At 45.8% G+C, this 71,911-nt stretch overlaps 3 protein-coding genes across 4 annotated transcripts; 2 read left to right on the top strand and 1 right to left on the bottom strand.

Moving 5' to 3' along the window:
- Window positions 1-3,726: 3,726 nt before the first annotated feature.
- LOC136454848 (uncharacterized) lies at window positions 3,727-4,420 on the top strand. Its single transcript, XM_066455105.1, has 2 exons — window positions 3,727-4,348; window positions 4,404-4,420. The coding sequence occupies exons 1-2, from the start codon at window positions 3,727-3,729 to the stop codon at window positions 4,418-4,420; spliced, it is 639 nt and encodes a 212-aa protein (XP_066311202.1).
- Window positions 4,421-25,252: 20,832 nt separating this feature from the next.
- LOC136452492 (uncharacterized) lies at window positions 25,253-27,987 on the top strand. Its single transcript, XM_066453102.1, has 3 exons — window positions 25,253-25,726; window positions 26,826-26,955; window positions 27,376-27,987. Exons 1-3 carry the CDS (start codon window positions 25,289-25,291, stop codon window positions 27,594-27,596), a joined length of 789 nt encoding a protein of 262 aa, XP_066309199.1. The 5' UTR covers window positions 25,253-25,288; the 3' UTR covers window positions 27,597-27,987.
- A 1,332-nt stretch (window positions 27,988-29,319) lies between these two features.
- LOC136452493 (FCS-Like Zinc finger 11-like) lies at window positions 29,320-31,779 on the bottom strand. Of its 2 annotated transcripts, none has more exons than XM_066453104.1 (4): window positions 31,666-31,779; window positions 31,252-31,326; window positions 29,972-30,665; window positions 29,320-29,855 (listed from the first exon to the last, which is right to left on the bottom strand). In XM_066453104.1, exons 3-4 carry the CDS (start codon window positions 30,640-30,642, stop codon window positions 29,711-29,713), a joined length of 816 nt encoding a protein of 271 aa, XP_066309201.1. In that variant the 5' UTR covers window positions 30,643-30,665; window positions 31,252-31,326; window positions 31,666-31,779; the 3' UTR covers window positions 29,320-29,710. The 2 variants fall into 2 exon arrangements, with proteins under 2 accessions (XP_066309201.1, XP_066309202.1); XM_066453105.1 differs by lacking the exon at window positions 31,666-31,779 and adding an exon at window positions 31,500-31,642.
- Window positions 31,780-71,911: the final 40,132 nt, after the last annotated feature.

Raw genomic sequence — 71,911 nt, forward strand, 5'->3', positions numbered from 1 at the left:
CTATCCTTCGTTGCTGTTGCCTGCTCTAGGCGCTCGTCCACCGCCCATAGACGGCCTATCACATCCTCAATGGTGAGGGTGGATAAGTCTAGCATCGTCTCTATAGAGAGACCGATCTGGATGTACTTTGTTGGCACGGAGTGGAGGTACTTGGAGACCGCCTCCTCTTCGTCGATGGTGATGTCGTGGCTCTTCAGCTTGTTGAAGAGCGTCTGTAGGTGGAGGGAGAAGTCCTCCACTATTTCACCATCCTTGAACTTAAGGTTGGTGTACTCCTGCTTTAGAAGCTGGGCCGTCACCTTCTTTGCGTGGTCGAAACCGACGCGCATCGCCGCAATAGCCTCCCACGCCTCCTTAGCAGAGCTCTTCACCCCCAACGGCTCCCTGTACTCCGTTGGTACAGCAGCAAGGATAGCCTCCAATGCTGACATGTCATCTTTCTCATTGTCGGTGCCCTTATCAACAGCATTCTAGAGCCGCCAGGCTCTAAGCTTGACCTTCATGGTCATCGGCCATTCTTTATAGTTGTTGCGAGCCAGTGTCGGCCAACTGGTGCTGCTGACCTCCCGCACCATGCGAACAACAATCTTCGGTCATGGTTGGGCAGCCACAGCAGTGCCACTGCTGTGGTCCATTTCTGAACCGCCCGTCATCGCCAGCGGTTAGTCTAGCGACGGCGTTTGTACGGATCCGATATCACTTGTTAGCCCACAAGATCACCAGCTCAGGTGAGTGAACCACTGTCCAGTCTTGGCGAGCACCCGCTAGTGTTGCCGAGCACCCACTAGCTAAGCCGACCACAAACAAGCGTTGTCCGTCCCCACACGCTATGGCTAGAGGTTGAAGAAGAGGGAGAACAGAGCATACACACACAATACAAGACACCAGCGTTGGCCGAAGCCCTGTATAGGAGATGGCAAATCTGAACCATCTTTACTGAGTTGCCATGGTAGTCTATTTATATAACTCTATCCATCTAGTCCTAGTAAAGCGCACATGCTGCAACAGTAACTAGATAACACAACAGGACTGACTTCTGCGCCTGTCCCTGCATGTAGCTACGGTGCGGCAGGTGAGCCTTTCGGCGCCTGCCTCTGACAGCGGCTATAGTACCACAGTAGGGGGCCTTTTCAGCGCCGCCTTCCCTTGCTGTGTGTTCACATAAGGAAGCAGTAGATTATCTAACAGCCACGACGATGTACACGTCTGCACGGGGTACATGACGAGGTTGCCATCGTTGAGCTGGTTGGCCAACCGGTACTTCCCAGTGGCCGAGACGCTGGAGAAGAGCTGTGCACAGAACACGATGTCCAGCCCGGGGACAGGGAGCATGGTGGTGTCCATGGCCGCGAAGATCGAGGACACCACGGTTCCATTGGCGCCATAGACCACGAAGCTACCACCGTCACGCATGGCAGAAGAATGACTCGAGACCACGGATGAAAGGTTCGAAGAAGAAGCTCAGTGCAATGATGAAGATAAGGTTCTCTTCAGATCCTGACAGCTTGTTGGAAAAGCTTCGGATTGGTGGAATGAGTACCTCATCAGTCAACACTGACGAGAATTCATCAAAGTGTAAGGGGGTGTTTGGATCCAGCTACTAAAATTTAGGAGGTGTGTCGTGAGGATGTTGCATGGGGTGTTCGGATACTAATAAAAAAACAAATTACATAATCCGTCAGTACTCCACGAGATGAATTTTTTAAGCCTAATTAATCCGTCATTAGCACAAGTTTACTGTAGCAAAACATTGTCAAATCATGGACTAATTAGGCTCAAAAGATTCGTCTCGTAAATTAGTCGCAAACTATGTAATTAGTTTCGTAATTGGTCTATATCTAATACTCCATACATGTGTCCAAACATCCAATGGGACAGCGACTAAAATTTAGGAGGGGCAACCAAACACCCCCTAAGAGAAAGTATGAAAATGAGAATTCATCAAAGTGTAAGAGAAAGTATGAAAATGTTGCGAGAGCATCAGTTGTATGCCAAATTTGAGGAATGACGAAAAAAAATTTCGTTATTTGTGGATAAAAGTTTCTTTCTCCAAAGGTGGAACACATTCACAAATGTAAGTTGACCGACATGAAAAGATCAAAGGAATAATCAATGTATGTTCAGAATACAAGCCCCGGGAGAAGCACATTAGCTTATGTATATTCATATGAAGTCCAGTACGACATATCAATGGTAAAAAAAAAGTGGGTCAAGCAAACTTTTAGCACCTTGAAGAACAATAACAGTTTAGGCAAGCACATGCTATATACAGAGACATCCAACAACTGCAGTTATCCAACAAGTCACAAGCAGATGCAACCTTTTTGAAGCTTTGCATACAAAGGAAGTGATTGGACGACAACGGCCATCAAGCAGTACAACAGTCAAATAAAATCAGAAACGATTCGGAAACAACTCAACCAAGACATAATGGGTACGATTCATCAACCTCGAGGGTCCGGATTCGGATTCGAATACGGATAGTGTCAACTATGTCGGATAGGATACGATTGGATATCGACATCATAAATATGCGATTTGAGTATTCGGATACGGATACGGTATCGGATGTTAGATATTCGGACTTGGATACGGACAGATCTCAACCCCTCTAAACGGATTCGGTTTCGAATTCGGTCGGAAAATATCCGTACCGTTTTCATCCATACCCTTGTGGCAAGAAGGATCCTTTGTCTCCCCCAAAGTGTCACCAATCAAAGGTCACAAAACAGTACAAAGTTGAAAAGGCAAGCATACACCTTGTTATGTGGGAAGTTCAAGATGGTACACAAAGAAGATAAAGTTGCTTCGCCCTGTTCGCTTGGCTTATAAGTCGTACTTTTTCAGTCAACGAACAGTATTTTTTCAGCCATAGCTTATTAGCCAAACAAACAGGGCACTTATCTGGGAAGATAGTACAACGAGTCAATCGGAGGAAAATAACCCGAAACAGATATATATACAGTACAGTGCATGCATCACACGGAAGAAGACTAGAAGAGTGCAACTTGAGATGAAAAAATAGAAGCCATATTTTACCCCATCCCTTCTCTAAGCTTTCCAAATTCGAGGGCGAGATTCATTCTAAAGGGGTAGAATTTGTAACGCCCAAATTTTCGAATTTTGGTGAATTTTAAAAATAGATTTAATAGGGCTATGGCAAAAGTTCAGTGGAGGATAAAATTATTTATAAATCAAATCAAATATGACATAGATTATGTATTTGTTTGTTGCATTCGTGCCTTTGCATGTGTTTTTGTGGTGCAAAAGAATTTCAAAACTCGAATAGGGTCGAGTTCAAATTTAAATTCTTTTTGAAAACTAAATCTGCAAAATAGAAAAAATTCTAGAAACAGATAAAAGACAGCTGGGCTGAATCTCCTTGCGTCGGCCCATTTCCTCCTATTCCCTCCTCTCTTTTTCTTTTCTTTTCATTTCCTCCACCAGCGGTTCAGATTCTTATCTTGGGCCAAATTCATTTTTCTCAGCAAACGTTCCCTTTTCCTTCGGAAATCTTCCTGTCACAGCGCTCGGATACTGCATGAGCAAGCATAGGGCCGCAGGTCCGAATTTTTTACTATTTGACCATTTTTTCAAAAGTTTCTCATAAATAGACCCTTGGCGGAAAGAATTCTGGAAATGGACCCTTGGCTCGGCGCCAGAGTGACTGGTGCCGAGCTCCTGGGCACGGGATATGGCCTGTCAGGGGGCTCGGCGCCAGAGTGAATGGCGCCGAGCCCCCTAAATATCTGCCGCGGCGCTTTTCTTCTTCTCCATCTCGCCCTAGCTGCCCCTGCCCGCGCCACCGCGCCCGCCCGCCCGAGCCGCGCCCCACCCGCCCACGCCGCGCCCGCCCGCGCCCGCGCCGCACCCGCCCGCGCTGAGCCGAGCCCGCGCCCGCCCGCGCCGCGCCGCACTGCCGCTGCTGCTCCGGCGGCCGAGCCCGCGCCCTCGCCGCGCCGCATCGTCTCTGCTGCTCCGACGGCCGAGCCCGCGCCCTCGCCGCGCCGCGCCGCCGCCGCTGCTCCCTCGCCCGAGCCCGCACCGCGCCGCCGTGCCCTCGCGCCGTTGCCCGTGGTTGGCTGCAGCGCCGCGCCGCCACGCCCTCTACCGCCGTCCTCGCCCATGGTCTCCACCGGCAGCCTCGGCCTCGCCCCGCCTTGCCCCCTACACCGCCGGCCTCGCCCCGCCTTGCCGCCGTCCACCGCCGGCCTCGCCTCGCCCCGCCTCCCACGCCCGTCGAGCCGGTCTCGCCGCACGGAGCGCCGGGCACCCCACGACCGCCGCGCGCCACCGCGGGCCCGGATCTTCGCCTTGACCTACGCCCGTCGTCCGTCGACCCAGAAAGGTAAAAAATATGAATATGCAATGTACTTATTTAGTTGGTGTTTGTTATTTACTAGTTACTGTGATGACTTAGTTAGTTGATTTAGTGAGATATATATGTAGATATATAGAAACATAGATACATTGGTAAATAGATATAGTTAGATAGCTACTTAGATATGTAGTTATATTTGTAGTTAACTACATATGATCTAGCTATTTAGTGAGTACACTATAAATATATACGTAGTTATTATCTTGATTACTTAGTTTGTAGTTAGAAAAGTACTTGTTAGGTACTATCTATCGTCTAATTTGGACTAAAGGACATGTGTTTCGTTACGTTTTTGAAATAGATGGACAACCTAGTGACCATATATCATGGAGGCACGGTTGAAAGCGATCGCTATGGATATGTTGAGTTTCTTGACATGCAAAGCGTGCTTGTGCTATTCAATAATAGGCCTTCATTTAGTGAGATGGTTGCAAGGGCTCGGAAGGAGTTGCATTGCTTTGGAGATGATGGCATTGCAGTTGATGGTGTACTGCACCTAGGTTGTCCTCCGAACATCTTCAGGCGAATGATCTCAATTGGTTGTGCGGATTAGTGGGACAACTATGTGAGATCGGCTATGAAGAGCCAGCTGCAATGTTTGGACGTGGTTGTGCGTCGGGTGTTAGTTGATCCAATCCCTCATGGGTTTACCCCAGCAATGGATCATCCGGCACACATCGACCCTCCCGTTCTGGAACCTTACCTGCATGTGCAGATTACGCCTACGGTTCCTGATGCTCAATCTGCCCCCAATGCGTTATTTGGAGATGGTTGTCATACTCATGTTTTCGTGACAGATCCTCCTTATGAGATCCCTTTGACACAGAATCATCCGAGTAAGTGTCTTAACCGCATGGACATGTTGTAGGTGGAGTGGGAGCCATATGGTGGAGAGGACGCACTTCCTTTTTAGTTGAGCAACGTCTGTGGGGCCGATGACTACTTCTATAGGATGAGGTGCCCTCTAATCTGCTTCTATGCTGTCGAGTATCACCTGCCAGATAGGGTTGCACGCTAATTTGGAGTGAGACAGCTTTGGCCTATGCCTCTGTTCTCGACTGGCGTTGACTTACACAAGTAAGTGTTTTGATATTTCAAATGTCTCATGATGATGGTCCATTTCTTATAATATGGTGCCACGTACGTGGATTAATGTAACGATGACATACATGCAGGTTGGATCGTCAGAGGAACAAGAAGATTTTTTACTGGGAGAGGCACCACTAGTCCTACATTGAGGAATGGGAGGAGATGCACGACAACCTGGACGACAACAATGAGCCGCACACGAACCGTGAGTTCAGGCGGTACCAAGCTTGGTACCAGCGTTCGACACGGTGCAGGCTCAGGCTACAGTGGACCGAAACTGACTACGCCGACATCAAGTCCTCCGACAATGAAGACACGACGTACGACCGGTCCACTCGTGTAGGAAGGCAGGTGGAGGCAGGACCAATCTTGGACAGAGTGGTAAGCCAATCGCCTTATTTTGTTACGTTGAGTTACATAACAATACATTAGGCATTCTTGGACCGACATTAGGAGTTATCTATTGTAGTTATTGCAACCTTCAAGCCGTATAACCCTTATAATAAGTTACATTCTTGTACAAAAGAAAACAAAACTAAATGCTATCTGTTCAGAAGTCTTATTATTGAAAACTTTGTTGTAGGGCAATACACCGAGAAGCTCAGTTGAAGAGATCGAGCGCGTTCGGCCGAGAGTCAATGACGACTACATACTTGGCTTCCTAGACGTAAGATTTAAAATATTTTTTTCAAACAAATCATTAATACGTTATATTCTTTCAGTTAACATAGTTTTGTACAACAGAGGCTGTCACGTCATCTACGCCGTGCGGCTGGTCGTTGTGGTTGTAGGACAAACACGACGCATGACGTGTACGATCCTACCGCAGGAAGAGGAGCCTTGGGTTCCTCTAGTCAAGCAGCTATAGGGGACGGGGACGAGGACGAGGAGGAGGATGACGACGATGACATGGACAAGAGGCACAATGAGCTTGGGCCCTCTCAGCTCCATGACGCTCCATCGACTCATCCTACACCGCCTCTAGGCACTAGGCGACGCCGTCCGCGTGACCCTTACACTCCAGGCACCAGTGCTCTGGGTCACAAGGGTAGGGGCAAGAGTAGGAGACAGTGAGGGACGTGGTAGGTGTTACTATGAACTATTGTGAATTTTGTATTTACTTTTCTGTAACTATTCAGGACTGTATGAACATTGTGGACTATTTGGAGTTTGCATGACATATTATGTTGGTTGTGATATTTGTTGTGGTTGCATTATGCTCGTTGGATGATTAAATGTTTAGAATATATATTGATGTCTCTGTTTGTAACTATGGAAGCTCCTAATACAAGACCGTATCTTGCGAATTTTTTGCGTGAATCTTTAATCATACTACACTTGTACAAAAGGCACAAATGTAGTACACAGATTAACTATAAATTTATTATGTGTATAATCTAGGAATATTTGTACATACGCTGTGTAGAAGAATCTAGGATTACCAAGCAACAGTGAACGAATCTATGCTTTTTAGACAATAAACATAGACTTTTCAAATACACGGACAGCATCGAATTATCACATCACTGATATAGACTTTTCAGATACACGGACAACATGCAAGGAAGCACAACTCAACTCTATCTCCACCATCCATCTTATGACTGTTTGATCCAAGGGCTGAGGTGAAGAGACACACGGATCGCTGACATGGCATATTGATAGGCCTCCATTCCTCCTCTCAACCTATAAATAACCACTCACTCCCTCTCATTCACACAAACAACAAGGAAGAAGAACACTCCTCAGCATTTGCTTTCGTTGTAGTACCAATGTCTGGAGGGTTGTCCAGAGGGAGAGGAAAGGGGAAGAAAACTACCTAGGGTGGGAGGGTCCTCTTGGTCCCAATTTCTTTGAGGAAGCTCTTTATGAGAGGTTCCCAGTTGAGAGCAAAAGTGATTTCACCAAAGAGGCACCACTGAGAGGATACAATGAAAGGAAAGAAGAGTGGCCAAAATGCATGCATGGTGAGGACTGCCTAGTGCAGATGTTCACCGAGGGAATAGATGGAGGTCGTCGTTTCTTCAAATGCCCGTGAGCATGGGTAATTGCTATTACTATTTGTTTCTTCAATATGTTTGTCTTGTATATCACTTACATGACATACTTTTTGTAGTCTTCCTTGGCTGAAGAAAACTGTGGGTTCAGTAGGTGGGTCAATCCTCGACCTATTTATCCGCATGTGGAGTACATCTACTACCTACAAGACCGTATCTTCGATCTAGAAAGGGAAGTTAGCAGCGGTTACAAGGATGATGAACAGGACGATAACAATAATGGTGCTGATTCACAGGAGGCACTCTGCAATGATCCATATTGCACCTGCCCTAACCACAAGAAAAAGGAGCCTCCCCCATCCCCCCTGCCACCACCACCAACAACAACGGGAGGCTACTATGGAGAAGGTGCAACACAATTTGCTATGTGGCCACACTACTAGGATGACTTTATCTTTTTCACATGTACCTAGGTTTAATTACCTAAGGCATGTTAGGTTTAATTACCTAAGACATGGTTTAATTACCTAAGGCATATTAGGTTTAGTCAAAGAAAACTCTGTACCTAGGTTCGGTACATGTAGTCACATGCCATTTAATGTGTTTCGTGTGTTGATTTCTATAATGTCGTACGTCGTTAAGTGTTTTTTACAGCACGTGTTCAAATGGAAATACGTCCGTATCATTAAGCGGAATATTAAGACCATTGATAATGAAAACAACCACATAATGAAAAGTTCGATACTTTGCCACATTACACAACATATTAATACTACAACTACGTGCCAATAGTAGACATAGGGGCAAATGCACTTCCAAATCCCTAGTCTGAAACGTACTGAGTAAGCAACTCATCATCCGAGTACCAGTCCTCTACTACAACCCTGTTGCTGTGGCTAGGCTCAACTGTGTTGCTCTGACCTGCCTGTCGCTTGTAGTAAGCGGCCTCCACTTCATCTGTGGCCACTACGGCCTGAGTGAAGAACACGTCGTCATCCTCCTCTGCCTGTAAGCCACCTTTGCTAGAGCGATGAGCTCGCTCAGTCTGCCAGTGTTGTCGTTAGCCTCCTGCGCCTGAATGCCCGCCTCTGCTAGAGAGATGAGCTCACTCAGTCTGCTAGTGTCGTCCTCAGCCTCCTGCGCCTGTATGCCCGCCTCTGCTAGAGCAATGAGCTCACTCAGTCTGCCAGTGTCGTCCTCATCCTCGTCTCCGTCATCACACAACACAATCGGTGATTGAACGGCGCGACTAGCTCGTGATCTATGGCTATCTAACTTCTTCTCCTCATACCTTGCATGTGCCACCTCTACAGCATGTTCCCCGCAGCAACTAATCCCTTTATATATAAAATGCAATCAGTTAGCAATGCGATTATATTACATTTAAAACCAGGCAACGAAAAAAAGGTTTTCAAGCACTCACTGGCACATAATGTAGCAACATGCTCGTTCAAGACCTGCATCTGTACTCTTGTCTCCTCCCTTGCCTCATTCCTTGCCCTCTCCTCCTCTAACATCATCCGCCTCTTCAATCCCCATTTGTTAAGCCCAACATCAATCGGGTTACAAATACCGTGCTGTCTAGCAAACTCACACATCTTTTCTTTGTGATGTTTAACGAATAGGTTGACGTAGTCAGGTCCATATCCCATCTTCTGTGCAATTCGTTGCCTCTTCTTCAGTTCATCCAAGAACTTAGCTTGACCATCATAACATTCCCAACTGCATTTCCTAGTGCTCTGTTCAAAAGAAATATTATATCATATATGTCTTAGCAAAACAAACAAAATACGATTTCATGTTTACCAGAAAAATAACTGAAAGGATCAAGATGCCCAAGAGGGGGGTGAATTGGGCTAATTCTAAATTTTCTTGCAATAATCAAATCATATGGATAGCTCAATTAACCCCATGTGCCTAGAAAAGTGTTTCTATCAAATCAACGCACAAAAGACTTGCAACCTATGTTCCAAACTTACTCTAGCATAGCAATTCTATGAATGTAAAGACAAGTATTGAATTGCTCAAAGTAAATACTTAAAGTAAATGCTCAAAGTAAATGGAGAGAGGAACACGGCGATGTTTTGCTGAGGTATCGGAGAGTCGCCACTCTCCACTAGTCCTCGTTGGAGCACCCGCGCAAGGGTGTAGCTCCCCCTTGATCCGCGCAAGGATCAAGTGCTCTCTACGGGTTGATTCTTTGACACTCTGTCACGGTGAATCACCCAAAGCCGCTCACAACTTGAGTTGGGTCACCCACAAGCTCCGCCGGGTGATCACCAAGCTCCCAATCACCACCAAGCCGTCTAGGTGATGGCGATCACCAAGAGTAACAAGCACGAACTCTCACTTGACCACGCGAAGCCTAATGAGAAGATGGATGCACACTTGTCTACTCTTGATTCACTAATGAGGTTTCACTCTTGGATTCTCAAATCACAAACACCTCACTAGGACCTTGCTCTTCTTGGCACTCACAAATGTGTTTCTCAGCTGTTGGAATGAGCAAAAGTAACTCCACACACGAGTGGAGCTTCTATTTATAAGGCAACCTAAAAAACGAACCATTATGAGCTTCTGCGGGATGACCGGACGCTCCGATCATTTTGACCGGACGCTCCAGTCAGTTCAACCCGCACAACAGTTTTCAAGTGATGACCGGACGCAGTCAGGGTCTGGTCAGAACTGACCGAACGCGTCCGGTCGCTCTTGGATGCTTACTGTAAACGACCGGACGCTGGATACCCAAGGTCCGGTCACCACTGACTGGATGCGTCCAGTCACACTTTCTCAAGTCTAGACCCTTACTAGAGTTGACCGAACGCTGACCCTCAGCGTCCGGTCACATTGACCTTCCAGCGTCCGGTCACACCAGACTTGTTCTTCTTAGTAAAATGAACTGACCGGACCCTGCGGCCAGCGTCCGGTCGCACCGGAGCCAGCGTCCGGTCAGTATTTGACCCTCCATTCACTTCCAACTTTCGAACATATGTGAATGAAGTTTGCTCCAAAGGATCTTAGGCATTCATAGGAGCTACCTAGAGCTAGTTTTAACAAGTGTGCACCACACCTAACTCACTAGACTCAACTAGGTCAAGCTACCCATCCATACCCCCCTTAATAGTACGGCCAAAGGAAAAACAAAGTCCTAATCTACTCTAAGTGTCTTTCCAACTCCACTCAACACTTAGAACTAGTCATCCTTAACCTTGTCGTCCAATCCTTTGAAAACCGAAATGATTTCCAACATAGGGGCATGACAACTTCGATTGCCCAATCGATCTCCATTACCATGACCTAACTTTATTTGTCTCTACAAAACACACGTTAGTCATAGTAATCTTGTATTGTCATTAATCACCGAAATCCACCTAGGGGCCTAGATGCTTTCAATCTCCCCCTTTTTGGTGATTGATGACAATACTACCTCGAGTATGTTAATAAGTGAGGTTTTTGACGGGCTTAGTTCATATAAGCTTTTGTCGGTAAGAACAAAAGTGTTAGTCACGCTTATATGACCCAAGCCAACACAATGTACTCAAAGGATATGAATTAAGCATGAGTACGAGTAACAAAGCTCATTTGCTTCAAAGAATAAACGCAGAAGCAAGGGCAAATGAGCATACCACAAGTGATATGACATTTAAATGATGCACAATAGAAATCACACATGTCAATATCACAATCACGTAGATAGCACTATCACATATATATAATAGTATGCATGAAAGTAAACACACGAATGCATAAGTAATAGTGTATCACACAAATAAAACTCCAAATGTATATAATAAGCTAATACTATATAACTAGCTCCCCCTAAATGTAGCTCCCCCTGAGACTACATACTCGAACTCCCTCTCCCCCTTTGGCGTCAAACACCAAAACCTAGGGGTCGGACGGCGGGGCTGCAGCGGACGAGCCGAGCGCTGAAGAACATGGGGCAAGCTGGAACTAGGCACCATCATCATCTGACCCTAAGCTCTGAACTGACTGACCCTCTGTGGCAGGAAGTGTCGTTGAAGCGGTCTGGGTCTGAGCTGGGGGTGGTGCTACCTGTGAAGCTGCTAGTATGTCTGTCATAGGATCTAACGAGGCGACAGACAAGGGGAGCCTCTGAGTAGTCACTGCAACTAGAGCTGCTGTAGACGGACCGGCGATATGCATATGAGGCGGAGTAGGCATGCCGGTCAACTCGCTGAAAGATGCTCCAAGACTCCTAGAGACTGACGTGTCAGGCATGAATAGCGAGGAAGACTGCTCTGGTGTGAAGCCCGTTTGAAGTGGAGTGAACTGCGGGGCTACCACGGGTGAGGCTAACCACTGGGACACCTGTACAAGAGGTGAAGCAAACTGAGCTGGAGGCTATCCCTGACTCTGGAGCCCACTGGGCTGTATTGCTAGAGTCGTCAAAATGGTGGCAGGCGGAGCAAGCTGGGGCGAAAGCTGTGGCTATGGGGCCCCAAGAGCTGTCACTACGTGCTACATGAAACCCATAAGCTGTTGCTACAAGAGTATCTATTGCTGATGCATCTGCTGCTGCTGCTGCATGGCCTGCTGCTGCCTCTGGAACTCGTCCTGTCGAGTCTGAAACTGGGCAAAAGTAGCAGCTTCCTCCTGTGCCTATCTATCCTGGGTCTGCTGCATCCGCTCAAGAATAGCAATGAGAGCGGGGTCTGTCTATGGAGCAGGTGGAGCAGAACTAGAGCTACCGGCCTCTGCATCATGTCTACATGGAGGCATCTGAGGAATAGGCAGGTAGTCATCGTCAGAACTATCACTGTACTCGCTCACCTCCTACCATGCCTCTAGCTCCTCCTCCTCAATGGCTGCAATCCCTCTGATGATCTCATCCTGCTGAGCTGTGGACTCTGGCATGTCGGGACGACGGCTAGGCTGTCTGGGTGCCTGAGGAGTGGTGTGTCTGATCCTCTGTGACAGGTTGTAAGCTGGGAATTCTATGGTGGCACCTGTATACTCATCCATCATACTAGGGGGCTTATCAAGCACTACTCTGTGGATGAGGAACATGATTCAGTGAGCATAGGGAAGCTTCCTGCGACCCTTGAATCCCTCAGCTATAGTATCCTCCATCTCTGAAAGAAGGAGGTCCCAGATATCAAATACTGTCTGCTGCATCAGGGCATTAAGTAGCCAGAGCTGTAAGCAAGTCAGGCCCTCTCTATATCCCAACCTGGGAAGCAGTGTCCTCCTGATAATGGCCTCTAGCACTCTCGCTGTAGGAGTCAAGTCACTGGGGTTCCTGCTCGACCCCTCTCCAAAAGGCTCCTTAAAGCAATGTCGCACTAAATCTGTAGGAGGCACCAACCCTCCATGAGGATGCCTGGGAGGCTCCTGCTGTCCATAACAGACCTCATGCATCTTGACAGGCTGCTCCTGTAGCCTCAGTATCTCTCTGACTCTGCCACTCGTCACTCTGTAGTCTTTGCCTCTGAAAGCAAAGTGAATGAATCTGTGATGTGGATCAATGAAGAGTGAAGCATAGAACTACCGAACCCAAGATGGTACATATATCCCTGTCCGTCCAATCAAATCTGCTAATCCTGGCAAATATGATAAGTAAGGCCGAATGTGCTCTCCAGCTGCTGCCACAATAGACTCTATCCGACAGACTCTCTGAGATCGAAATATTGCCCCACTGTTGAGATAAGCATTGTAGAAATCCTCCTGCAGTGGCGTGTAGAAACCCTCAGCTGCTCTCTCATCCCTCCTCAGAGGAAACCAAACATCAAACTCAACAAAACGCAGCTGCTGAACCTGCCTGGCTATAGCGGCCCTCAAGTCGAGGTGTACCACTGGAGGTGGACCCTGTGGTCTAGGTGGAGGACGTGATCCCCTCCGCTGTGTCGATGGCCTTGGCGAGACTGGTGCACGGGTCCGTCTAGAGTGGCAAAGCTGGGGTGCCAGCTCTGTCTCTTCGGCCTGCTGAGTCTGTTGGGCCTGCTCGCCCTCCTAAGTCTGCTGGGCCTGCTCGCCCTCCTGAGTCTGCTAAATTGGCTCCTGCTCTGCTGATGGGCCTTCCTCAATGGCAACATGTCGTCCTGCAAACGTGGCATTCCCAGCTGGACTACCGTAACGACGCTTAACCTCCTCAATCACAGCTCTGACTGCTGGTGAAACCGACTAATCTGCAATGACAACTCCGCTGCAGGCACCACCTCTCTCGGCATGCTCTATGGCCTCTACAACAGCTGCTGCTCTCGCTATCTCTGCATCAGGGTACTTCCGCTTCTTGGATGTCACCTGCTTGGTTGACTTGCCCTTAGATCCGGCTGGCTGGCGAGGCGGGGGCCTCCGATCATCATCACCTGGGCCACCACCAACGTTCTTGGTGCGAGCCATCTGAACTGACAAGATGGTGAACTGCCACTGATGAAGATCAACTGTCAAACTGCCGCTTTCAAGGCTTGGCCTCGATCCTTACTCGTGAGCTTGGCTCCGAGTTGACTGCCAACTGCCAGAAGAACCACAACGGAACCAACTCGCTGCACGATAGAATAGATGGATATACAAATAAATACCATATGTCTAATAGATGCGAAAACCTAATAGAGAAAGCAATGTAGATGCGAACTTGAATCGAATGGCTTTCTACCTGACAAACAGCGATCCAAGAAAAGAAAAGGCAACACGCGGGGGAATCCTCGGAACCGGCAGGGACTAGGGTGACAAGGAGCAGTGAAGAACTAGTGGCCCTAGAATTTTAGAAATCAGCGCATTGTATTGCAATTTGATCTAAGCAAATTGAAATTGAAACAACGAGCTAGCCTTACCAAGAGGAGATGGGGCTAGGGCACACAGCGCTTCGCGGTGACGAGAGGGCCGGACGAACGCGGTGGCACGGTGGCGCGCGGGGAGTCACGGCAGCGCGGCAAGCTCTGGTGGCGCACGGCTGGCGAGGATGCCGGGCAAGCACGGGCAAGGGAGGCGCGGGCTGAGCTGGCACGGTGGCGCTGGCGCGGTACGGCGGCGCGCGGCTGGCGAGGGGGCCGAGCGTGGTGGCGTGCATGGCCGGGGCACGGAGCATGGCTACGGCGGCGAGTTGGCGGCGGCGCAGGCTAGGGCTCGGGCGTGTTAGGTCAAGGAGAAAGAAAACGAAGGCACAGTTATATGAGGATCCCGAACATGACAGAGAAGGAAACGGAAAAGAGACTTAAATCGCACGAGATCCACTGACCGGACGCTCCGGTGGTAGCGACCGGACGCTACCACCCAGCGTCCGGTCGATTCTAGATAGGTCCAATTCCTTTGGAATCGGGACAGGACGTGTCCGGTGGTCCATGACCGAACGCAGGTAGGGTCCGGTCAGTACTGCCTTTCCTTCCTTCGACCGACCGGACGCTGAAGGTCCACTTGACCAGACGCACAGATGCAGCGTCTGGTCACTCCTTCGGCAGCAGTTCACCTCCTGTGAATTGACCGGATGCTGGACAGCAGCATCCGGTGCAGCGTCCGGTGCACTTATTCCAGCAAACCTTCAACCTTCCTTCGCGCTGCCTGTTCCCAATCAAGTCCCAACTTGAATAAGATCCAAATAAACACCAATTGGGACTGATGTGAGTGACCTCTCTCAAACCCTCATATTTTTCAAAATATTTTGCCTTAGGCTATAATTCTTTTTAAGAAAGTAGGCAACAAGAGGGCAAATGGAACAAAACGACAAAACAACATTCATGCATATGCAATACTTGTAAGTAAATCTAGTTGCTTGTCAAGTTTGATCCAAGGTTAAGCTTCTTCACATGCTTTTCGGCGGTTATCTTAACCATGTTAGACAAGCCCTATATGCATTGCCACAAATTTAAACATGTTGTATATTACAATGAATGCAAGGGACAACACAAGCTCAATTTTTAGTGAAGTTACTAAAATCGTGTACATTGAGCTCATTCCGCAATCTACAAAATGTAGCCTCATCTAGCGGTTTAGTGAAGATATCCGCTAATTGATCTTCGGATCTTACACCTTCTAGTGATATATCATTTTTAGCCACATGATCTCTTAGAAAGTGATGGCGGATATCTATATGCTTGGTGCGAGAGTGTTGAACTGGATTATTTGCAAGTTTTACCGCACTTTCATTGTCGCACAAAAGAGGTACTTTCTCTAGAACTACTCCATAGTCTAGCAAAGTTTGTTTCATGTATAATATTTATGCACAACAAGCACCCGCGGCAATGTATTCCGCTTCGGCGGTGGACAAAGCCACACTATTTTGTTTCTTGGAGGACCAAGACATAAGTGATCTACCAAGCAAATGGCACCCTCCGGATGTGCTCTTTCTATCAACTTTGCATCCGGCGTAATCCGAATCAGAATAGACAATTAATTCAAATAAAGCTCCCTTGGGATACCAAAGACCAATGCTTGGTGTGTGCTTAAGATACCTAAGGATTCTTTTTACGGCAATTAAATGTGTTTCCTTAGGACTAGCTTGAAATCTAGCACACATACACACACTAAACATGATGTCGGGCCTAGATGCGGTTAAATATAACAAGCTACTAATCATAGAACGGTAGAGAGTTTGATCAACCGGGTTACCTCCCTCATCTAGGTCAAGATGTCCATTTGTAGGCATTGGAGTCCTGATTGGCTTACATTCATCCATCTTGAATCTCTTGAGAAGATCTTTTGTGTATTTCTCTTGAGAGATGAAGATGCCTTCTTTCATTTGCTTGACTTGAAAACCAAGAAAGAATGTAAGCTCACCAATCATTGGCATCTCGAACTCCTTCGACATCAATTCACCAAATTCTTTGCATGAGTCTTCATTTGATGATCCAAAGATGATATCATCAACATATACTTGACAAATGAAGATATGCCCATCAAGCTTCTTGGTGAATAGTGTGGTGTTGACCTTCCCAATGGTGAAAACCTTCTCAATGAGGAAGTCCCGAAGGCGCTCATACCAAGCTCTTGGGGCTTGCTTAAGCCCATATAGTGCCTTGGACAACCTATAAACATGATTAGGATATCTAGGGTCTTCAAACCCGGGAGGTTGATCAACATAGACTAGTTCATTAATAAAGCCATTTAAAAATGCACTTTTCACATCCATTTGATATAGTTTCATTTTATGATGTGATGCATATGCAAGAAGGATACGGATGGCTTCTAATCTTGCAACCGATGCAAAGGTCTCTCCAAAATCCAAACCTTCAACTTGAGAGAACCCCTTTGCAACTAGTCTAGCCTTGTTCCTCATGACAACACCTTGATCATCTTGCTTGTTGCGGAACACCTACTTCGTTCCAATGACTCTTGCACCTTTTGGTCGCTCTTCAAGAGTCCAAACTTCATTGCGAGTGAAGTTGTTCAACTCTTCATGCATGGCATTGATCCAATCCGGATCTTTAAGAGCTTCTTCTACCTTGGTAGGCTCATAGCAAGAGACAAAAGAGTGATGAGCAATAAATGAAGTAAGTTTTTGAGATCGAGTCATTACACCCTTTGATGGACTCCCTATGATAAGATCTTGTGGATGATCTTGTAGGAGAGGTGTGTTTCTTCTATTGACCACTTGAGGAGGAGATTGTGGAGCATCAACATCTTGTGCTTGTACCACCATTTGCTCATGAGAGATATGAGTATCTTCATTTTCCACTCTCCCATCTTTTTCACCATCTTGTGGTACATTTGATGAAGAGGGTTGGTTAATGACTTGTACATCATCTTCATCATCTTTTGGCTTGATGTCTCCCACCGGAATATTCTTCATAGCCTCCCTCAATGGTTCATCACCTACATCATCAAGATTCTCATGTGCTCCTTGGGAGCCATTAGATTCATCAAATTCCACATCATATGTTTCTTCAACCATGCCGGTGGCATGATTAAATACTCTATATGCTTTGGACTTCAATGAATAACCAACAAGAAAGCCTATATCACAACGTCTTTGAAACTTCCCTAGGTGTTGCCGCTTCTTGTAGATGTAGCACTTGCAACCAAACACCCTAAAGAAGGAGACGTCTGGCTTCTTCCCATTGAGCAACTCATACGGTGTCTTGACAAGGAACTTTTGAAGAAATAGTTGGTTGGATGCATAACATGCGGTGTTGATTGCTTCTGCCCATAGAGCTTTGGGGGTGTTGTACTCATCTAGCATTGTCCCTGCAAGAGTGATCAAAGACCGGTTCTTCCTCTCAACAACACCATTTGTTGAGGAGTATAGGTTGTGGAGACTTCATGTTTGATTCCAACTTCATCACAATAAGCTTCTATGTTTGTGTTGTCAAACTCTTTGCCATTGTCACTTCTTATCTTCTTGAGCTTCACTTTAAATTCATTTTGAGCCCTCTTGGCAAACTTCTTGAAACAAGATGCAACTTCGGATTTGTCATGAAGGAAGAACACCCATGTATACCTTGAATAGTCATCCACAATCACAAGACAATAGAGATTTCCTCCTAAACTCTTGTAAGTTGTTGGTCCAAATAAATCCATGTGTAGGAGTTCTAGCACTCTTGTGGTTGACATGAAAGCTTTGGTTGGATGAGTGTTTGCAACTTGCTTGCCGGCTTGACATGCACTACAAAGCTTGTCCTTCTCAAACTTCACATCCTTCAACCCTCTCACCAAATCATTCTTCATAAGCTTCTTGAGTGAGCTCATCCCAACATGAGCAAGTCTTCTATGCCATAGCCACCCAAGAGTTGTTTTGATGAATAGGCAAGTCTTCAAGTTTGCATCTTCAGAGGTGAAGTCAACTAGATATAAGTTGTTGTATCTAAATCCATTGAATATCACTTGATTGTCATCTACCTTGGATACAACAACCTCCTTTTTGGTGAATAAGCATTGAAAGCCAAGATCACACAATTGCCCAACGGATAGCAAGTTGAAGCTCAATGATGCAACATAGAGTACATTGGAGATGGAATGATCATTTGATATTGCCACTTTGCCCAATCTTTTAACCTTGCCCTTTGAATTATCTCCAAATGTTATTTTCTCTTGTACATCTACCTCTTCATCTAGTGAGGTGAACATACGAGGATCACCGGTCATATGTTGAGTGCAACCACTATCAATAACCCAATGACTTCCACCGGTCTTGTAGTTCACCTACACACAAGAGATTCAAGCTTTAGGGATCCAAACTTGTTGAGGGCCCTTCACCTTCTCAACAAGTGACTTAGCCACCCAAATCTTCTTAGGCCTACTCTTGTTGGGGGGTCCTAAGAACATGACTTTCATCTTTCCACTAGAATCTTTTTTAAGCATGTAGTGAGCATTGAAAGCAAAGGGTCTAGCATGCTTGGGCAAGGGTTGTGGTGGTGGAGTTTGACATTCATGAGCAAAGTGGCCTTCTTGTCCACACTCAAAACATCTCTTTGGCTTTAGCTTTGGCTTTTATTGTTGGTGTTGAGCTTGAGCTTTCTTCTTCTCTACACTTGCCATATATCCAATGCCACTTCTATCCATCTTCATGACGGTATTCATGAGTAGCTCACTTTGGAGATGCTTGCCTCTAGCAAACTTGCTCAATCCCACCTTGAGATGCTCTTTCTCTATCTTGAGCTTCTTGTTCTCTTCCTTGAGAATATCATTGTTCTTCTCTTCCTTGAGTTTCTTGTTTTCTTCTTTGAGCTTCTCATTCTCAAGGATCAACTCTTTGTCATGATCAAGAGTTTCTAGCACAATGGTGTTGTGACTTTTCATCTCTTCAAGATCCTTCATGAGCTTCTCATGGTCACTCTTGAGCTTGACATACTCATCATAGTCATTGCACTCAACCACTTGCTTGCCTTTGCTACTAGATCCATGCTTAATGCTCTCATCAATTAAATCATCACATGAGGTAGCCATATCAATCTTTACAACATGGTTAGTAGCAACATGTGGCTCATTTGGTAAGAATTCTTGTGCAATAACAAGGGTATCATGATTGATCTTTAGAGTTGTATATTCATCTTTTAGCTTGTTGTGACTAGTGATAAGCTCATTGTGCACCCACTCAAGTTTATCATGTTTATCTTTAAGCTCTTTCTTAGAAGATTTGAGCTCCTTGAGTTTGGAAGATATCGAATCATTTGTTTCTTTGAGCTCATCATTAGCCTTTTCTAATGTATCACACTTAGCTAAGAGTGAATCATTTTTAGCATCAAGTTTTTCATTTGTAGCTCTACTCTTTCTAATGATCTTAGTGTATTTTCTTAATATTTTGACAAGATCATCATATGTGGGTGAATCATCATCGCTATCACTATCATCATCACTAGCTTGCTCATCATCACTACTATCATCACTCTTAGTTACCTTGCGTTCACCCTTGGCCATAAGGCATAGGTGTGTAGAGGATGATGGCGATGGTGGCGGTGAGGATGCAAGATTAATAGCAATGGCGGCCACCTTCTCATTGTCACTCTCATCATCGGATGATCCACTTGATGAATCAATGTCCGTGAGCCAATCACCGATAATGTAGGCCTTGCCACTCTTCTTCTTCTTGTGGAAATTGCTCTTTTTGCCATCTCTCTTCTTGTATGGCTTGTTCTTTTTCTTTTCATCTTCATCGCTTGAATCATCTTTCTTGCTTTTGTTCTTGAACTTGTCTTTCTTGGGCTTTGTGCATTGATGAGCTAGGTGGCCAAGTTCGCCACAATTGTAGCAATCCATCTCGGAGATTGGCTTTCTTCTTGAGCTAGTGAAGAACTTCTTCTTGCCGTCAAACTTGATGCCACTCTTATTTAGCTTCTTTAGCATCTTGGCGGTCTTCTTCACCATGAGAGCAAGACTTTCTTCATCATCTTCATCACTTGAGCTTTCATACTCAAGTCTTGCCTTGCCCTTATCTTGGCTAGCTTTGAATGTTAAGTCTTTCTCTTTCTTCTTTGTAGAGGATGAGCCATCTTGTGGTGTGATGTGCATATACATCTCATGAGCATTGATCTTTCCCAAGATTTGTGTCGGTGTAGCGGCGGAAAGATCACCTTGATGTAGCACGGTCACAATGTGCCCATATTTGTCAATGGGGAGGACACTCAAGATCTTTCTCACAACATCGGATGGTGACATTTGAGTAAGTCCAAGCCCATTGACTTCCTCTACAAGAACATTTAAACGAGAATACATTTCATTAGCATTTTCTTTGGGAAGCATCTCAAAAGAATTTAGCTTTTTAATCACAAGATGATAGCGTTCCTCACGCTCACTCTTGGTTCCCTCATGGAGCGCACAAACGTCCGACCATAGTGTATGGGCGTCTTTGTGGTTCCTTACACAATTGAACACATCTTTGCAAAGGCCTCTAAAGATGGTGTTGCGAGCCTTTGCATTCCATTTTTCATAGTTTACTTCATCGCCTTGAAGTTGTGTGGCATTCTTAGGTGTTGGGAACCCTTGAGAGGTGGCCCTAAGAATTCCAACATCTAGAGCTTCTAGGTAAGCCTCCATGCGAATTTTCCAATATGGAAAATCATCTCCCTCGAAGATAGGAGGAGGTCCATCCCCGTGAGACATCTTGCTCTAAGCGGTTAGGCTTAAAAATGTGAGCACGAGGCTCTGATACCAATTGAAAGGATCAAGATACCCAAGAGGGGGGGTGAATTGGGCTAATTCTAAATTTTCTTGCAATAATCAAATCCTACGGATAGCCCAATTAACCCCTTGTGCCTCGAAAAGTGTTTCTATCAAATCAACGCACAAAAGACTTGCAACCTATGTTCCAAACTTACTCTAGCATAGCAATTCTATGAATGTAAAGACAAGTATTGAATTGCTCAAAGTAAATACTTAAAGTAAATGCTCAAAGTAAATGGAGAAAGGAACGCGGTGATGTTTTGCTGAGGTATCGGAGAGTCGCCACTCTCCACTAGTCCTCGTTGGAGCACCCGCGCAAGGGTGTAGCTCCCCCTTGATCCACGCAAGGATCAAGTGCTCTCTACGGGTTGATTCTTCGACACTCCGTCACGGCGAATCACCCAAAGCCGCTCACAACTTGAGTTGGGTCACCCACAAGCTCCGCCGAGTGATCACCAAGCTCCCAATCACCACCAAGCCATCTAGGTGATGGCAATCACCAAGAGTAACAAGCACGAACTCTCACTTGACCATGCGAAGCCTAATGAGAAGATGGATGCACACTTGTCTACTCTTGATTCACTAATGAGGTTTCACTCTTGGATTCTCAAATCACAAACACCTCACTAGGACCTTGCTCTTCTTGGCACTCACAAACGTGTTTCTCAGCTGTTGGAATGAGCAAAAGTAACTCCACACATGAGTGGAGCTTCTATTTATAAGGCAGCCTGAAAAACGAACCGTTATGAACTTCTGCGGGATAACCGGATGCTCCGATCGTTTTGACCAGACGCTCTAGTCAGTTCAACCCGCGCAACAGTTTTCAAGTGATGACCGGACGCAGTCAGGGTCCGGTCAGAACTAACCGGATGCGTCCGGTCGCTCTTGGATGCTTACTGTAAACGACCGGACGCTGGATACCCAAGGTCCGGTCACCACTGACCGGACGCGTCCGGTCACACTTTCTCAAGTCTGGACCCTTACTGGAGTTGACTGGACGCTGGCCCTCAGCGTCTGGTCACATTGACCTTCCAGCATCCGGTCACACTAGACTTGTTCTTCTCAGTCAAATGAACTGACCGGACCCTGCGGCCAGCGTCCAGTCGCACTGGAACCAGCGTCCGGTCAGTATTTGACCCTCCATTCACTTCCAACTTTCGAACATATGTGAATGAAGTTTGCTCCAAAGGATCTTAGGCATTCATAGGAGCTACCTAGAGCTAGTTTTAACAAGTGTGCACCACACCTAACTCACTAGACTCAACTAGGTCAAGCTACCCGTCCATACCCCCCTTAATAGTACGGCCAAAGGAAAAACAAAGTCCTAATCTACTCTAAGTATCTTTCCAACTCCACTCGACACTTAGAACTAGTCATCCTTAACCTTGTCGTCCAATCCTTTGAAAACCGAAACGATTTCCAACGTAGGGGCATGACAACCTCGATTGCCCAATCGATCTCCATTACCATGACCTAACTTTATTTGCCTCTGCAAAACACACGTTAGTCATAGTAATCTTGTATTGTCATTAATCACCGAAATCCACCTAGGGGCCTAGATGCTTTCAATAACGAACCTCATCATACTCAATCATATAGCCGCAATAATGGCCTATTCTAAGCTCCGAAGGGACTAGGCCATAGTTGAATTTTACACCACATTCGCACATGACAGGAGGTGCTTTGTAGATTACCCATTCTTTCTTCTTTTCCTTAACCCTCCACGGTTCTTTCGGCCATTGGTTCTTAGGACCATACAACCACTCTTTGAAACGACACTTCGCCATTGAATACACCTAAATAATGAGACATTAGTACATGAACACATATAGCTCAAGATTTTAACACATACACTTTGCACTTACTTCATGCTTGTTTGGACACACAAACTCCAACGTATTCTCAGGGTTTATCACAGCTCGATCTCTGCAATCGCACAGAGGAGGTTCCTCGAGTCATCTAACTATGGCTAGGTGCTTCTCCTTAGCCGTCATTGCCGAAGGGTTAGGGGGGGTGGAACCCACCGCTTGAAGTGCTCACGTGGATGTCTCCCTCTAAACCAATCATCGAAAAAGAGGTACCTAGGATCAAACTTGTCTGCACCATCGATCCACTGAAAGAAAAAACACCTTTCATGGTCCTACACAACGAGATTCCAACAAAATATTAGTACCATACTTAAACAAATAAAGAAAAAGGATAGTACAAATAATTTCTTACATTAAACCGACTACATGTGTAGAAGCAACGCGCGGCTATGTCCGGATGTTTCGATTGAAAAACATGGGCCGGGAAACCACAGTCACAGTTAGGGACAGGAAGGTCAGGAGGGACGGGGGCATCTTTGCTAGACGCGTCGGGGTATAATTCTCAAGGACGACCTCATTTTCGCCAAAACTCCTCCCGAAACATTTCTTGCATCTAACAAAATGGATGTAATTTAACAAACATAAATAAAAACATCACAAAAAAATATCAATGAGAACCATAACTACAATACAATCAATTTCGTTTTAAGAACCAAAAGCAGTTAACATTATACCCTAAACCTAGGGTTTCTCATTTCATCCACAACAATGAACCCATAACATAACTACATGCGGCTTGGTTTGCTAGTTTTTTCCACGCCTTGGAATCAACCTACGGTTGTATAATATATATATTGAGGGATACAATGAAACCCTGAGTGATGATGATTCTTAGGTTCAAAAATCCGACTAATATGTACCGAATCGATGCGAAAAAACAAGGAGGTGAGCGAGTATACCTTGCTCTCGAAGATCTACGGATCAAATCAAGGTTTTTAAGGTCCAATATGTCGATTCGTGTGGTAGGGTAAAGTGGCGAGAGAAAAACCCGAGAGGGAGGAGAAAGAAGAGGAAGAACGCTCGGGGAAGAAGGGTGGGCTGGGTTAAATGCAGGTGGCTCGGTGCCATTCACTCTGGCGCCGAGCCCCCTGGCAGGCCATTTCCCCGTGCCCAGGAGCTCGACGCCAGTGACCGTGGCGCCAAGCTCGGCGCCAGTCACTCTGGCGCCGAGCCAAGGGTCCATTTCCAGAATTCTTTCCGCCAGGGGTCTATTTGTGAGAAACTTTCGAAAAAAGGGCCAAATAGTAAAAAATTCGGGCCGTAGGTTACCTCTTTTTAGAGAACATTTTAAAAGCTCTATTCATATATCTTCTGATCGCCAATTCATATTAGATATACTAAATCCAGTAGCGATCAATTAAAATTGAGATAATAATCTAAATGATTTTTACTTTACTTTTTTATTCTAAAATATCCTTCAGTAGCTAGTACTCCTGTGAAATAATTGATTAGATACATTGACTTTCAATTCAAAAAAAATAGTGAATCCACTTATAAAAAACTCGCTATAGTCGGCTACGCATTCCGCTTTGGTCTGGGCTTCACCTCTGCCATTTTCTCCTTCCCTCAGCATCCCTTTGATGAGTTTGATGTAGTATGCTTCCTAGTGCTGTCTCTGCCAAATAACCAAATCCAACTCAATTACAAGAGAAACACAACAATCCCAGTGCCAAATACTTCAATCATCAAACCCTAACTCATCTGATGGTCTGAGCAACGGTAGAATACTTGCCCTGCACTCCATGGCTGTGTGGAAACGCCCCTCACCACCATTTGACTGCCGCACTCGGTGCACATGATGAGTGGATGCCTATTGGAGCATGGCGTGCTCCCTTGTGGCGCCATGGAGTACATCAAGAGGGCGTCAGCGGCGATAGAGACTTCAGGGGGAGAGAGAGACACCGAGAGAAAGGAGAAGGGGAAAGTTACATGTGGGCACATCTTTGAGAATAGGACAGCAGGGAGGGCTTTTGTCAAAGTGCACCCTCCCCTGGCGGTCTAATCTCTCGTCTAAACACAGTTTGTGCCATACCGGCGACGCCATGTATGCCAAAAGTCAGCTTCCGAATCATTATGGACCTATATGGCACCTATAGACAAGTTGATGGGCCTGCTATGTATTTAGCTTTTTAAAATTTGAGAGAAGACAAAAAAAACTAATTTTATAGTTCTGAAAGAAAAATCAATTTTACAGTTCATCAGGAAGAAAAATTTGACGACGGTGATAGTTGAAGGAGAGAAATTGAACTTTTTCCTTAATATCAAATCATGGGCCTCACCGAGCCCAACACCCAAAGCCCACAGCACATCACCCCACTCTTCCCCCAAAGGACAGGCCGAGCCACCCAGCCACTTCCCAGCAGGCCAGCAGCACCTCGCCCAAAACCCTACGCCGCTCAACCATGCTCCTCCGGCGACCGCTCCAAACCCTCACTCTCCCCCTCCTCCACCGCCACTTCGCCGCCGCCGCTGAGGCGCTCGTGTCCCCCCACCAAGCCGTCGACCCGCTCTCCCCTCCGTACGACTACCTCCCGGGCCACCAGCGGCCAGACGCCAAGCACGATGAGGTGATCCTCGCCGTGCCGCGCGCCTCTTCGGGGCGCCACGTGGCCGCCAAGGAGCGCAAGGCCGGGCGGGTCCCCGCCATCGTCTTCGAGCAGGAGAACGGACAGGAGGGCGGCAACAAGCGCCTTGTCTCCGTTCAGTCCAAGCAGATCCGCAAGCTCGTCGACCACCTCGGCCGGTCCTTCTTCCTCTCCAGGCTGTTCAGGCTGCAGGTCTGGTCAGAACACGCCGGGCAGGGTGAACTCATCGAGAGCGTCCGCGTCCTACCCCGAAAGGTGTGCGGCTCTTCTGTTGGATTTGTATTATAATTGCTAATGTTGATTTGTCTGCGACGATGACTTAAGGGTTACTGCATTTTTTAAAGCTTGCACAACTCAACTGAGGGACTCACCGGCATTTTTGTGCAAGGATGTCGTTAGGAAACAGGGATGTGTGTTTTGGATTGGGAAAAAATATTTCTGTTACGGTTCTATAATTACTCTTGCTCCATTTCTTGGTGAAAGTTTAAGTTTGTCTATGAAGCTGGTGTTGACTTGTTGATTGAGGAATGTGGAAAGCAAGATTGAGTGGTGGCTTTACAACGGTACACAAATACAATTTGAATGGCAGCGTGACCTAGGTAGTTTGTTGATCGTCAGTTGTTAGCTGGTGCAGAGGTATCTGAGCAAAAGATCTCTTAGATTAGTTTATTGAACAAGATGATGGCAACCCTTGGTTGAATGTTGTTCCTGTGGTTATGCTTTTCCATTGAACTTTGATCTAGTTGTAGAAAACATGAAATTGACCAATAAACTAAGACACTTGCTTTAAGTGAGCTCACTGTTTGCATTACGATCATTCTGGAACTGTCTGATCTGTGGCATCCATATTCAATTGGCAATTCTCATGTTCAGCAATGCCTTATGCAAGCAGATCCATTTAATATCAGTTCTTTGTTCTTTGGGTAATCATTATTTGCTGAGTATGATTTCAAATTGTTTGAGGATGTTTGGATGCATGCCACAGCTGGCCTGCCACAACTGACTGTGGCCACAGAAATTGTTTGCTCTGTTTGGTTCGTAACTAACTCGCGGCAGCCACAGCTTTTACAGTTCATTTTTTCGCCCAACCTTAGGCGTCAATTTTCTACGCCGCAGCTTAGGCAGTGCCGCAACAGCGGCTTGGCGGATGATGACTGGGAGCCAAACAGCCTCTTTGTTTGCCTACTGTCTTTCTTGGCCTTCTACTAGGTGATGGCTGATCCGGCGTGTGTTGCACTATATAACTTTTTTCAATGGTTGCTCAAAAATAACATGAATATGTTTTTTCATTACCTTCTATACACACTACCAGAACTGCGGTGTTGACTAATGTGGGATCTGTTGGGACATTCAGGTGCACCTGCATGCAGGCACTGATGAACCGCTGAATATCACATTTATGAGAGCACCTTCTTCTGCGCTTCTCAAAATAGACGTTCCTCTGATGTTCATTGGAGAGGATGCCTCGCCTGGTCTGAGGAAAGGTATGTAGCATGTTATGATGATCCATCAATTTGCACAAATTAAAGATCAAACAGGAGGCCTTTGATTTTAGAAGCTCATACTTTCTCTCTATGTTTTTTTTTATCTTATAAATGGAACAGAATCATTAAAAGAATACCTGGGTTACTTGTAAACATTTCTCTTGAACCCTGCCAAAGAAAAGTAAAGAGCTCATTTCTGTTGAAAAATGTTTAGCTATTCTTTATTGTCTTGTGGTTTGTTGCTATATGCTATGTTCATTCACTTTTGTCTGAATCACTGATCCAGTTTGCACTGAACATCCCATTTCAAAAAAATTTGGCCACAATGCTCAAGCTTTATCTGCATTATGGCTGAAACTTTCATATGTGCTTCCTTTGCTTTGTTAACATCTGGACTAATGTGTATAATTGAAACTCCAGGAGCTTACTTCAACACCATAAAACGAACAGTCAAGTATCTGTGCCCTGCTGACATAGTACCACCGTACATTGAAGTGGATCTAAGTGAGTTGGATGTAGGACAGAAATTGTTGATGCGCGATCTGAAAGTTCATCCTGCGTTGAAGCTGCTTCAGTCGCCAGATCAGCCCATCTGTAACATTATCGGATCAAGGGCTCCAGAACAGAAGAAGGGAAAATAACTTGCTTCTTTGTATGAGCTGTTTTGAGTACAATAAGGTTCTTTTTTCGTTTGTTTTTCATACCTGAGTGATTCAGGATGAATTGTAGCCAGAGACACCTATTTTACCACAGGAAGGAATGTTTTGAGCAGGCAGATGCTACAGCTAGACGCACTTGCAAAGGTTCCCAAATATGTTCTTGTAGTGTTAACACAAACTTATGGTGCCGCGAGCATTGTTGAAAATTAAGTCACCATTGTTTGCAATCTAATTTAGCATTACGTATTTACAATATGATTTAGATAGCATAAGTTAGTAAGGATGATCAAGGAAAAAAATGTTCTTTATCTTTTGCCATTGTGATGGCTTAAGCTCAATATATCCTCAGCTGCCCATCTTGGATACTGGGCTGGTCTTGTCACAAAAATTGTTGACTATGCTATATCCTCTTTGTTACTGATCTTAACAAGGGCAATTCATTCATGCTGTTATGTAACTTCGAGACTTTTTTTTCATGAACATGCCACTGCATGTATTTCATTAATAAGAGGTAGAATTACACAACGGCCAGTCGCACAAATGGGCGAGCTGCCGTTCTTGCGCACAGAGGACACCACTAGAACGCACGCACACAAGCTACTGAAGGCTAGTTGCAGTTCCTATTGCCAGCTGAATCGTGCGACGACACCGAAGCGCTTCCTTGGATGGCCTGGATCAGCCTGGAGCCCGGGCAAGGATCGCCGACGCTGCTGTGAATCCAGCGCCCACCCAGCAGTTCCCTTCTTCAATGATCTTCTCTGCGAGTTGACTCGGTGTGCTCCGGACTGCCTCGAACACTCTTCGGCAGCGCACCGGTGAGGTCCGGTGTCAGTAAAGAACGGCCGCTGTCAATGCACCGGTGATGTCCAAGACCCATCTACGCTGATGCAGAGCGTCCTTGACCGAACGAGTACGTGCACGCCGCGCCACAGCACCGAACAGGTCCTTGACCGCTTCAGGCAACCAACAGTCAGTCCTTACAATAAGCTTGGGAAGTTAAATAAGCTAAAGAGCGTATGTAATTGTAGTGTGAAGTTTTAAACTTCTAAATGGTTTAGGTGTGTTGGTAGGGTGACAAAAAAAACAGATGGTATTCTCGTAACGATTTCTACGTTCAAAAATCCTGACCAAAGCGCTTAAACATATAGCCATGGACTGAAAGAGCAGCTGACAGTACTGACTACCTCGTATTTTATCAATCTATGGCGCAGAGAGAAATCCAACCCAGATCCCCAGCTCAGTCTCCGCACGCCAAAAAAGACATCAAAACTGAGGGCCTGTTTAGATTCCAAAAAAAATTTGTGCAGTACCCGTCACATCAAATCTTGTGAAACATGTATGAAGTACTAAATGTAGACGAAAAAAAAACTAATTACATAGTTGGATAAAAAATCACGAGACGAAACTTTTAAACCTAATTAGTCCATAATTAGACACTAATTGCCAAATACAAACAAAAATGCTAAAGTAACCAAAATCCAAAATTTTTTGATCTAACCGGGGCCTGAATGCGAACTTAATAAGCCCTCCTGTCACCTACGACTACTAACCAGTCAACTGAACTGGTGGACACTGTTCTGTGAATGGGCAAACGTACTTGTGATACTTGCAATTACATACTTGCATAGGAGTGCGAACCCCCTGCCAACAAATCATGTACTCCTTGGCGTGAGCCCGGTATCATGAAATCAAGTGACAAAACAAGTAATATAAGACTTTATTGTTTACCATTTCATTTCAGAAAATATCAAAACATAGGTTCACATACATGATATTAATAAGAGGCGTCCACATATGACAGCCACTGAAAATGCGGTCCAAGCAAACAAACTCAAGTTGAGACACGCGCACACACACCCATCTCCGATCAAGATAATATTATGACCGGAGGTAGTCATTTTCTGGACTCCTCCAAAAATTCGAGGATCCAAGTACGCAAAACAAAGAAATCAATAGGTGAGGTAAATTCATCAGTGACGCAACAAACAAAATCTCCAGGCAACAACTCTGCAAACATGATCACATCCATGGCTGCAACTTATTAACCTCAGACAGCACTTCAGATATGACCATATCAAGTTGTTACTGATGCTGACTCAACGGATCAGTTGGAAAATCGGACCACCATCAGAAGGTGGACTTCTAGGAGATGCAGGATGAAATATGATGGGTTCACCTTCTTCCATCTCATCCACCATGAAATTTTCCCTGCACTCCATGCTGCAAAAGGATTTGTCACCCCTACAATCAATACACAGGATACCAAACATCAAACAGCCATCAATAGAACCGCAGGCCTATTCAAGAATGAAAAAACACCCATAGCTGTGATTCATCTACTAAATTGGATCACTTACTGATAGATGTAGATGTCTTTCCCTTCTTTGAGCTTCTCACTGCAAAAGCAACAGAAGCTCATTGCACCCTCTTTCACATGAAGAGACATACTCTGATCATCCTTACTCTCAACAGGCACCAGCTGCTCAGCTTGAAACTCAAAAACATGATCTCCAAAAATGTGGGTAGTCCTAGGATTAGGGCCACGGGAGACAACACAAGTGTAATCCTCTGAATTGACGATGTCATCAAGGGACATGACACTACCCATCAGTCCATCAGACATATTATCATCCTTCTGTTCAACTTCCCCAGCCTGAACAGGAGCAGTGGAGCTGTTCTTGCGAGACAGGTTATCAGTAATCCTCATCTCAGATCCAAGAAGAACCTTTCTACCACCCAGGGGTGTGGGGTTCTCATCAGTGAGGGCGTCCACAAGTCCAAGCCCAACCCTGTCACCAAGCAAGATCTTCTGGTTCTGGCTGGCATCAACGGAGGATGATCTGGGTGATTTGTTGCCAAGGCCAGTGAAAAACTTGAGGTCTAGGGGTGATGTTGGGCTGCGGACCACATCCAGTTCACCCAAACATTTGGCGCTCAGTTTGACAAGAAGGTCAGGGACTCTGAAGAAGCCCATCTTCTGCGCAATCGACTCAGAGGAAGCCTGCAGAGCTGAGGAATCAGTGGCCATCTGGTCGCCTCGCTTTCTTCACACTGCATCAATTTGGAGTTAATAACTTAGATATGTGGCATCACCTTTTAAAGTCTACCAACTTGATAAAGTTTGACTTATTTACCACTACTAGTTTGAACAACCACAGTTCTGGAGACAAGTTAACTCATACTACGAGTTTCAGAACAAGATCTTCACCGGGTCAAAGTAGAATTAGATGAATCATTTTTGCCTCATGGAAAATCATTTCACAAGCAACAGAAATTAATACTACGCAATCAACAGACGAACTGAAAAGGTTCAATGAACTCGCGTGTATACAGTACAGCATCTTCTCTCTGACAAGAGTGTCGCATGGGTTTTCGGATTCTAATAACAAAAACAAATTACATAATCCGTCGGTACTCAACAATTTTTTAAACCTAATTAATCCATCGTTAGCACATGTTTAATCGCTAACATGTTTAATCATGGACTAATTAGGCTGAAAGATTCATGGACAAAGCATCAGGAGAGGAGTAAGAGTCAATCCACATGGGCATCATCAGTCAGAGAATCCAACAATCCAAGCAAAACAAAAGGGCAAACCAGGCCTTAGTGATTAATCAATCATCACCTTTGTCTCACCTTTGTCTCACCAGCCAGCTGTTGTTGCCTCGCAGAGTTGTTTCCTCACGGTCACGGCGCCCTCCTCATGAAGCACTGAAAAAAAAAGCAGAAACAAAAATAAAAATGAACACGATTAGTATAAATCCCCTAGTGGGGAAAAAACACCAACCGAGATTAAAACCCTCACAGAAAAGTCCACAAACAAACAAAAAATCCAAGGAAAAAAACACACGCCCCCACGCCGAAGAATCGATCGAGAGACTCACGAGCCGATGAACCAAACCGAGGAACCAGAAGCAGATTAAAAACCCCAGGACGGACCTCACGAACGCGCCCGAACCAGTCCTCCCCGGAGGGGAATGCAGGTCGGAGAACCCCGAACGAGGACAGGCGAAACCGCGAGGAATCGAACGAGAGCGGGAGGGGACTCACCACCGTCCGCCCGTCGTTGGTCTGTCTCCTCCGCCTGCAGAGCGTGGCACCGGGTTCGGGTGGGTGGGGAGGAGGGGGACTGGAGGTCCTGGGAGGACGAGGAAGAAATAGAGCGATAGGGCAGAGGGGGGAGAGAGAGAGAGGTTTATGTGATGTGAGAACTTTAGGCTCTACTAGCAGTTGTTGGACCCTACAGCCTACTCCCACAGCGCTCTCTGCCATCTTGGCCCCACATTTCCCACTTCCTCTTTCTAGGGGCGGGGCCTGGCCTGACCTGCTCCCTCTGTACTTAACTCCGGGCTTTTCTAGAGAGAGTGTATGGAGAGTTCTCTCTCTTCTCCTGGAGAGAGAGAGGGGAAAAGTGAATAAAATAATTCAGATAGGGAATGATGGAAATGGCATGTAGCTGCAGCAGGCCAAGAGGTGGCCGTGGCTTGTTGGGATGCTCCCAATGCCTCTTTTTCTATAATGCTGTATTATTTTTTATTTTTTATTTTTTATGATGAAAGAGATGGAGAAAAGGTGTAGATAAATCAAATAGTGAAGTGGGATTATGACGTCATGTGTGTGTCTTGATGTGGAGATTTGATTTGTCATGTTGTTGGTCAGCAGAGAGAGGACAGAGGAGAGAGAGAGAGAGTCATTAGGGGAAAGGTCTAGTAGAGGAGAGAGAAAAAGGATGCTATGCTTGCCTGCGCCCTGCTAGGCTTCTAGCATTTGTGACTTTTTGCGTGTGTGTCCGGGCGCGCTGAGACCTGAGAGTGAGAGAGGGACCAGAATTTTTTTCATCTGTGAGGTGTTTTTTTATATATTTTTACCTAGAGTAATAATGTTCTTTTGTTGGAGGGATGCAGGCGGTGGTGGTGGAAGTATGCTGTCAAAATCTGCTTTTTTGACTTGGTTTCGTGTTTGGGGTCTCTGTCACGGATTGTGCTTGCCAGTCCACTTGCCGCACAATGACACAAAAATCCCGTCCACTTCCCGTTTGAAAGTCGAAACAGCTTGCCTAGGGCCTTGTTTAGATTGAGAAAAATTTCAACCCGATGAATAGTAGCACTTTCGTCTTATTTGGTAAATATTGTCCAATCGTGGACCAACTAAGTTCAAAAGATTCATCTCGTGATTTCCAACTAAACTGTGCAATTAGTTTTTTTTTTACCTACATTTAATGCTCCATGCAAGTGGCTAAAAATTGATGTGATGGAGAGAGAGTGAAAAAACTTGGAATTTTGGGGTAATCTAAACAAGGCCTAGGATAATTTTGTTAAAAACACACAGAGATTTTGTCTCAAAAGAAAGGGCAGAAGATTGTGTTAGTGGAGAGTGGAGACTGATGACCTAGTACTATTTTGGTCGATATAGCAATATTGATCCCGTTGGCTTCGTTAAAAAAAACAAACCCACCACTATTCTAGCTGATTTATTGTGAAAGAAAAATAATATTTCGACTGATTAGTTGTATTTAATAAAATACAACTAATAGCTCGTGGATTACCTTTTTTTAGAAAAATCATAGAACAAACAAAAAACATCGTCTTTATATTTGACACACTCTTCTGTTTGAAAATATAGAGGCGATGTTTTTCTGACATATAGATGACCGGCCATGTGATTGTGCGAGTTAAATAAATTGATGAATGAATATAAATGTTGATGGTAGTTGTGAGTATGTTGATTGATTTATGAATGTCAACTAATAGACATAGAAACATGTTCTCTTAAAAATCTGTACATGTATTTGAGTGTGTTCATAATTTTTCTTAGTTAAATGTTTCCATCTATAAGTATTAAGATTTTCATGGTTTTTTTATAAAACTACTAAATAAATTAGTTTCTAATATATTCCGCTATTGCTGACAGAATATCATCGGCAGTCCTCCGAGGGATATCCCACGAATGTAGATTGATCGGCAGAGGTGCGTGTAATCAAGAACAAGAAGGCAACAGAGACACAAGAGTTAGATAAGTTCGGGCCATCTGTACGACGTAATACCCTACTCCTGTGGTCTGTTGGTTTGTATTGGCTATCGTATGATATTTCGTATGTTTTGAGGGGGTCCCCTACCTACCTTATATAGCCGGGAGTAGGGTTACAAGTCGGTTAGATCTAGAAGATAACAGGTAAGTAATAACAGATTACAGGAATCACGGGATCGAGCATATCCTAACAGATCTCGTAGCATCTTCAGAATATCGCCCTTGATGTCCTACGGTACACACCGAGCAGTACCGTGCACCGTAAGTCTTCGTCTTGTGGGCTGGACGACCCCTGGCGGCACAGCTCATGTAGTCTGCCGTGGGTATCCAGGGTCGTACCCCCACAGTTATAGTGTTTATAGTTTTTGTAGGAGGCCACCTCGAAATATCTTATCCCTATATTTAAAACATTGGCATTAGGTATATAGAGATATAGATATAGTTTATATATATTAAGGATATAGCGATAGAGATATAGATATACTCTATAGATATATATTAAGTATATAAAGAGTGCATGTATATTTGTTTACACCAAAATTTGAAAGGAAAGTCACAAGGACCCAGAAGCTCCTAGGATCGTACCATCAAGGGATCAGTTGCAGGCGGATTAGAAACAGCTGATTCAGACGTGAAATCTATGAATCGACTTTCTTCGAACAGCGCCAGCAGGTAACGACAAGGCTACGCTCGACGCCAGGACGAAAACATGTTGGACTCTACAAAAAGAGAAAGATTAGAGTCCAAGTTATCTTAAATTAGGAATATTTTCATTTTTATGCCAAAGTCTGTAACAAATCGTGCTCAAATAGGATTCATGTTTAGGCTCCGGGTATAAATACCAAACCTCAGCTATTGTAAGGGACAACCAATCAATCAAATACAAGTCAATTACTTTTTTCGGCTCCGGCCACCCCTTAGGAGCAGGAGTAGAGTAGATCTCGGTGAGTTCTTCAGCGAGTACGGCTGCATCGATCCGGTCGACCTCCACTGCTTGTCTGTAAGTACCGTCATAGTTTATACCTCTGTTCATATAGCTGTATCGATTCGGTTGACCCCCACTGCGACTCTAATATAGGCTAGTTATCGACTCTTGTCTAGTTCAAGTATGGCCTGTGTGATTCTGCCTCACACCCCACTGCTTGAACCAGATCGAGGTCAAGTTATCGGCTCTACCTTTGAATGGCAGTCTTTGGTAGATTCATTAAGTTACCGATATTGCTTATTGCTTTCATTGTTTATCTAATTACAGCAATATCACTCTGTTCGATTGAGATTGATCTGGATCGGCCTTATATCTTATTTAACCCATCGTTTGCTAATCTTAAACTGATCTAATCTACATCTTAAACGATGAATTATGTTTTTATTGACTGTTTTATATCAATCTTAATCGTGCATAGTGTCCGGTTAAGGCATGTTCGATCTTGAGTAGATCTATTGGTTTGCGAGAATCATTCCATGGCCCGTTATCACGGCCTATGGGATTTTGCCTCTCACCCCACTGTTAGCACCGTAGAGTGGGGATCGTTAGTCGGTAGATCCGTTCCTGAGAAGGCATGACCTTAACTATGCGCTATGCTTGAATCAGCTGTTTAGCCGATATCGAATGCTTTCACGAACAGCTCACATCACGAGACCATTGAAGTAGAGATAAGTTGAAAGATATGTTAGCCCCATGATCTTGTTATTGTATTACGGCCTGCATGATTCTGCCTCATGCCCCACTGATATTAGTAATGAGTTAGGGTCGTCGAGTCTATTGTTGTTTCTATGGCCTGCATGATTCTACCTCATGCCCCACTGGTCATAGCGATAGATGAGATCTAACATGTTCATTAGATTTGTCTTTATTAGATGGTTGAGTGGTGTTGAATTATTTCTTTACATAAATAGGAGTTCGGTTACTCGTAATTATTAGCTTAGTATAAACCGACCATCATCAATATCTTATTGCCATTGATTAATGTTTGCTTAAATGATATTTATTCTGAATGATAAACGATTCTTCTTACACAACCCCATGAGCTCTAACTGACTTATTCTCATGAATATACTGGGATCGGCTATTTAGCTGATTTCCTTCTATATCAGCTCTCACAGCCGTATTTTTGGAACTGTCTGGCAACACCGACAAGTTCCGCCCTTAATTACTGATGAACTTTCTCTTCTTGTCAATTGCAGGGTCAAATTAACTGGCATGCCTCAGGAGGATTGCGTAGGATCGACCACCCCTGCGCTGAAGCTAGGCGGATCTGCTCCATCGAGTGGACCTTTCTGACTTGCTGCGTGTGTCCTCGGCACGGGACGAAATTCTGTGTCGACACGCGTTTCTGGCACGCCCGGTGGGACACCACAATCGTCATGGTGGTTCACAACAACGATGACATCCTTATGGTACATTATGAAGACCTATCTAATGAAGATAGGGATACCATCAACAAAACTACGGAAGAATTTCAGAAGAAGTGTTTATTGTCCTACACCAAAACACATGATAGCACAGTTATTCGGAAATTTCCACTACTAAGAGTTCTACTACACGGACAGACAGATACAGTTGAAGCTGAAGACAGACATTTCTTTGCGGAAGCCATAGACAAATCTATTCGTGATGCCCTGTCAAGTCACAATGAAGCTTTCGTTGATGCATTTCACAATGCCATGAAAGAGGCGATTCATGGAATTCCAGTTAGTCAGGTTGGATCAACTTGTTACAACATCCAGATCCACTGACCCAAGGGACTAATCAAGTCGGCATCAGCCATTAAGAAGCAGCACCAGCTGGTAATGGTGAAATCCAGGCACTTCAAGGTTCATCTGAACAAACTCTAGGTACTACTGCGAATCAGATACAGTACAATCCTGGATCGTCAATACAGCATGTGCAACAGCCGGCAGGGAAAAGTCAGAACTAGATGATCAATTTTGGCACATCAGGCCATATACCATTGTTGGCTTAGAAGATAACACCATCCGTTCAGATGATCCATAGAGATATAGATCCTTATGTCTATAATCAGAGGCTTCAAATAGTAAGCTAGCAAAGGACCCAACAGATTGAGATTCCACAAGGCTATCATTATGGCACGGATTATAACACCCTCCACATGATACCAAATCTAGGATATCAAGGCATGCGGGATTTCAATCCACAGATGGGTCAGCAAATACCGAGAAATCCGAATCCACAGGCTAACGAGTTGCTGCTCAAGGTGACTGAGATGATGAAGAATCAGTTCGGTCTGAAGTGAAAAGGAATGACTTTTTTATACAAACGCCCATATCCAGAATGGTATGATTTGGCCGCCCTCCCTACAAATTACAGGCTTCCAGAATTCACCAAGTTCACTAGTCAAGACGGTACAAGCACAATAGAACATGTCAGTCGGTATCTTATATAATTGTGCAAAGCATTAGTTGATGATGCCCATCGAGTTTGTTTCTTCTCCTTGTCCCTATTAGGGCCAGCCTTTACTTGGTTCTCGTCATTACCAGTCAACTCCATTGCTAATTGGGCTGACCTGGAGAAGAAGATTCATACATATTTTTATACTAGGACTGGAGAGAAGAAAATAACTGATTTAACAACCATGAGACAGAAGACTAATGAATCAGACACTGAGTTTCTTTAGAGATTCCGAGAGACTAAGAATCTGTGTTTCTCGTTGAGCTTGGCCAATGATCAGTTAGCTGCTTTAACCGTCCAAGGAATTCTGCCGATGTGGAAAGAGAAATTGCTAGGACAGAAATTTGACAACTTGGGTCAATTGGCTCAATGAGTGACAGCACTTAATAGCCAATTCCAGAGCATACGCAGAGATACCCGATTCTAGAAGAGTACTTCAGTGGCCAAAGCTTACGATCCATATTCAGTTAATGACGGCTATGAAGATGAAGAAGAAGAGATTACTGCAGCTAAATGGAATTAGGGCAAAAAGACAGTGATGGTGCCAAATCCTTAGGGAAGAGGAGTTGAGGAGAGTTATGACTTTGATGCTACCAAATCGGACAAGCTCTTTGATTTATTGCTTGAGAAGGGGCAGATCAAGTTGCCCAATGGTCATGTCATGTTGCTCCCTGATTAGTTGAAGAACAAGAAGTTCTGCAAATTTCATAACGCTACTTCTCATTCTACTAATGAATGCAGAATCATCAGGCAGCATATATAGAGAGCTATTCAGCAAGGGAGGCTCAAATTTGATACACCTCGGAAGATGAAAGTCGATGATAATCCTTTCCTAGGAGATCAGAACATGGTTAATGCTGGGCTATTCAAAGGAAAAACCAAGGTCCTAACATCGACCAAATTAAGAGAAGCTAGAACAATCGATCCCAAAATACAAATATCGGCTAATGAGTACAGAGAGATTAGAAGACGCCATGTTGAACAAAAGAGCCGATATGAGTAGGGAAAGACGTCGAAAGCAGAGACGTCAAAGCCATGGGTCACATCTCGGATTCTGTTGAATAAATGACAGTGGCAGAAGGAAAAGGATTTTTAGCGTTGGTTAAAGGATTAAGCATACCAGCATCAATTAGAAGAAGAGAAGTATGAAAGGGAACAAGCTGAATTACATTAGAATTGTCCCTTCTTTAGACATTGCTGGAATGAAGGTTTAAAGTTGCCTACCAGACATGACTGTCTAGAATGTAGCAATCAATATTGGGAGTATAGGCAATCTCGAACCAACTGCCGGTCTATCCATGCTTAAGATGCATATCATTATAACAACATGGATCGGCGCTTAAAAAACAAAAGTGTTCATGATCGGTTGGGGAAAAGAGTCATTGGATAGAACTGGACTGATCATGAAGAGGAAGGCACTGAAAGAATATACACGTGGCAGGAAGGCTAGTGGTGCCCAGGAGATTTAACAAGAAGCCAAAAGAGGAGGGTGCAACACCTAAGGAATAGAGAGATGAAATAGGCTCAGGCATCCAGTAAAACCCAAGTATGGTGTACCAAGTAAATAGCTGATAAGAGGCAACCATCAGCTAATATCCAAATGGCTTTTCTGTTACCATCAGAATTCAGAGCTCTGGCAGATTAGGAAGTTTATTCAGACTACGATGAGTCAGAGTATGAAGAGATGGTTGCCAAGTTAATAGTTGTGCAGTGAGCAATATTTGATAGGCCAGTCAAGCATCGACACTTAAAGGCGTTATACATGAAAGGTTTTATTGATGGGAAGCCGATGAACAAGATGTTGGTGGACAGAGGAACTTCTGTCAATCTTATGCCATACACCACTTTCCATAAGCTTGGCAAAGGACCAAGAGATTTGCTTGAGACTGACATGATGCTTAGAGACTTCGGAGGAAATACATCCAAGACCCAGGGGGGCAATAAACGTTGAACTAACAATCGGAAGTGTAACTTTGCTCACCACGTTCTTTGTTATTGATGGGAAAGGATCATACAGTTTACTCCTCGGTCATGATTGGATTTATGTGAATTGCTGCATACCATCAACCATGCATCAGTGTTTGATTCAATGGCATGGAGATGATGTCGAGCTGGTTCATGCTGATGAATCCATAAGCATCACGATAGCTGATCCAGTCTTTTGGGAACTAGGAGATTTTGAGTGTTTTTCTGGTAGGTCATGGGAAGGAGGCTTCATTAAAATCAGCAATAAAAGCCAACAGCCGATGCAAGCGATCGGCTCTGAGAGTTTGTTTTAGTAGAAAAGTCACAGCTTCACATCGACCATTGGATCGAAGGAAAAATGAGCATTAAGTCTTGGAGATGGGTTTAGGCCGACATATGTGAATGCTGAGTTAAAGTGTAAGTGCGATTTAGAGTTAATGCATTTCTTAAGAGAAGTTCTGTTTCGCTTAATCGAGCGCTTGACCTGGGTTGATTACTCATCTGACCTTTTATATTGAAAATTTTGTGGGACGTCATCCTAGCGTCTAATCAACACTTGGTAGCTGATTCATTCTTGGCTCTAATAGCCGGTACCAGGAGGGTATCGCCTCTAGTTCAAAAATAAAAATCTTCAAAGGCAATAAAAGCTGATACGATATGTATCGCCTATAGAGCAAAAAACAAAAGATGGAAATAGTCATACACAAGAGCATTGTACCGAGGTGCATCCATGGAAAGAACAGGAGTCGTTGTTCATCAAATTACCCTAAGTATAGACTAATCAAAGACCTTATTCACCACATCCTGAGCGGATGTGATGTCTACTATGGCCTCCGCTGCCACGGTGAATTCATCAAGTAGGTCCACGTGCTCCTCAGGGCCGTCGCCCATTGGGAAACCTATCTCCATGGTGTGAAGCTCGTACCTAGTTCGGACTTGTGCCACGGTCAGCACCACCGCCGCACCATGATGAACGCCATAGAGGGTGATCTCCCAAACATGGACCGGGATATCTTGGAGACGAATGTCGGTGGAGGAACCCCGGGCATTGACGGCATCCACGGCTACGTTCACCGCCAGTTGGAGAGATTCCAACTGTGCTATCAAGGCTATCATTCACAACAAACCTATAGGTGAGTTAGAACTATTCATCATCATAAACAAGAAATGTTGATCTCACCTCATGCGTCGGAGACGCTGGTTTATTGGCATACTCTCCTCCGGAATTTTCTCCGCCGCGCGCTTACCTCGGTTATCTTCGTCGGCCATGGAAGAACGATTGGATCTACGAAAGGGAGAAAGAGAACCGCTACAGGGTTTCGACAGGCAGAGAAGAGCAGAGAAACAGTTGTGAGTAAGGATATATTCGAGGCCAAAACCACCAACAGGTATTTGAAGACCTGAAGCGAAGGGACGGGTGCCTCAGGATGTGTAAAAGGCAACAACAATTAATGGAAGGCGAAGTACCACTTCACTAATCCTCCTCTTTTCGTTCACTTTGGATCTGGTCCCTAGTTAATGACCGATGGGAAAAGAACCCTGTGACGACTGCTGAGCTCCAGACGATCAAGCCTTTTCTCGAGAGGATTTGCACTCTAAAATAGCAAGGCTTGACCAGCTTCAGGATTATTTCTAGCTTTCTTCACTGCCGAGTTCAACCTTTGAAGGAGCGTGAACATTATGGTTTCGAGTACTCTGGGGCGGAGGACCCTTCTCGTATGGTCCCTGCCCTTGAGTTGACTGATGAGGAGGTGCTCGAGCGTCTTCAGAAGATGCTAAAAGAAGTAAGCGTCATCCTGCTTGCTGTCCTTGAGTATAGTGCTAACAACCCGCCTCCTGTTGTAAGTAGTTCTTTTCTTATGTGGGTACTTTTGAATGTCTTTTGTCGTATTGACTTTTTGCTTAATCTTCCTTATCTTGTTGTTTTACTCTTTTATAGGAATTGGGGCATAATTTCACTGATCCAATTCCCCTTGATGATCTCCCTGCAAATGTGGAGGCTAGGGGTAGTCTTACTGGGGCGTCCTTGACCAGTAAGTTTCAAACTACCATGATGCTTCCTGGTGTTTCTTCCGCATTTTCTGACATATATGAAGAGTATGTTCCTCATCCAGTTCCTTGAGCTCCTCGTACTTTTGGAAAGAGGGGGTGAGCGGATATTTCTTCTTCTGCTCCATCTGCTGCCAAGAAGTCTCACCAGTCGAGTACTCGTCTAGGTACTCCAATTGTAGCTAGCATGCTCTTAGGTGAGCATATTAATACGCTCTATCCTTTTGCTGTTTGTTTTTATCTTTGACCAAGTACTTTTGTCCTTTTTTCAACTAGAGCTATGGTGGCCTTGGTCGAGAGTGAGGAGGAAGAGGATGATGATGTTGCCCTCGTTACTCATCGGTGAGTTCTTTTCTTGTTTTCCTATTGTTGAACTCCTCTTTTTGTTTTGACTTTGGTCTTATTCTCTTGTAGCAAGCGGTCATTGGGTTTGAGTTCTTCTGGGGCTCCAGTATCGGCCGCACCACTCCTATCGTAGGGTGGTGGTGATGTTTTTGCTGCCATGGTTCCCCCTGCGAGGTCTTCTTTTGGTTTTATGAAGAAGAAGATGGCTGAGTGAGTGAATTCTGGTTTTATTTCTCTGCTTCTGTTCTCCTTTTTTCTTATTCTAATTGGCGAGTTTCCTTGTCAACTTTCAGGCCTTCGTCTTCCCTGAGCCTCCAGTCAACTTCTTGTCAAACCTCTGGTGCGCCCTTGCATACTGAGTCTCAGGACTCAGAACACACGGTCGCCGAGGTGGCTGTGAGGGGGACAGAGTCCATAGCTACTGATTTGCCAGCTCCTAAGGTGACCATGGCCATGGCGGTGGGTTCATCTCAGGGATTGGCCATGGCTTCCTAGGAGATTGCCCTAGTCGTGCCTTCTTTGCCTCAGCCAGATTCTCCCTCTCCTCTTCTTGCTTCTGGTGGTTCGCTTTTGGCTGATGACGTGGTGTAGCAGTTTGATGCCACTCATCGATTGTTGGAGCTAACCGCCGCCTGGGGAAGCTTGTCGACCCTTGCGACTTCTTTTGGGAAAAAGCTCCAGGTAAGTTTTTCTGTAGTTCTTTCTTTGGATGTTCATTTTTCTTCTGTCCTTATGTCTTGTTTTTCTTTCTCTCTTTTTGCTTAGTCTTTTTCTCATGATCATACCGGCTTCTTTTTCTCATCTGAAAATGAGAAAAGTTGTCTTCTGAGGTGAGTACCCTAAAGGCAGAGCTTGACCTCTATCGGGCCGAGTTGGAGACTAAGCGTCAGACGCATCAGAAGGAGGAGAAGGCTCTCCGTGCCCGGATAGTTGAGGTAGAAAAGCAGAGGGATGCAGCTGCCTAGGAGGCCTTAAAAACGTGGAGGCCATGAAGAAAGAGTGCCATGGTATCGCGAGTTCTTTTTCACTTCCCTTTGTATTCAAATTTGTCTTTCTGCTGACTTGTCTTTTGTTGCTTGGTCTAGCTCTCCGAGTTGAAAAGCTAAAGCTCTCAGAGGGTATCAAGGAGATGAAGACGCTCATTCGTACTAGCCACAATAAGGCTGAGGAGGTAATTACTTAGGCTGAAGAAGAACTCGCGCTTGCTAAGTTGATTAGGCGTGGAGCTGGCAGAGATCTTGTGCAGGCCCAAAAAACCATTGAGGACTTGACTGACAAGTTGGCAACGGCTACTAAGAATTGGAAAGCTTTGTGGAAGTCTTTTCGGTCAGTAGCCGACCTTCTCCGAACTCTAGCAGATGATGGTCATTCTTGGGCTCAGTTCATTCCCCAAGTGCCGACCCGTTTTCAGGAGTTCGTGAAGCGGTGTGCCCATCTTTGTACCAGGAACATTCTTGCCTAGGTCTGGGTTCTTTCTCCAGACTTTCCTTTGTCCAAGGTTGCTGATGAAGCCGAGAGCCAAGAGTATTTGGATGCTATTGAGAAGTTGGAGCCTAAGGTCGATGATTTAGCCAGGAAGATTGTAGATAATCTTAACATTGATGTTTCTTCTCTTGATGACAATGCTTGATGTAATCGACCTTTGTATTCTAGCTTCTGTAATATAATACTATACTTGAAGACTGAATGGAGATTCTTTATTTTTTGTTGATGTCTTCTTTGTCTATATTTCTTTGTCTCGTAAACAACCCGGCTTAGGTAAATCATTGTCTTGACAAACTTTCTTGATCTGTCGAGTGCTTTTCTGGCTTTCGTTTGTGCCTTGTAAACAACTTGGTATAGATCGTTGTCTCGACAAACTTTGTGTTCTTGTTAGTACTAAAAAGACTTAGGACATCTCCAGCTTCTTCTTTTCGGCTTAACTCGGAGTGTGGTCAGCATCTGGTCCTATCTCTGGTTGCAAAAACATCCTAGGACCGACAAGCCCCTGAGCACTTCATGGTTGAGTTCTAGAAGCCTCGTCTTATTCCTTCAAGTCTTGTTGAGCAGGAACAAGCGTCGTCCGAGTGCTTTCTTGAGCGAAACCATGTAGCGCTTCTTGGGATCTTCTGAGTATAGCCCTCGAGCCTCTTGCTATTAGGAATAAGGAGCTGGAGGGCCTTGTCTTGGAATTGCTCTGATTTATGCTCAGGCTTAGTTTCAGTCGTTTTGCGTTTTGGTTCGGGTGTTAGCTTATTAGCTACCCTCATCAGCAGGCTCAAGCATCTTTTTAGCTCTTTTGCTCTCGGCCGATATGCTCAGGCGTATTTTCAGTCATTTTGCTTTTTGGTTCGGGTGTTAGCTTGTTAGCTACCCTCATCGGCGGGCTCAAACATCTTTTCAGCTCTTTTGCTCTCAGCCGGTATGCTCAGGTGTCTTTTCAGCCATTTTGCTTTTTTGTTCGGGTGTTAGCTTATTAGCTACCCTCATCGGCGGGCTCAAGCATCTTTTTAGCTCTTTTGCTCTCGGTCGGTATGCTCAGGCGTATTTTCAGCCATTTTGCTTTTTGGTTCAGGTGTTAGCTTGTTAGCTACCCTCATTAGCGGGCTCAAGCATCTTTTCAGCTCTTTTGCTTTCGGTCGGTATGCTCAGGCGTCTTTTCAACCATTTTGCTTTTTTGTTCGGGTGTTAGCTTATTAGCTACCCTCATCGGTGGGCTCAAGTATCTTTTTAGCTCTTTTGCTCTCGGCCGGTATGCTCAGGCGTATTTTCAACCATTTTGCTTTTTGGTTCGGGTGTTAGCTTGTTAGCTACCCTCATCGGTGGGCTCAAGCATCTTTTCAGCTCTTTTGCTCTTGGCTGGTATGCTCAGGCGTATTTTCAGCCATTTTGCTTTTTGGTTCAGGTGTTAGCTTGTTAGCTACCCTCATCGGCGGGCTCAAGCATGTTTTCAGCTCTTTTGCTCTCGGCCGGTATGCTCAGGCGTCTTTTCAGCCATTTTGCTTTTTGGTTCGGCTCATTGGAAACAACTTGGGGAAAGCCATAATAAGACATATGTTGTCTATAAAGAACCATCTTTATTGATCATGAACATTGATAGGTCATAATAGTACATATGTTGTCGATGAGCACCATCTTTATTGATTATAAACATTGATCTCTTGTGGCTTGTATATATATTTTCCATTGAGTTGTTTTCATGCGTAGAATCTCCTTAGCTAGCTGATGTGCCATGTATTGTTGACTTCTTTTCTGTCTTCGGTTATCAACTTGTATGTGCCTGGTCCGGTGACTTTCGTGACGATAAAAGGACCTTCCCATGGGCTGAGTAGTTTATGATGTTCGTCAGTTTTTTGTATTCTTCTTAGTACTAGGTCGCCGACTTGTAGTGATCGATGTTGGGTATTCTTGTTGTAGTGGTGTCTTAATCCTTGGAGGTATTTTGCTGATTGAAGGGTAGCGTTTACTCTGACTTCTTCTGTACTATCGAGTTTTAATCTTCGGGTGTGTTTTGCTTCTCCTTCGTCATATTGTTCTATCCTTGGTGACGTCCAGATCAAGTCAGTAGGTAGTACGGCTTCTAATCCGTAAACCAGGAAGAAAGGTGAGTATCCGGTGGCTCTGCTTATTTGAGCCCATAGCCCCCATACGACCTTGGGTAATTCTTCAATCCATTTTGATCCATAGTCCACTAGTTCTTCATACAATCTTGGTTTTAATCCAGCTAGTATGAGTCCATTAGCCCTTTCCACCTGTCTGTTGGCCTCTGGATGTGCAACTGATGCGTAATCTATTCTAAAGCCGCAGTCGTGTGCCCAACTTTGGAATTCTACGGCTATGAAGGGAGAACCCAAATCTGTGATGATTCGATTGGGCATGCCAAAGTAGTGCATAATGTCTTGGATGAACTCAACTGCTTTGGCTACGCTGTATTTTGCGAGTGGTTTGTATTCAATCCACTTGGTGAACTTGTCAATTGCTACGAAGATGTACTCGAAACCGCCTTTTGCTTTCTTGAGAGGTCCTACTTGATCTAGCCCCCAGCAGGAGAAAGGCCAAGCGGGTGGGATGTAGATGAGGTTGTGAGCTGGTACATGAGCTTGTCTTGTGAACATTTGACAACCTTTGCATCTTCTGACGAGTTCTTCTGCATCTTTCAAAGTAGTTGGCAAGTAGAAACCGGTGCGGAATGCTTTGCCGACTAGTGTTCTTGAAGCGGCGTGATTTCCATAGCAACCTGAGTGTATTTCATCTAGGATCTCTTTGCCCTCTTCAAATGAGACGCATTTTAGGAGTACTCCTGATGATGCGGCTCTTCTATAGAGCTTGTCTCCTACTAGGACATAATTTTTGCTTCTGCGAACAACTCAGGTAGCTTCCTCTTTTTCCGCTGGCAACTTATTCTCTTTCATGTAGTCAATAAAAACTTGGGTCCATAAAGTGGTGATTACCAGAATCTGGGTGCCATTAGCTAAGATTTCAGGGGTTATCTCACAGGGTTGTTTGATAGAGGGAGCTGATAACTCCTCTATGAATACACTGGGTGGGACCTTCGCCCTGTTTGATCCAAGCTTGGCGAGGATGTCTGCCACAATGTTAGAATCATGGAGGACGTGTAGAATTCTAATCCTTGAAAATGTTTTTCGAGCTTTCGTATTTCAGCACAGTAGGCGCCCATGTTTTCCTTGGTGCAGTCACAATCTTTATTGACTTGATTGATGACTACTACTGAATCATCGTATATGAGTAAACGCTTGATTCCAAGGGTAATTGCCACTTGTAGCCCGTGGATGAGGGCTTCATATTCTGCTTCATTGTTTGTAGCTTGCCATAATATCTGAAGGACGTACTTGAGTTGTTTTCTGTCTAGAGAAATGAGGAGGACGCCTGCACCGGCTCTGCCTAGCTTGAGTGATCCATCAAAGTACATCTTCCAATGATCAAGGATGGTACTTGACATAGGTTGTTGAATTTTTGTCCACTCGGCAATAAAATTGGCCAGGGCCTAAGACTTAATTGCCTTTCGTGGGGTGAAATCAATATTGAGAGCACCAAGTTCAACTGCCCACTTAGATATGCGCCCTGTTGCGTCTCTGTTGTGCAGGATGTCTCCGAGTGGGAAATCTATCACCACGGTAATCTTGTGGCCTTCAAAATAGTGGCGAAGCTTGCGTGAAGTGATCAGGAGGGCGTAGAGTAATTTTTGCACATGCAGGTACTGGATTTTTGATTCTGACAGTACTTCACTGATGTAGTATATGGGGCGTTGTACTTTATATACATGCCCTTCTTCTTCTCTTTCTACGACAATTGCTGTGCTGATCACAGTAGAAGTTGCCGCGATGTACAACATCATGTATTCATATTTCTTTGGAGGTATGAGAACGGGTGAGGAGTTAAGGTATGCCTTGAGCTTCTTGAAAGCTTTGTTGGCTTCTTCTGTCCATTCGAACTTGTCTGTCTTCTTTAGCAATTTAAAGAAAGGTAACCCTTTTTCGCCCAGTCTTGATATGAAACGATTGAGGGCCGCCATACAGCCTGTTAGTTTCTACACATCTTTGACACTTCGAGGAGGGCCCATCTCTGTTATGGCTTGAATTTGCTTAGCGCTTGCTTCGATTCCGCGATGACTGACCAAGAATCCGAGTAGTTGTCCTAAGGGAACTCTGAATACACACTTGTTTAGGTTCAATTTCCACCTCCATCTTTTCAGGTTTTGGAAGGTTTGCTTTAAGTCTTCAATTAGTGTATCCAGGTTCTTTATCTTTACTACTATGTCATCCACGTATGCTTCAACGTTTTCACCGATCTGATCACCGAGGCACGTTTGGATAGCTCTTTGGTAAGTGGCACCAGCATTCTTGAGTCCAAATGACATTGTTTTATACCAGTAGGCACCGAATGGAGTGATGAAAGATGTCTTGCTCTGGTCTTGTTCCTTTAATGCAATTTGGTGATATCCTGAATAGCAATCAAGGAAGGATAATAGGGCAGATCTTGCTGTTGAATCAACTATCTATTTAATGCATGGTAGCCCGAACGGATCTTTCGGGTAGTGTTTGTTGAGATCTATATAGTCGACACACATGCGCCACTCGTCCGTATTCTTTTTCTATACCAGAACTGGGTTTGCTAGCTGTAGGGGTATTAACCCCTATACCCTTACGACTAAGCTTGGGCCGGCTCGGACCAGGGGGTCTGGCCCACTAGAAGACGATGTGCGGCCCGGCCAATCTGTTCAGAGTACCACACAAGGAATCAAGGCAGGTTTGGAGATCAAGCAAGATCCTGGTCGGTTAGAATAGGAATCCTTATCCGGCCGTCTATGGCAATTGTAACTGGTTAGGATTAGTTTCTAGATCTGTAACCCTGCCCCCCGGACTATATAAGGTGGGCAGGGGACCCCTCTAAAAATCATCTCTCATTGACATACAATAATACAATCAGACGCAGGACATAGGTATTACGCCTTCACGGCGGCCGAACCTGGATAAAACCTCATGTTTGTCTTGCGTCACCATCTTGTTTGTAGCTTGCGCATCTGTCTGCTGATAATCTACTACCTTGGGCATACCCCTAGGTAGACTGCTGACCATATTTCGTCGATAATGGCGTGCCAGATAGGGGGTGTGCGTACTGCTCTCCAGATGAACAAGATGGTCATCATCCCCGGTTCCATGACAGTGCCGAACAGCCTCACGTTCACCATCGGCCAGATCACCTGGACCACTGGCTCCGAAAACTACATCGCCATGACCATGGAGGAGGCGCGGATTCAATCAGCGTCGACCACTGCTTCATCTGCATTGGCTATGGCTCCGACCACGGTGGATCTGGCTCCTGCCACGCCAGCACCGTCTTTAGCTACACCGACAACCCATCGTCCGCTTCCTCGCTACAAAGGGAGGCAGATCGACAACACCGACCTGCTCGACTCCATCGATCGGGTTGGCACCAAACTTGCTAAAACCCTAGCTCTGGTAAGTTCGATTCAAAGTCAACCTAATGAGCAGGTAACCACTACCCACAACAAATCTACCTGACCAGCTCGGGCCAGTCGTCCTACATGACTCGGTACGGATCTTGTGGTCACATCTACTCCTGAAGGGCGCTCCGTTCATCGCTGGCTAGCCCCCGCGATGGGTCTCTAGCTCTCCGAGTATGAAGCCTCGATGGAGAACTACCAGGCCTAGCCCTACGGTCTGCGCAACTTCGTCAACATGGTCCGGATTGAGGATTATCAAGAAGGATCGGTCCACACAGTTCAAGAGGGTGGCTCAAGCTCCTCGTCTGGCATTGCATGTCCACATTGAGCTCCAGCATCATGATGATGAAGGCATTGAATACGATTTGGATATCCTAGACCACGCCTCGGGGTTCCCACAATTCCCATCCTTCCCACCAAGGCGAGGAGACTTGATCAATGTTGTTAGTAATGATGAACCACCAGCAGTTGGCGAAACAGAACAAGAAAGGCTAGCATGCGAAGCACGTAATATTGACCGGTTTAATCACCAACAAATCGAAGCCGAGGCAGAAGGAGGCACGACGCATAAGGGTCTAGTCGCGCGACCTTAACAATGCCTTTGACAGGGTGGGGGACAAGCAGGTCTTCAGGACCCCAAGCACCAACATAGCTATTGCTATGGTGACAATGCAACGACTACCCAATACCCCAAAAACCCAGGCAGTTCGTGATGATATACAAGCTTACCTGATGGCTGCTATGGCCCAGACCGCAGAGATTGTAAATCAAGCCCGGGCTCCATCTGTCTTAGTCGAATCAAGCCACAGCCGTCAGTACTCAAGTCGCTCATAGCCACCCAACCAACGTGGCTCATGCAACAACGACCCATCAGACAACTGTCAAGGCGAAAACGGTGGCCATGATGGTGGTTGGGACGACAATCGCCGCGACTACCGGGACGACAATCGCCGTGACTACCAGGACGATAACCGTTGAGACAACCGTGATAATCGCTGTGATAACCATGGTCGCAGGGTTAACCAGGGTGGCAACCAGGATCGCTGTGATGGCAATAACGATCTCCGCCATTACCTCAGAGAATGCGATCTGCACGATCGCATTAACCAAAGAGCCAACGATCGTGCATCCCACGAAAGCTATCGCCGTATGGAATATGATACTACCCACAACCCTCCAGGTTTGAAGCAGTTTACTCCACACCTTCGCCAAGTCATATGGCCCAAGAACTTCAAGCTCGAAAAACTTCAGAAGTACGATGGCAAGGAGAACCCCGAATTATGGGTCATGCTCTACAAAACCACGTGCAGATCAGCCATGGCTAATGAGCACGTCATGTCTAATTACTTCCCAGTCGCCGTCGGCCATGCAGGCCACCAATGGTTGGTTAGCTTGCCGGTGAACTACTTTGATTCTTGGCAAGAGCTCAAGCAAGCATTCATCGGTAACTTCATTGCTACTTGCGAGCAACCCGACAACAAATATGATCTACAACGGATTCAAGACCGCAAAGATGAGCCACTGCGCGAGTACGTTCGACGCTTTTCAGAGATGCGCATCAAGGTCCCATCAATCTCCGACAACAAGGCAATCGAGGCTTTTATCACTGGTCTTCGCTTCCACGATGTCCTAAGGGACAAGCTCCTCCGTAGGAGCCCTGAATTAGTCACAGCGCTCCTGGCCACTACTAAAAAATATGCGGATGCCGATGATGCTAAAAAGATAATCATCGAAGAAGCAGCAAGGGTTCCATGCTCCGACCACCCCCCACACCACAACGACTACCACGGCAACCGTGGTCGGAACGACAATTTTGATCGCCGCAACCAACGCAACGATTCCCGCGACCACCGCGACCAGCGTAATCAGCGGCGTAATCGCCATGACGATTATAGGGGCAAGCGTGCTCGGGAAGACGACGGTGAGGTCAACACCGTTAAAAAAGGTGGCGGACATCGCAACTACGAAGAAGACTATGCCAAAGCATTGAAAGGACCCTGCCAGCTTCATCCCAAGTCAAACCATACCATGGAGAATTGCCGTGTCCTCAAATCTATCTACACGCGCCAACAGGCTCTGGATACATCCGACAAGCCTAACGACATAGGGGAGCAGTGTAACGAGGACAACGACGATGAAGACGCAGATCCCCATCACAAGTACATCAAGCCAACTGATCGCGTCCACACCATCGTTGGAGGCAAAGTGTCCATCGAGACCAAATGAGAATGCAAGCTGCTCGCCCACGCTTGCTTGAACGTGGCCAATGCCAACAACCTCATTGCCGATCCGCGGCTCCCTCCTTGGTCTCACCGCGAGATCTCCTTTAGTAGAAAGGACCAATGGGCTGCAATACCTGAGCCAGGACATTTTCCTCTGGTTCTCGATCCTTGTATCAACAAGGTTTAGTTCGACAGAGTGCTGATTGACGGTGGCAGTTCCATCGATATACTGTTCAAGAATAGTTTGCCAGCCCTGAAGATAACCCAGGCTAATCTCAAGCCATACAAGGCATAGTCTGTAGTGTTCTCCCCGGACAGAGCTCCACACCTCTCGGGCAGATCACGCTACCTGTGCAATTTAGTACCCTAGACCACTTCCGCACCGACTACGTCAACTTCGTGGTCTCTGACTTCGACGGCACCTATCACGCTATCCTTGGTCGACCAACGCTCACCAAATTCATGGCCATACCTCACTATAGGTATTTGGTGCTCAAGATGCCTACCGAGAAAGGGGTTCTAACTCTCAGGGGCAACGTATACACAACTTATACTATGAGGACGATAGCTTCAAAATAGCAGAGGTTCACGACCTCTCTATTCGCATGGCCGAGACCATGCTCGATGCCAAGAAGACCCTAGCCGACCACCTAGAGATCCTAGAGCTTGAGGCCCCACGCAAGAATGTCAAGTCCAAAGAGCACAAAGCAATCCAGCTGGTCGATGGTGATCCCAGCAAAATGGCCCTTATCGGGGCCAACCTGGATCCTAAATAGGAAGACACGCTCATCATGTTCTTGAGGAGCAACGTGAGTGTGTTCGCATGGAAACCCACTGACATGCCCGGTGTACCTCGGAACTTGATCGAGCACTCCTTAAATGTCGATGGCAAGGCCAAACCTATCAAGCAGAAGCTATGACAGTTCGCTCATGACAAAAAGGAGGCTATTAGGGTAGAAGTTACATGGCTTTTGGCAGCCAGATTTATCAAAGAAGTGTATCATCCAGAGTGGTTAGCCAACCCGGTTCTTGTACGCATAAAGAATAAAGAATGGAGAATGTGCGTTGATTACACTGATCTCAACAAACACTGCCCTAAAGACCCCTTCGGCTTACCTCGCATAGACGAGGTCGTAGATTCAACTATCGGTTGTGAGTTGCTTTCCTTTCTCGATTGCTACTCTGGTTATCACTAGATCGCTCTCAAAAAGGATGACCAGATCCAGACATCCTTCATCATGCCCTTCGGCGCTTACTGCTACATGACCATGTCGTTCGGGCTCAAGAACACCGAGGCTACCTACCAACGCACCATATAGGCCTGCCTCAAAGACGAGATAAAAGACGACCTCATCGAGGCTTATGTTGATGATGTAGTTGTTAAAACCAAGAAAGCATACACCCTTGTTGACAACCTCGAACGTACCTTTGCAGCTCTTAACACATTCCAATGGAAATTAAACCCAAAGAAGTGTATCTTTGGTGTTCCATCTGGTATATTGCTCAGCAACGTCGTCAGTCACGACGGCATACGCCCTAACCCAGAGAAGGTAAAAGCTGTCTTGGACATGATGCCGCCCAAAAAGGTGAAGGATGTTTAGAAGCTTACCGGATGCATGGCTGCCCTAAGTCATTTCATATCAAGATTAGGCGAAAAAGGACTACCATTTTTCAAGCTGCTCAAAGCATCCGAGAAGTTTGAGTGGTCGGAGGAAGCAGACGCTACCTTTACATAGCTGAAACAATTCCTTACATCACCTCCGGTCCTCACTGCTCCTAGAGAAGATGAAACCCTCCTGCTTTACATTGCGGCAACTAATCGAGTGGTCTCCACTGCCATGGTGGTCGAGCACGACGAGCCTGGCCACATCTACAAGGTACAGTGACCAATATATTTCGTCAGTGAGGTGCTCAATGAATCCAAGATCAGGTACCCACAGATTTAGAAACTGATCTACGCCATACTAATCACATCCCGAAAGTTGAAACACTACTTCGACGGATATCACATGGTGGTCATGATTGAGTACCCTCTAGGAGACATCATTCGCAACAAGGATGCAAACGGGCACATCGTTAAATGGGCAATGGAGCTATGCCCTTTCTCCTTGGAATTTGCAAGCCGTACTACGATCAAGTCTCAGGCACTTGTTGATTTCATTGTCGAGTGGACAGACTTAAGCACACCTGCCTCTCAGGGGCCCGATGAGTATTGGAAGATGTACATCAACGGCTCTCTCAACATCAACGGCGCAGGAGAAGGAGTCCTTTTTGTGTCACCATCCAAGGAGCAGCTCCGATACGTCCTCAGGATTTATTTCCCGGCGTCTAATAACACCGCCGAGTACGAAGCATGCCTACATGGTCTACGCATTGTGGTCGAGCTTGGTGTCAAACATCTCTATGTCTATAGAGACTTGGCTCTAGTCATCAACCAACTCTACAAGGACTGGGATACGACCAGCGAAAAGATGGATGCATACTGTAAATCGATCAGAAAGCTGGAAGGCAAGTTCTATGGCATCGAGTACACACATGTGGTCTAGGACAAAAATCAAGCAGCAGATGCGCTGTCAATGTTAGGATCATCCCGAGCCAAAGTCCCACATGGTGTATTTGTTCAAGACCTGCTCACGCCTTCCATCGAAGAAGAAGATCCCACGATCGACAAGCCTCCAGACCAGCCATTAGTGGCTACGGTTCTGGCGTCAAATACCACCGAACCACCTCCGACCAATAAGGAGCCTGACTGGAGAGTACCTTTCATCAAGTACCTAATAGATGGTAGTGGTTATACCGATCGGACAGAAAATGAACGCCTGATGCATCGTAGTAAGCAGTATCTGCTCGTCGATGGCAAATTGTGGCGCAAGAACGCGAAGGAGGAAATCTTGATGAAGTGTATAACCCAGGAGGATGGTGAACATCTCCTAGACCAAATCCACTCTGGCTCCTATGGCAACCATGCGGCATCGAGAATGCTGGTTGGCAAGGCTTTCTGAGTAGGGTTCTATTGGCCGTCAGCCGTAGCCGATGCAGAGAAGCTAGTCCGCCATTGTGAAGGTTGTCAGTTCTTCGCCAAGAGAATCCATGTACCAGCACATGAGATTCAGACAATACCAGCCTCTTGGCCCTTCGCATGCTGGGGACTGGATATGATCGGGCCTTTCAAACCATCCCCTAGGAAATTTACATGCGCCTTTGTGCTGATCGACAAATTTTCCAAGTAGATAGAGTACATGCCCCTGGTCAAGGCATCTTTAGAAAAGGCTATTGCGTTCATCGACCAGGTCATCCACCGCTTCAACATACCCAACAGCATCATCACTGATCTGGGTACTCAATTCACCGGGAACGCTTTTTGGGACTTCTGCGATGAAAGGAGCATAGTAGTAAAATACGTCTCGGTGGCACACCCTAGAGCTAATGGACAGGTCGAGCGGGCAAATGGTATGATCTTGGACGCACTTAAGAAGAGGATGTATAGAGAAAATGACAAAGCTCCTAGAAGATGGCTCAAAGAGTTACCAGCCGTGGTCTGGGGCCTCAGAACCTAGTTCAGTCGCAATACCAGCGTATCACCATACTTTATGGTTTATGGCGCTGAGGCAGTGCTCCCAGCGGATATAGCCTTCAGATCAGCATGGGTAGAGAACTTCAACGAAGACAAGGCCAATGAAGTACAGGAGCTAGAAGTGAATAGTGCAGAAGAGAAGCGACTCAATTCCTGCGTACGTACAGCCAAATACCTTGCTATTTTGTGTAGGTACTACAACAAGAACGTCAAGGAGCGGTTCTTCATGGTTGGGGACCTGGTCCTGAAGTGGAAGACAAATCAGGCTAGCGTCCACAAACTCGCAACCCCATGGGAAGGGCCCTTCATGATCAAGGAGGTTACACGACCAACATCTTACAGGTTAGCTCACCTGGACGGTACAGACGTACCCAATTCATGGCACATCGATAAGCTTAGGCGTTTCTATGCTTAACTACTGAGATATGTACCCCTCTTGTACTTTTGATTTAATTCAATAAAGCTATTATGATTTCTTCGACCACTCTAATGTGTCACTTCGAAGTCTATTGTTATTCTAACTCAACCAGTTAAAACCAACCACCATTCCTTCTCGGGTTTTTGGAGCAGGCCCTGTCTCCAGTTTCTCCCAACGCATGCATGGGATCTGCTCTCTACGCCACGGGTGATCGGCAGGTCCTCTCTGCTTTGACTTGTGTGTGTCTACGTGTGCACAAGCTACGCACCTCACACTCTGACCACAAGACAAACCAGGGCCATACAAACCTTTCAGGATGATGTGTCAACTAAACTGGTACAACTAAACAGAACGCTAACATGTTCTCACTTAGTTACACCAACACGATATCCAAGCTTAAATACGTTTTCTACAAAACAAACAAGCTTATGCTGATATACAGTTACATTATTACAAGCTTGCCTAAAAAGGTCCAAGTTTACAATAACACAACTACATCTTCTTCCACAGCTATAGCCTATACTATTGGTTGGTCGGGGCACACGACACCTGCTGCTCGCTGGGCCTGACATCGTGCAAGGGTCTCAGAGACTCTGGCATTGATCAAGCTGAAGAAGATGGCCCCGCCGATGCCTAGCTGGTCGAGACCGTAGGCTTCATCGGTTGGCTTAAAAATGAAGGCACTTCCAGCTGACTTCTCTGATGAATCCGACTGCTATTAGTTTTGTGATTTCTTTTTTAATTGCTACCTTCTTGTCGGGTGAGAATCGTCGTAGTCGTTGCTTCACAGGCTTGGAGCCTTCATTGATATCAATTCTATGCTCAGCCAACTCTCTTGGGACCCCTGGCATGTCGGCCGGCTTCCAAGCGAAGATATCTTTGTTGTTCTGAAGAAAATTGGTGAGCGTGAGTTCCTATTTTGCTAAGAGGTGGGCACTGATGGTTGCCGTTTTGGAGGGATCGCTGGTGCCCAGGTCGATTTGCTTGACGTCGGCTTCTTTTGGTGGTGCTAGGATGCTGGGTTTTTTAGCCGGTATCACTAGCTCTTCTGTGCTCATTTTTGCTGCAACAGTGGCTATTTCTTTTCTTCCATCAGCGGCCTGTGCTTTTGCTACAATTTGGATTGCCTGAACATCATAGTCAAAAGCGCGCTTCAAATCACTTCAAAGAGAAAGGACACCGTTAGGCCCTAGCATCTTAAGCAACAGGTACGGATAATGCAGTATTGCCATGAATTTTGCTAGTGCTGGGCGCCCGAGGATTGCGTGATATGATGAATCAAAGTCTGCAACTTCGGATTGCGTGATATAATGAATCGAAGTCTGCAACTTCAAACTTGATGAATTATGTACGGTAGTTCAAGGGAGTCCCAAAAGTAACCGGTAGAGTGATTTGTCCAAGTGGCATTGCTGCCTTGCCGGGTACTATGCCATAAAAAGGCGTGCTTGTTGGTGTAATCATCCCGGCGAGTTGTAGTCCCATCTTTCTTAGAGTTTCTGAAAAAATGATGTTGAGTCCGGCTCCCCCGTCGATTAGTACTTTCGTAATAGTCATACCGGCAATAGTTTCCTATGCTAGTCCATTAGTCTTCTCTTAAAAATTGGATTGGATACTGTGACCAATAGAGATATCTTGGTGTAGCAGGTTCTGCTGCCATGATGGTTCGTAACGCTAGCTTTTCTTGATGTTTGCTTCTGGAATCTGGAACCCCGGCAAAGATTACTGCTACTGTCCCCCTAGATTTTTGGAATCCCTTATCTTCGTGGTTGTCTTCTTGTTTTTTCTGATTGCCTTCTTTGGTATTCTCCTTACTGTCTTTCCTTGTGTATCGATCTTTGAAGGTGTAGCAATCTCCAATGGTGTGATTTCCTTTGGGGTGTAAGATGCAACGCATGTTTTTAATGTCGTCATACCTTTTGGGTTTGGAAAATTTCCTTAATTTGTCAGTCACTGCTATGGTGTTGTCTGGTCCACGTTTTCTTTCTTGATATCTGTTGTTTGAGGATTTTACCTGTTAGGGTTGTCTCGATTGTTTCTATCTAGGAATCTTTCTCGTGTCTTTTCCTCTACGGTAATCATCTTTTCCACTGTTCATCTGAATTCTTCATTGTTTCTTGGGTTTTCTTTGTAGAAGTCTTGAAATTGCCACCTAGCCATGATTCCGTGAGAGAAAGCTTCGATTACTTCTCGTTGGGTGATGTCATGTACTTGAGCTCGTAGTTCGCCAAACCGTCGAAAGTAATTTCTGAGACTTTCACCTCCTTTCTGCTTGAGTCCTTTTAACTCTACGTGGGTGATTGGGTGTGTAATGATACCCATGAAATTTTCATAGAAAGCTCTTTGCAAGTCCCCCCAATTTCTGATTGATCCTGGATTCAATTTGTCAAACCACTGAAGGGGCATGGTTTCTAGGGCCATGGGAAAGAACAAGGTCTTGATGTCATCGTCTCCTCTGGCTAATTCAATCGATTGCGAGTAAATCCTGAGCCACTGTCTTGGTTCGGTCTTGCCATTATACTTGGAGTGGTTGGACGGCTTGAACTTGTGAGGTAGTCGTATTGAAGTAAGTCTGTTTGTGAAACAGGGGAATCTATCGTGTGTTCTGGCTTCTGTGTATTCTGATTCAGCGCCTCCTTCTTGCCAACTGTTGTCTTGGTGAGAGTAGTTTTGTGTGGCTGTCCGAGTAGGTGCTTTGCTTCTAGCCTTTCTTTGTTGTTCGACTCGGTTGTTTTGACTATGATTTCTTCTACTTTCTCTGTTGTGACTTCCACTTGGTCTAAGTCTCTCGAAAGCGGACTTCCTTTGATTTTGATCTTCCTGCTCATGAGATGTTGACTTGTCAGGTAGTCTTGAGCGGGCCCTTCCGTCATGCGTCCTTAGGACTGTTGATCGAAGGAAGTCCCTGAGCTGTTCTTATTTTTCACTAGGATGTGAAATCGCCCTGAGTTCTTCTAGTGCTTCTCGGATCTTATCGTAGGGTGTATTCACTACTCGTCCTTCTTTGACCTCTCGCTCTGATTTTCTTCTATTGTACTCGGCTAGGTCTGACTCATATTTGATCCAAGCTTCCTTGCGCTGCTTAGCACGGCGTTGACGTCCTTGTTTCAATTTGTTCTTTCTTTCTCTGGCTTGCCCCTGACCCTCGGTCTCACCATCGTGCCCCTGGGTAAATGGTGATATGTTGGATTCGGATTCATCTAAAGACCTGATGTCAGGCGCTTCTAGGGGGACCAATGGTGATCGACGACGGCGAATCATGAATACTTCTTGAGCATGAGTTGTTCTGTCATCGACGTTGGTTTCCGTACTGTTAGAGTTATTGATAACTTCAGTAGAGGCTTTAGGGTCGCAGATCGAGTCTCCTTCTTGGTAGGGTACAGCTGTTGTCATTGTTGTGTCAACTAGCCGAGTACTGCTATCCTTAGGAACAGAACCTGGCCAGTGGATGATGTAGTCTTGAGATGTTACGGTTAGTACGAGACCTTCCTGAGCTCCTATCAGTGGTATTCAAGCATTGGATTAAGAGATCTTTTGAGCTATGCCTGATAAGACGTTGCCATGTTGCCCAAACCAAACGGAAAAGGACCCATCTTCTTTAGAGTGCTCTGAGTGTACTCTGAGTTATATTCTTGATAGGTTGATGTCGTGTTCCGGAGCCTCATTGGAAAAGAACTCGGTTTTCCAAAAGAACTCGGATAAGACTCTGTCTCGGAAGCGGAGCCTGAGTTTGAATCGGATGCGTGAAGCCGCGAAATCTGATTTGGATCGGACATCGCGAGCTGTGCGAATCTTCCATCAAGTTGATCTGTCGTAGTTATCGAAATAGAATGGTCTTCATGGTGATCCGAATATTTGAGGAGACGGCTTTGGAGCCTGCCATTGTCGTCCGCCTCGCAGATCCATGAACCAAAGATGAAGGCTGATCCTGTCGAGAAGATCATGTTGTCGAGGTCTGTCGAGCTCTTGGATGCAAATTCGCCAAAAGCCCCTACCTGGCGCGCCAGCTATCGATATTTGACCACCGATAGCCTGCCACGGGGGTTCCCGGGGCAGTTTGTTCGGGCTTCAGTGTATGCGAAACTCGGCGGTTAACGCAAGAGACAGTCGATTTATCCTGGTTCGGACCCTCGATCTTTGATCGAGTAATAGCCCTATGTCCAGTCGGCGTTAGCCTTTGCGTTGGATTGATTGTAAAGTGTTGTGTTGTCCAAGTTCCCCGTCTCTAGGAACCCTGTCCTCCTTTATATAGTCAGGAGGTCAGAATCCTAGTCGGTTTACAATAAGAGTTCCTAGTAAGATTATAGAATAATACTTCTACTAAGATTACAGGGGAAGAATCCTAGTTAGACTAGATCTTCTCCTTTCCCTGTGGGGTATCCCGTGGGTCCCGCACCGACAATTCCTAGCATGGGCTTTGGCATCGGTGATAAACTGGCTGACGCTATGCATGTACCGCTTGTCCGTTCGGGACAGATGCATCCACTCTCGATCCATCTCTGCACAAAAAAATACTGAGACAATAATTATAAAGAATTAATAAGAAATCGAGCTTCATGAACAACAATTGTAGCTCGAAAGTACAATTTTTGAAAAACATTATTGTACACTAATTATTAAAAAATTGAAATTGGTAGCCCCGGCCCTATAAATTGAAAATCGTAGTAAAAAACAATTATTCCACAATATTAAAAAACAACTATTCTACTCAACTTCTAAGAACTAATTATAGCATCACATACTAACAATGATGATCTTGACCACCATGGAATAATTAGCTAGGAATTTAAATGTGTTCATAGACACCAACCTTTTAGATGATGTATTCACCACAATTTGAGCCTTACACAAATGTTCAATTAGAAAAGTGCTCTCTAGAATGGAGAAAGAACTAGAATGAGAATAAAGCAATGTAGCCATTAAAACGAAGCTAATTAAGCAACAAAATCAAAGGAGTGGATGCTTGTTACTGACCTTAAAGCAAAAAGATCAAGCCATTCTTCAAAATCCAAGCACTAGCTTCATAGTGAAGAGCAGCCGCAACAATGGAGGAAAGTGTCCAAACGCGTGCCTCTATTCTAGGGATGGAAGAGAGGAGAAAGGAGAGGACGGCTGCAGCCTTTTTGTGTTGTAGGCTTATCACCGTCGGTTTTTTGTTAGAACCGACAGTGATAGTGCCCAATCACTGTCGGCTCTTGGCTTAAACCGGCAGTGATGAGTATCCGCAAAAACACTGCCGGTTCAAGCAAAAAACCGGCAGTGATGTAGTCCTTTACTGTCGGTTTTAGTCCAACCCCAATCATTTTTCATTTTCAAGCTCATAATCGACAGTGAAGGTACATCACTGCCGGTTCTCACAAATCCGGCAATGATGAGGCCCGCAGTGATGTGCAAATTTTTATGTTATGAAAATTGGATTCAAAGTACTCAAAATTATGTTGTTATGTTGCTTGGGTGACTTTTGGTTTCTCATAATGTCTCAGGGGCAGTTTGGTCATTTCATATGCCATTTAACGGTGTTAGAGGCGGGAGATGACGGTAAGGCCAGATTGAAAAATGAAACTTCGAGTGAAGCCAAATAGATAAAAAATTTTATTTCAGGACTAAAGAAGAAAGACAACTTAAAACCAGAGTCGAATAAAAAAATGCCCCTTCTTTTTAAGACTAAACCAGGCCTGAACGCTCAAACGACACTAATAACGGGGACAGAGGGAGTACCACCAGTAGTACTCCGTGCAGTGGACGCATGGATCTGTGGCAGTGTGTGTGTGATGGTGGCAGTGGATTGATGCGGCATAAAAATCTATCCCTCCACTCCATAATAAGGGCAATGCCTGTGTACAGTAGCTGATTCTAATTGTCAGGTTGATTCTACGATAGAAGTGATTTAGTGGTTGAAAGTGATTTTTATTGATTATTTAGCATAAAATTTTAAAATTACGATAAAGAATCACTTCACAGAATTAAAAGAAGCTACTTTTTTTTAGTTCTCAGTCTCTTAGTTTATTTTAGAGCAATCACTAAATGAAATCCGCAGAGAATCACTTCTATCTGAAAAACTATTTGACAGAGCTCCTGCTAGATTCAACAGAGAATCAGCTCCAGGAGCTCTGCCAAATAGGACCTAATTATACTTATAGCATTCGGAACTTATCCTAAAATAAATACATATCTAGCTATAGAACCACCTAATTTAGTAGTTTTTTCTGTCTTTTCTATTCTTAAATGTAGTTATTACATGTTGGAACAACTTTTAGTTAGGAAATATATGTAACTTTTCTAGTATCATTGATCTCCTCGACAAATCTTGGAAGTATACTTATTTTAGGATGGATTGAAGTATAAATGTATAATGATGCAGTGAGATTGTCAAAATACTTATTTGAGTTATTTATACCCCGTTTCGAAAACAATTAACATCACACTTTTTTAGAAGCCAATTAATCTCAAATTTAAGTAAATATATATAAAAAGTACTTATAAATTTATTTGGAGATGTAAAAGTTGATAGTATACTAATTATAATAAGTCTAATCAAACTTCAAATTGGTCGATCTCTCGAGAAGTGGAGAAATAATATGCTGCTCTTTTTGACAAGGGAGTAGTTGGCTGTGGGCTAGAGCATGCTTCCTCCTCCTCCACGTACTCACGCCTGCTTGTGTGTTTATTGGAGGCAGCTCGGCATTTACTCTGGAGTACGTATTACACGTTGTCGGACGAATAGGCTACTACTAAATTTAATAAAGAAGATAACTACTCAATGAAATCGGGTTACGTATTACGTCCATGCTCGATCGGGTGGTATTTTTGGTAATAGATATACTAGTGTCTGACGAAAAGCGGTGTGCCGGCGTCGCTCCTTGTATACCAATTACCAACCAGAAGAGATGATGGCTCATGAGAAACGCCACGTTCCGTTCCGCACCGCCCGCAGTGGCACAGGCGAAAACAACGGTGGCCGGCACGGCAAGCGGCCACCTCGCTCCAACCACAAGCCATATTTTTTGGCCGAAAAAACGAACAGACTGGGTTGGCTTCCAAGGTTATTTATTTAACACCCTGTCAAGCCAAAGCTATTAGATACTCCTATTTAGCATCGCTAACTTTGATCAAGAGAAAAGAAGAGCAGGGATTCGATCGACCGCCTTTGTGAACGAGACAACGGACATGCGTTTGATATCTATGGTTTCATTTCCAGCCGACGAATGATCGATCGTGCCAGCCAAATCTCCAGCATGTTCGTTTTGGCTTATTCGCTCGTATCTGGTTTATAATCTACAGCTTTAATAATGTTTTTTCTCACACCAAACCATCCAGCAGTACTTTCAGCTATGGCTTATAAGCCAATTCAGCCGAAACGAACTGAGAATGTAATAATATGACGAACTGAGAATGTAATAATGTGTACTAGTAGTGTATGTACACGGAACGAAACAACGCAACAACAAGGCCGTCGTTAATCAATCGACCAATCAATCAGTTTTTTTTTTCTTTAAGATGGATGGATTATTATATTATTCGTTGGTGCAACGGATCGGATACATGCATGCACCCCACAACGCGGTGGATGGACGCACTCTGAATGGGACATGAGGATCTTTGTGCGTATGGCTGTGGACAAGCAAATGACAACAAAGCCACGTTTACTTCGCTGAAAAAATAAACCGAAACATTATTCCGATTAATTTGTTATGAGAGAAAAATATTGTTCCAACTGAAAAAAATAAGTCAAAAAAACAAGTCAAAAGAGAAACGAACAGAGCCAAACTTGTAATTACGCTTATTATATATGATATACTCCCTCCCTTCCAAACTACATGTGGAAGTTCACTTGCCAAAACAACGTCAAGGTATAAATGACTTTGTGTTGAGACCGTAGTACTTATTAGCCCGGGATCTAAATAGAACGGAACTGATCACTAATCAACCAATCACTCGTCCTAACTAATCACTAGTCTTAGTTCGTACAAACCGTCCCTAGGAAAGAGAGAATAATACTACGAAGCTGGATGGCACGGTCGTTGGTAGGAAATAATTTTTTTTTTTTGTCTTGTGAACAGGTAGGAAAGAATTAATTAAAAGCAAACAAAGCAGCTGTACTCCTCCCGCTGTTGCGATGCGACGGAGAAAGAAAGGAAGAGGAGGTGTGGTGATTTGACGCGGCGCGACGGCGACCCGGCGGCCGGTGTGGCGTTTGCGCGTCCGCTGCCGCTAGCGCTTCCGCTCCACTCGCCCGCTCGCGAAAGCAACGGCACTGACCAGCGCCGGTGCTCTTGCCTGCCGCGTTGCGTGCTCGAGACCTCGAGTCCTTTTCGGCCCCTGCGGCTGCGTCGCTCGGCGCCGCACCCGACCAACCAACGGCACCGCACCGCGCCCCCCACCCCGAACGCAGGCAGCAGCAGCCCACGCGTCCGTCGGTGGTCTCCGACGCTTTTCCGCTGTGATGCGGTGCGGGGCAGCAGTCCACTCGTGATCGACTCGTTTAAACTAAACTTGGAGTGGTTGCTTCGATCGGCCTCTAATCTAGGAGGAATCGCGTACCGGTAGCCAGCCGGTAGTTGGCGTGTCTGCGTCTGTCGGCGTGCAGTGTAACTGTTACGGTGGCGATACTACTAGTACTGCGTTTCTCCAGGAGCACTTCACGGCGGCGCGGCGCCGGTAGGTGTACACATACGCATCGTACTCCACACCAACAGCGGGATTCCATCGATCCGCCGGTGGGTGCCGTAGAAGCGATATAAACAACCACCGTGACGCCGCGGTGTGGTAAGCACGGAGACGTGACGACGGATGGCGTGCAGTTTGGCAGTGTACGCAGTACGCTGCAGACAAACGCCGGGATATAACTCCTCTACATACGGCTGTCCATACATTGTACGTGTATGAACAAGACGAACGAGCATACGAAGACTGCTCTGTCTGCTCGAGACAAAGCCAAGTGGGCGGTACTGGCTGGACGCGACGACGCCTACCCGGCCCGGGCAGTGTCACTGTCACACGTCAGTCAACAGCTGCTGCTGCGTAGTACGAATCGTCAAAACTTTGTATCCATAGTAGTACAGCGCCGAATATGACCCACCACACTCTGGAAGCTTCGTCTTTTACACGCACAAGAAAACGCCTTTCACCGACGTGGGGGAAAAAAGGGAAACGGGTTCCCTTTTCCTTTACAGAAAAAATCCCGTGCTTGCTTGCTCTTTCTTTCGAGAGGCACTGCACCGGACGGTCAGAGGGCTAATTAGCTAGGCGAGGTAAAGTGACTTTGCGATTCACCACGGCCGGCCGAGCGCCATGATTCATTTCAGGCCACCACCACCAGTCCACCACCTCCGCGATTCGCTAGTGCCGCACTACACACGTCTCAACTCACTACCACGGCAAATCCGCACCACCCGACAACACCAGAATCGCGCGCCTTTCGTCCCGCACGCAACTGTGCTCGCTCGCGGAACTAATAACTACCGTGCACAATGCAACTGTGGATTCCTCTTTGCAGCGTGTTTGGACTTTCACCCCCTTCGCTTGTTGGTTTCAGCCAGCTCAAACCAGTCAGCCAACAGTATTTTTCTCTCACAACAAACCAGCACCAGCTAGCCCAAACCAACTCAGAAACCAACCAACGAACAGGTCGTTTGGAGTTTGGTTTGCCGCCCATGGCCCACGGGATCCAAATGCCGGCCCAGTAAAGCTGTGTGGTTCACGTCACCAAACCATTCATTCAGGACGTGATTAGTTGCAGAGCAAGCCTTGAGTCAGGATGGTCAGGTTGTGCAGGACCGAAGAAGTCGGGTTGAGCTCGTGCAAGTGGTCGTGTTTGGTTGTCTTTGCTGTTGGTTCAGCACGAGACGTGGTTGTGTTTGGTTGCATACATGCATCCGTTTTTTAGGTGTATGATGTATGGACCTCTGCATCCTGGGTGAATCAAGTCATCCTGCACCATAAGGGAAGGAGGAATCCAGAAGACGAAGGTGAATCCTGTCATCCTGCACCATGGGTGAATCTAGAAGATGGAGGAGGACAGATGAATGAAAGGATACGGGCGAAAGATGCGAGCAGGACAACCAAACACGCCGCATGAATAAAATCAGACAATTAAACGGTGCAAGGACACGGTTCCACCGACCAATCACGCCCTCACTGTGCAACGGCACGACAAATCTGTTGACGATAAAAAACAAATGTCACTCGACTCAATTAGTCGGATTGGTCAGCTGATTATGTGCATAAATTTACTTGTCTTAATTTAGTTGCCCGAGTATCTAGGTTTTTACTCGGTCGGCTTAGTTAGCTCAGTTTCACTCAGGGCCGGCCATCAACATTCGGCGATTCAGGAGAAAAATTACGATGCATACTGACCGATCCGTAGGGTGATCAGGCAGTCGGGTCAGCTACTCAGCCTGTTGGTTTGGCTAGGCTGGTTTGTTGCTGGTTCATAAAGAAATACTGCTGGCTAGTTTATATGAGAGAAAAATACTGTTTTGATAGAAAATTTACGATCGTTTATGATCGTTTCACCCTAGCCGAACAGGCAGAGACTTTTGTCGTGGAGCCGTGTCAAACATCAATCAATCTAAAAAAAAAAAACTGACTCCTTGCCAGGAGTTTAAAGGAGACTGGGCCGTTTTTACAAATGAGTCACAACCATGAAAACGTGGTTTTTCTGGTTCCTCGTAAATTTGACATAAATTATTATAAAACTACTAGTGAAGTCGGTTTTGCCAAATATTTTTTTAAAACATTCCAACTCCACTAGAGAAGTTGTTCTACAAGAGAAGTCGAGCTCTACCAAACTAGCTTTAAGGTTATGATATGAAAAATGTTTATGATGTCACGGTTGCGGACGATGTCTCCGAGCGATTATGAAGTGACGATCGTGACTTTGTGGTCGGTGAAGTAGTGCAGGAGTTTCCGGGTTGCCATCAGCACGACGTATAGGAGCTTCTGCACCAGGGGGTATCCGACCTTGGGGTCGGTGAGTACCTCTCCGACGAAGTATACGGGCCGCTGGACTTTAAGGTGGTGTCCTGGTTCCTCCCTTTCGACGACTAGGGCGACACTTACCATATGGTTGCTGGCTGCGACGTAGAGGAGGAGGGGTTCTCCTCGCTCGGGAGCGACGAGGATTGGGGCCGATGTCAGGGACGCTTTGAGGCTCTCCAGAGCCTGCTGAGCTTCCTCAGTCCAGACGAAGGCGTCCGTCTTTTTGAGGAGCTTGTAGAGTGGCATCCCTCGTTCGCCGAGCCGAGAGATGAACCGGCTCAGAGCGGCCAGACAGCTGGTGAGCCTTTGCACGCCCTTGACGTTGTGTATGGGGCCCAAGTTGGAAATGGCCGTGATTTTTTCGAGGTTGGACTCAATGCTGCGTTCGGATACAATGTATCCTAGCAACTTCATCTTTGGAACCCCGAAAACATATTTCTCGGGATTCAATCTGATGTTGAACCTTTGGAGGTTCACGAACATTGCGGCAAAGTTTGCGATCAGGTCGCAAGCTTGAGCCGTTTTGACCACTATGTCGTCAACATAGACAGCGATCGTTGGTCTTGGCCGTTCGGCTTGATCAGACTGATCGAGCGGGTCGATTTGGTCGGCGAAGCATTGCTGCATGCACCTTTGGTAGGTGGCACCAACATTTTTTTAGGCCGAAAGGCATGGTTACGTAGCAGTACGAACCATACGGGGTGATGAACGAGGTTGCGAGCTGATCAGACTCTTTCATCGTGATCTGGTGATTGCCTGAGTAGGCATCCAGAAAGGAGAGGATCTCTCAACCCGAGGTGAAGTCAACTATCTGGTCTATGCGCGACAAAGGAAAGTGATCCTTTGGACATGCTTTGTTGAGGCCAGTATAATCAACGCACATTCTCTATTTCCCGGTCTTCTTTTTAACAAGAACGGGATTGACAAGCCAGTCGGAGTGGAATACCTCTCTGATAAATCTGGCTGCCAGGAGTTTGACGATTTCTTCGCTTATGGCCCTATGTCTTTCATCATCGAAACGACGTAGGCGTTGCTTAGTGGGCTTTGAGCCTGGGATAAGGCGCAGCGCGTGCTCGGCGACGTCCCGTGGTATGCCCGGCATGTCGGATGGCTTCCATACGAAGACATCGCAATTGGCGTGCAGGAAATCAACGAGCCCGCATTCCTATTTGGCCGGGAGCTAGGTCATGATACGCACCGTTTTGATTGGGTCGGTGGGGTCGATTCCCACCGCCTTGGTTTCCTCGAGTGGGCGGAAGGCTGTCGAGGAGTTTAGTTTGTTGCAGTCTGGGACTGCTGGGGTCGACGACTCTCCGAGCCGCGGAAGCTCGGACGAGTTGATGACCGCGGTGGCGAGCACGAAATGCTCGCGGTCGCACGTGAAGGCGTGCGAAAAGGCGCTGCTCACGGTGATGACGTCGTTCGGTCCTGGCATCTTCAGCTTGAGGTAGGTGTAGTTGGGGATTGCCATGAATTTGGCGTAGCATGGCCGCCCCAAGATGACGTGGTGGTAGGACCCTAAAAATTCCACCACCTCGAAGGTGAGGACCTCCGAGCGGAAGTTGGCTCGGTTGCCAAACGTGACGGGTAGGTCGATCAGCTCGAGCGGGTATGCCTGCGCTCCTGGGATCACCCCGTGGAAGGGAGAGCCCGCCAGGCGGAGTTCTAATCGGGGGATGCGCATGGCATCGAGGGTGTCGACATAGATGGTGTTGAGGCCGCTGCCTCCGTCCATCCGCTCCTTGGTGAGGCGCTTCTTGCGGACGATGGGGTCGACGACGAGCGGGTAACATCCCGGTCTCGCGATGTGGGAGGAATGGTCCCTCTGATCGAAGGTGATCGGAGATTCCGACCAGCTGAGGAAGGAGGGGACGGCCGTCTCGGCGGCGCATGCCTCCCTTAGCGCACCTTGTGCTGGCGCTTGGACCAGATGGCGTCGGATCTGCCGAAGATCATGATGCATTCCTCAGGGTCGAGGAAGCCGTCTCTGTCCTGCTTGCCGCGCCTCCTTTCTTGGCTGCCGCCTCTTTGCCGTCTCGTTCTTTTGGCCTGCTGGCCTGTCGTAGGAAACGTTTGAGGAGCTTGCAGTTCTTGTAGAGGTGTTTGACGGGGTAGGCGTGGTTGGTGCACGGGCTCTCCTCTTTGACATAGGCTACTGAACAAATTCACTCATTCTATCTGCATTGCAGCTTTTTCAGCAATCTTAGCTCAGTGGCAAATTAAGTTAAAGTAGCATACAAAGATTTCACCATGTTCCTATAAACAAAAGGGAAGAAACAATAACAGCGGAAAATCCATGTACACTTATTGAGAGGTTGACTACACAGAAACTGTTCTCAACATGCACTCTAGTATGGACAAAAGCAGATGTTTTTTTTTTTAAAAAAAATGGTAAGCGTAACCAGATAATACTCGGCAGTCAGAAAGATAGTTTGTAGACGATGAAGAAAATAAGGTGAGTTACGGTAAGTACATAATACAGATGTCATCCTCGTTCAAGCACACAGGCTAAAGGAACCATCTGCAATCTCTTGAGTTGATGTCCTCCCCCTCCCTGTTCTCACCCTGTTTTCCGTTTCCTCTTTTATTTCGTTGAGTCCACTTCGTACAGTTTGGTTACCAAACCTTGGTTCCTTTTATTATAACTATTCAACATCCTAAATCTAAGAGAACATGCTATGGCCCTATGGGACAAGCACTTCCCTCTGATGAAACACAACTGCTAGGTAGATGATAGGCTTGGTCAGCTGGGCCCTTTGGCCAGGCGGACATAGGCCTTGTGCCTCTTGTACATTTTGATAGATGGTTAGTCAGATACCGTTGATTGGTCATACTTCTATAAACCAAACCCTAGGAATCCTTGCCTATATATGTGTACGGTGTACCTCTCTAATTTGACTAATATTCAAGAGCCATATCTTTGCACATGGTATCACTTATCAGAGGGTTGATCCTCAACCTAACACTTCCACGGTTCCACCCAAACCCTACTCTCACCCAACCTCTCCATGTGTGACACAACCATCCCAGGCGGCTCTTTACTCCAGTGTGACTGTCTTGTCCACCACCGCTGCTGCTGCCACCAAAGCGCAGTCAGATGCAGAGGAATGTGCACGGCTCGCCGCTGCCGCTGCCGATTGCGGGCTTGCGGCACCAAGAAGAAGCGCATGGGGGACACCTAGGCTGCTCATGACACTGCCATCGCTCAGCCTGGACGCCGAGCGCAAAGCAGCCACTGCCGCCAAGGAGCAAGTGTAGTTGTACATCTAGATGATTAGTCATAGGCAAGGATATCTGTTGATTTGTTATACTTTTATAAACCAAACCCTAGGAATCCTTGCCTTTATATGCTTGTACCATATACCTCTCTAATCAATCTATTATTCAAGAGCCATATCCTTGCTTACAACCACCAAAGAAAATGATAGTTGATTTTGTCAACTTAGGAGAACCACGTGATCACATACTATTATTAAGTTAATAGTTTAACTTATGTCCCTGTAAATGCAAACATATTTATGTTTTCCCCTCAATATCTTATCTTTTATTTTGGTACCAAGTAAAAGTAAAACAAGAAATACAGAAGAATTCTCCCTTACTTGAACTTAACACGGGCTTGAGCATAGTGCTCCATTCGAACTAATGCATGGCCCCATATGCAATCCATACTGGTAAAGCATCAATCTGAAAAATCGGTCACAACATTAAATTGCCATACTATCCAGTATGAAGTAGTAAGAATCACAAACAAATTGTAAGTTCAATACCTTGCACTTTTTACAAGTATATACAGCCATGCTGTACCATTCACCGCTGACTAATCTGTCACGTAGTCTACTTGAAGATTCTTTGTCAGCTATATCATCCAGCGAAGCAATAATACCTGATCCCAGCAGGCTTTGAAGAAGCTCTGCACGCCCTAACCACATGTCTGCTTGAGCCAGGAGATCAGACAGCTCATCCAGATACTGGCTCCCAGTGCTTGAACTGCCAGTGTCCACAGAAACATCAACTTCCTTACTTCTTTCAGAGCCACCTGACAAATCACTACTACCAACGAGCTTTTTAAGTAGACTCTTGGCATAAGAGAGTGCCTGGAAATATACATTAGTGAGTCTCAGTTGATCTACAAGTTATGAACTACAGAGTGCCATACAGTTTGTCATTCTTCAAACCTGTACATAAGTTTCCGTTGCATGATAAGCCCGTGCTACGTTGTCCATAGAGGAATCAAGGGGCAACTGTTGGGAGCTTAGCACAACCTTCATCTGAGTCATACACAATTCAAGTGCACCTTTTGCAGCTACTGACTCATTGTCATTGGTGCACAAGGATACCAATGCCTACAAAGAGATTTACAGAACCTTGCTGAAATAGATCATAAGAGATGAATTTTGCAATGCATACAATGTCGCTAACAGTTTAACAACACAAGATAAGGCTGAACCACATGTGAGTTAGCTAACCTACTCTGTACAGGAAAATTGACCAACTTAGCTTTGTAAAGATAATTAACAGGCACTGCCACATATGCCCACTCATAAAACTTGAGTAGGAAAAAAGTACTGCTATAGATTACCTTTTTCTAACATTTTTAACTACCTGTTAGAAAAGTCATTTATAGGAGTAGTTGCTCAGTTATCTGAAAGAACACCAAGTTGTAAAGCCAGATATAAAAACTGTGGAGATCCATAACGAAATCAATGAAATAATTAAACAAGTCCAAGTAAAGCCTCTGCACCTATTAGCACCTACAGTCCTTATTTTGCCCTGTCTAATGCTTAGTGACTTTCAGGAAGAGCAACATCAAACTGTACATCCACTTTAAACCATCAATCATACTTCATACCTATCGGTGCAGAAAGTGACCAACACGTAAATATTTGTAGTTTTGCCGTACGTTGTGATCGGAGGTGGCCTAGCACTCAATGACAAAGGATTTATACTGGTTCAGGCAACGTGCCCTATGTCCAGTTTGAGTCAGTCGGTGACTTTATTCCTGAGCCTAGGTGCTCGAAGTTTGCAGTAGGGTTACAAACGAGAAGGAGAAAGATGTGGGGTACAAGAGGTCCGGTCAGACTCTGGTCAGAGGGACCGAGAGCGACAGGAGCTCCGCTATGTGCTAAGTGTTCGGGCGTGTGCTCGAGGTTTGAGCCTAGTGGTTCTGCTGTTGTGTACTAGTGAACTTGATCGATCTAATGAATCTATCTGTTGGAAGAGAGCGCATTCCCTTTTATAGATGTAGGGGATAGCCTTACAAGTGAGAGGGAAGGAGTACGTTTGCTGCTAAGTCTTGCTTCCCACGCTGGCGGATACAAGATGATGGTAGACGCCACAACACTGTTGGATGTCAGATGCATGTGGAAGGTTGTGTTGTCTTCTTCGGGTATGGCAGACGTCGACGTCTGCCACACTGTTGATACCTAGAGGCATGCAAGGGGTTTTACCATGTTCGCCTGGTACGGTAAATGTCGGCGCCCACAACACTGTCGACGCCGAGAGGCATGTGGGGGGAGCCTTACCGTATAGGAGTTAATGACACCCACAATACTGTAGGAGAAAATGTCGGTGCCTACAACACTGCTTGGGTTTTGTTGTGCAAGGAGGGTCGTAGGGTACTGCCTGGCAGGTGCGCAGGGTATGGTCCCTAGTATTACGGTTTGACTTGTGCGCCCTGCCTTACTTTCTCCATCCGTTCCCTGGTCCTTACCGAGCGGGCGTCCCCGGTCGGTTAGTCCTAGTCGGCTCTGAATGCGCCAGTTGGAGAAGAGCAGTGAGCAAGAGTTTGGTGCATCCCCAGTCGGAGACGTGGGTCAGAGTCGGAAGTAGTGCTTTGGTCAGGCCTTTCGGTCGGAGAGGCAGTCCAGAGGCGGGCTTGAGACCGAAGCGAGCGCTCCGGTCGGAGAGGTGGGCCAGAGTCAGAAACGGGCGCCGTTCCTCCTCGGCCAGACCTTCCGGTCAGTGATTGGATCGCCCTTCTGGCCTGTCGTTTAGGTAATTGGGCCGGCCCATGTGTTGCGTGTTTGTTTGCCACATTGCCTGCTGGGCCGAGCCTTCGTTGGAAAGCCGGTCCGTGAGGGACCCCGGGTTTATGAACTCGATAGGAGCCCCCGAGCCCCCGAGCGATTCGGGTAGAATCGTCTGGAGGATTTTTATCTTGACGGCGGGTGCACGCGAGCGCACTTGCGGGTGTAGCCCCCCGAGCCCCCGGGCGATTCGGGCAGAATCGTCTGGAGGGTTTTTGTCAGCGAGCGTGCGTGCTTGTTTTTCAGTCAAGACGGAGTCGTCAACCAAGGCATCGGTGCGCGCCGTGGGATCGGGCGAGTTTGGAGTCGTGGATCCTAGC

The sequence above is a fragment of the Miscanthus floridulus genome, chromosome 5 (genome assembly GCF_019320115.1).
Source record: "Miscanthus floridulus cultivar M001 chromosome 5, ASM1932011v1, whole genome shotgun sequence".
Taxonomy (NCBI): Eukaryota; Viridiplantae; Streptophyta; class Magnoliopsida; order Poales; family Poaceae; genus Miscanthus; species Miscanthus floridulus.

What these genes read in the sequence shown, in the direction of transcription:
- LOC136454848 (XM_066455105.1), top strand. Translation starts at nt 3,727, where the DNA reads ATGGCGCCGAGCCCCCTAAATATCTGCCGCGGCGCTTTTCTTCTTCTC.
- LOC136452492 (XM_066453102.1), top strand. Translation starts at nt 25,289, where the DNA reads ATGCTCCTCCGGCGACCGCTCCAAACCCTCACTCTCCCCCTCCTCCAC. An exon ending in TCCGCGTCCTACCCCGAAAG is followed by an intron (nt 25,727 to 26,825) that starts GTGTGCGGCTCT and finishes TGGGACATTCAG; the next exon opens with GTGCACCTGCATGCAGGCAC. An exon ending in CTCGCCTGGTCTGAGGAAAG is followed by an intron (nt 26,956 to 27,375) that starts GTATGTAGCATG and finishes TTGAAACTCCAG; the next exon opens with GAGCTTACTTCAACACCATA.
- LOC136452493 (XM_066453104.1), bottom strand. Translation starts at nt 30,642, where the DNA reads ATGGCCACTGATTCCTCAGCTCTGCAGGCTTCCTCTGAGTCGATTGCG. An exon ending in AAAGACATCTACATCTATCA is followed by an intron (nt 29,856 to 29,971) that starts GTAAGTGATCCA and finishes TATTGATTGTAG; the next exon opens with GGGTGACAAATCCTTTTGCA.